Source organism: Zea mays, chromosome 6, assembly GCF_902167145.1.
Source record: "Zea mays cultivar B73 chromosome 6, Zm-B73-REFERENCE-NAM-5.0, whole genome shotgun sequence".
In the NCBI taxonomy this organism is placed as follows: domain Eukaryota; kingdom Viridiplantae; phylum Streptophyta; class Magnoliopsida; order Poales; family Poaceae; genus Zea; species Zea mays.
Window position 1 is genome coordinate 128831750 of NC_050101.1, and position 71191 is coordinate 128902940.

The 71191-nt window shown below is 49.5% G+C and overlaps 2 protein-coding genes and 1 long non-coding RNA gene across 3 annotated transcripts; all 3 read right to left on the reverse strand.

The window, feature by feature from the left end:
• Nucleotides 1-7756: 7756 nt before the first annotated feature.
• On the reverse strand, nt 7757-9108 carry LOC100216895 (uncharacterized). The gene is made up of 3 exons (NM_001294170.1): nt 8859-9108; nt 8592-8721; nt 7757-8472 (listed from the first exon to the last, which is right to left on the reverse strand). Exons 1-3 carry the CDS (start codon nt 8989-8991, stop codon nt 7899-7901), a joined length of 837 nt encoding a protein of 278 aa, NP_001281099.1. The 5' UTR covers nt 8992-9108; the 3' UTR covers nt 7757-7898.
• Nucleotides 9109-31036: 21928 nt separating this feature from the next.
• On the reverse strand, nt 31037-31207 carry LOC103629984 (uncharacterized). The gene is made up of 2 exons (XR_554735.1): nt 31151-31207; nt 31037-31080 (listed from the first exon to the last, which is right to left on the reverse strand). It is a non-coding gene; the product is annotated as an uncharacterized lncRNA (long non-coding RNA).
• A 20424-nt stretch (nt 31208-51631) lies between these two features.
• On the reverse strand, nt 51632-53809 carry LOC100273028 (anther-specific proline-rich protein APG). The gene is made up of 6 exons (NM_001147477.1): nt 53487-53809; nt 53290-53417; nt 53042-53168; nt 52574-52686; nt 52225-52474; nt 51632-52109 (listed from the first exon to the last, which is right to left on the reverse strand). The coding sequence occupies exons 1-6, from the start codon at nt 53725-53727 to the stop codon at nt 51835-51837; spliced, it is 1134 nt and encodes a 377-aa protein (NP_001140949.1). The 5' UTR covers nt 53728-53809; the 3' UTR covers nt 51632-51834.
• Nucleotides 53810-71191: the final 17382 nt, after the last annotated feature.

The following is a 71191-nucleotide window of genomic DNA, read 5'->3' on the forward strand; positions in this document are numbered from 1 at the left end:
ATTTCATGTTTTCATATTCCTTTTCTTTTCTAGATTCAAGAATTTCTTTTAGGATTTAATTTCCCATTTGGATATTTAACATTTTTCACGTTATTATATGTTGTCACAAAATGCACACAGAATAAAATCGAGCATGATGCATAATTTGGTAGTATATGTTTTTATTAATTGTTTTTGGGCATGATGTTCACATAAGATGATGCATAAAGATTAAACTGTCCTAAGGAGAAATTGTTTTCTCTATTCATATTATTACAAAGTGGGTGTTACAAATCCTACCCCCCTTAAAAATAATCTCGTCCTCGAGATTTAAGAAGAACTAGGGAAAAGGTGGGGGAAATCTATGCGAAGCTCTTATTCTCTTTCCCAAGTCGCTTCATCCTCACCATGGTGACTCCATTGTACCTTGCACATCTTTATCACCTTATTTCTTGTAACTCGAGTCAAAGTATCTAAAATCTTGATCGGGTACTCCGTGTAAGTCAAATCACCTTGAACACTGAGCTCTTCCATGGGTAACTGTTCCTCAGGGACACGGAGACACTTCTTAAGTTGAGATACGTGAAACACATTATGCACATCCGATAGACTAGCAGGTAACTCGAGTTGGTATGCCATCTCTCCAACTCTTCTAAAGATCAGGAATGGTCCAATATAACGAGGGGACAATTTGCCCTTGACTTTAAATCTCCTCATTCCACGAAGTGGTGACACCTTGAGATACACATAATCTCCTTCTTCGAATTCCAGTGGTCTCCTTCTATTATCAGCATAGCTCTTTTGTCTGGTTTGAGCTATCCTCAAATTCTCTCGAATTATACGGACTTGTTCTTCTGCCTCTTGAATAAGTTCAGGTCCAAAGAACTGTCTTCCCCTAGTCTAATCCAATGTAGAGGAGTCATGCACTTCCTGCCATATAGAGTCTCGAACGGTGACATATTCAGACTGGCCTGGTAACTATTATTATATGAGAACTCAGCATAAGGTAGACTCTTGTCCCAACTACTACCATGCTGAAGGGCACAAGCTCTCAACATGTCCTCAAATACTTGATTAGTCCTTTCAGTCTGCCCATCAGTCTGTGGATGGTAAGCCAAACTAAAATTCAATCTCGTATCCAATGATTCGTGCAACTTCTTCCAATACCAAGAGGTAAACTGTGATCCCCGGTCTGACACAATCTTCTTTGGCACACCATATAGGCAAACAATCCGTGCCATGTACAACTCTGCTAACTTGGCTCCTGAATACGTGGTCTTCACTGGAATAAAGTGGGCTACTTTAGTTAGCCTGTCCACAATCACCCATATAGAATCATATCCAGCAGACGTGCGGGGTAATCCAATAATGAAGTTCATGCCAATCTCTTCCCATTTCCACTCAGGTATCTTCAGTGGGTGCAGTAGTCCGGCTGGCCTCTGGTGTTCAGCCTTAACTCTTTGACATACGTCGCACATAGCCACATGTGCAGCTACATCTCTTTTCAATCCATACCACCAATACTTCTGTTTCAAATCCTGATACATCTTAGTACTACCAGGATGAATAGAATAGCCCGAGTCATGGGCCTCCTTTAAAATAGTCTCTCGAATGCTTTCAATATCAGGAACACATATCCTGTCCTTGAACCAAACAGTGCCTTGCTCATCTTCCGTGAATTCCGGAACTCGACCCACAGTAATCAGATCCTTAATTTCTTTTATTTTAGCATCATCAAGTTGACCTTTGCGGATTTCTTGCTCCAAAGTAGGTTCCACATCAATCGTAACTCCTTTAGTATGAGCAACTATCCCCAGGTTGAGTCTCCTGAAGTCCTCGACAATCTCATCAGGTAGCTGGGCAACAATAGCTGAATGAACATGCTCCTTTCGACTCAAGGCATCTGCAACCAAATTTGCCTTGCCCGGGTGATAGTGAATCTCCAAATCATAATCCTTAATAAGCTCCAACCAACGGTGTTGCCTAAGGTTGAGATCCTTCTGAGTGAATATATACTTCAAACTCTTATGATCCGTATATACTTGGCACTTGGTCCCCATGATATAGTGTCTCCAAATCTTAAGCGCATGCACAACGGCTGCCAATTCCAAGTCATGAGTGGGGTAGTTCAATTCATGTTTCCGTAACTGACGAGACGCATAGGCAATCACATGTCCTTCTTGCATAAGCACACATCCTAAGCCTTGGCCACATGCATCACAATAGATATCAAATCCTTTCTGTAGGTCGGGCATAACCAATACTGGTGGCGACATCAATCTTTCTTCAATTGATCAAAGTTGTCTTGACACTTCTCATCCCACTTAAATTCTCTTCCTTTCTCCAAAAGCGAAGTCATAGGCTTAGCAATCTTAGAAAATCCTTCAATAAATCTCCGATAATATCCTGCTAATCCCAAGAAACTCCGAATCTCAGTAACTGTAGTGGGTACTCTCCACTCCATTATCTCCTTAACTTTAGCAGGATCCACTGAAATTCCTCCATTAGAAATAATATGACCAAGAAATGGCACCTCGCCAATCCAAAACTCGCACTTGCTAAACTTGGCATATAGCTGGTTATCTCGTAGCTTCTGCAGCACCAATCTCAGATGTTCCTCATGATCGCTATCACTCTGGGAATAAATAAGAATGTCGTCGATGAACACCACCACGAATCTATCCAAGTACTCCATAAACACCTTATTCATCAAGTTCATAAAATAAGCTGGTGCATTGGTTAATCCAAACGACATAACCGTAAACTCATATAATCCATATCGAGTCGAGAAATCTGTCTTGGGAATATCTGATGACCTAATCTTCATTTGATGGTTACCCGATCGAAGATCAATCTTCGAGAATACCCTTGCACCTCTCATCTGATCAAATAAATCTTCAATGCGGGATAATGAATACTTGTTTTTCATAGTGACATCATTAAGAGATCTATAATCCACACACATTCTTTGTGATCCATCCTTCTTCTGTACAAACAGAACCGGCACTCCCCAAGGTGAGGAACTCGGACGAATGTACCCAGGCTCTTGTAATTCCGTTAACTGCTTCTTTAGTTCTTTTAACTCTTCTACAGACATCTTGTATGGCTGTTTGAAAGTAGGGGCTGTCCCAGGTAAGGGATCAATGGCAAACTCAACTTCCCTATATGGTGGCATCCCTGGTAACTTTTCTAGGAAGACATCCGAAAAAATCTCTAACCACACGGATGTTGACACCAACAAACTTCCCATCTACTAAGAATGCTGCTAGTCTGATGGTGGTAGTTACTGCAATTTCAACTTCAAACTTTCTCCTTTGGAACTGGTGAGTTCTATGGTTCCTTTAGCACAGTGCATAAACTGCCTTTGCCTTTCTTAACCATGACATACCAAGGATCACGTCTATAGTGCTCTCTTCTAACACTATAGGGGTAGCCCATCTAGGTTAGAAAAACAGGGTAAGAAAGGAAGAATTGTAGACAAGGCGAGTAATTATGAGAAATGTTACTGCGGGGGATTTATTAGTTAAGTAGATTAGTGTGTTATCCACTAAAGCTAATACATTACCTTATGGTGGAACATGCTAAGATGCCCAACTATACTATTTCAATCAATCAAAGAAGCAAATCAGACATTGATCATCACAACAATCAACCAACATTTTTTTAATAGAGAAAATAGTTTTAGTTTAGTCTTAGGCCTCCTATCTCTTAAAAAGGTCATAAATGTAGGATTCCAAGGTGTGAAATCCATCTTGTCTCAGAGTAGAAAAGGTAAGAATCATCAGAGTAGAACAGTAGAAGGTGAGACAGGATCAAGATAAGTATAGAGAGAATCAGAGTAAGGTAGGTATAGAATAAATCAGAAGAAGGTAAGTAGGGAAGGGTTTTGTCCATTTTTATCTAGGTTTCGTCCTACAGTCAACATTTCCTCTGATACCACTTCTGTCACACCCGGCTTTAAGGAACAAAGCCAGGTGCATCTCATACATGCGCCAAGAAGACAACATATATAATAACAGAGTGTATAGAGATAAATGTCATAAAACATCAGAGTATTTATTACATAGCAGAAGACTTATTACAAAATAAAATAATAAAGATAAAACGAACTAAGGATCGTCGGCGCCAATGTCAACTGAGAAACGCCACCTAGATCAGATCATACTCCTCGCCTTGTGGCTCCTCCTGAACCACCTGCTCTTCTCCTGTGGGGGGGGTGTGAGACAGCAAGGGTGAGCTCACACATGATCATCGCTCAACAAGTTGTGGGGAATAATGTGACATGAACTCACCAAAGGTGGGAGCTCATGGAGTGTAAGGCTTATTAAAGAGAATGGTTAAAGCTGAGCATTGCTTTTAATGTTGGTCAAACTTTTATTAGCAGTTACTAAGTGTAAGTAAATACCAAACCATAATAAAATAATAGAGCAAAATTAATAATAAACCCATGCATATGCAAATGACAAAATTGAATTTAGGTTCCATAATTTAATCATCAGAGAGTCCTGAGCTACTCATGACCGTGAGCTCGGCTAGTATACCAGTTTTACACTCTGCAGAGGTTGTACCCTTTACCCACAAGTCGTGTATCCCATGTCGCCAGGGTTAGCTAGGCCCTTAGACACTACCGAGGTGAATGGCTAGGGATCCACTACGAGGCCTTTACAAAGTTCCACTAGCTTCCGAAAACCCGCTACAGTTTATGGGAAGAGCACTTGCAAGAATCCCCCGTCCGACCGCCATCGCAGCTAAATCAACCCGAGAACCTCCTTGCATGCAACTCCCCTACTGCCCTTGCCCCTTTCGGGTAAGGTAGTCTTCCACTAGCTTTCCTAATTAATCAGCCAAGGGCGTCCATAAACCCTTGTGGTGGCACGTGTTTCTCAAGTTAAGCTCTATGTTCCAATTAACATTAATGATCTTGACATGAACATAAATAGAATAACAAAAGAATTGGAACATAGATATAATAAATGATTATCCCAAAACCATGTAAAGCAATAGCAAAACTACCCAAGTGATTCAGGGGTAAACAAGGTAATGAGATAAACAATCTAGGGTGACCTATCGGGTCCCATCAAAATTAACCTATGCATGGTAGATGATTATAAAGAACATTATTGGGTAACAAAAGTGAATCAAGGGCACAACTTGCCTTCAATGAGCTCCTGCTCAGCTACTTCAACCTGCTGCTCACCAGAATCCTCAGTCACGTGCTCTTCTACTCGCCACAATACAAACAAGCACAGTGCATATAGAGAAATTAACGTTACACCAAACATGTAAACAAAATACACAGTAATATTCTACACATTAAAATAAAATCCTAGGAACAGGAATCATAATTTTTCGAGTTATAGAATTTAAGTTATGGATTTTCAAAGGTTTTATGTGTTTAAAGTGGGATTAAGTGAGGAATTAAATTTCTTACTGTTTTCATGACAAAACAGAGGCTCTAGGTGATAGAGAATTAAATTACAAAAATTTAGAAACTGGAATGGATTAATTTGGAGCTCATACAAATTTTCTATGAATTATCAAAGTTCTTGCACTTATTTTGTATTAAAAAGTAATTTCTAAAATTAAATAACTGAATTTAAAGAGCTATGGACTGGGCCTCAGTTTCTGTGAACTACAGGGGGCTCGGGGTAAGAATCCCCAGACCCAGAGAACAGGGTCGCAGGATGGCGGGTTGATATCTAAATACTTTGGGGGCTCTTTAGAAAGATTTACAGGCTGAAGGGGTATCGGAGGATCTGAGCCATCCGATCAAAATCTGAAGATCCAGATTAGATCGCCATCACACCCAACCAATATGCATCCACAACCCTAGGATCACGATCCGACGGCAGCGGTTTTAAAGAGGTAAGGAGGGTTCTGGTCCGTCCGATCGCATCCTACGGCTAGGATCACCCACGCGAAGGGATATCTCCAATCTAATCTGGGCCGCTACTATGGAGATCAACGACGCAGAGCAACATCCCCCTTCCCAGCAGAGCCGCGCGGCGGCGCTACCCTCCCGCGGCGGCGCCCTCACCGGAGAAGGTGGACACCGAGCTCCTGTGCCCGAAACTCAAATCCACTAGGTGCTACACGCATAGGAGAGCAGCGCAGAGAGTAGGGAGGAAGTCTCACCGGAGTTGGCGCGATGAAGACCACAGGCCACGGCGTGGCGGAATTACGGCGGAGTTTTTTGACTCCGGCGAGGAATTAACGGGCTGTGGTCGAACGACGCGTGAGCACACCCACCCAGACAATGTCCTCAGCCCCAGGGAAATCCTTCGCGAGCACCAATTGAGGCCCGCCAGTGGAGGTCACGGCGAAATACGATGGCGGCAGAGGAGTTCTTCCGCCCAGGTGGTACTCGGTGATGGATTTGGGGACGGCGCGAGCGATTTCGAGAGAGAGGGGGTCGCGGAAGGATGGGACTTCGTATTTAGGATCTAACCGCGCGGAGTCGGTAGGTGGTCCAGCTAGCGCGAGGAAAACAGAGGCTCACCGCGCGATCCGCGCGGGCGGTTGCAACGGCAGGCGACAGGATGACGAGCTCGGTCATGGGGCTGCGAAAGAACGTAGCTGTCGGCGTGGTCCACCCTCCAGTCTCACGGGAGCACACCCCTGCGCGCAATGAACGGCTCCAATGTGCGCGCGATTGACTCGGCATCCGTTGCGCGAGGTGGGCGGAGTGCGGCGCTCGGGGAGAGGGATGACATGTGGGTCCGCTGTGGCAGTGGCAGAGAAGTCTGGGCCGCGCGGGTGTGATTCGGGGTTGGGCCGAATTGGCGCCTGGTGGCCCAATTAGGGTTATACTCTTTTTCTTTTTTTATATATTTCCTATTTTCTTTTCTTTTTTTTCTTCTTTCTCCATTATTACACAAATTCAAATTTAAATCCTAATTTAAATTCAAACTTGTGACTAATTCATTCTCAAACCATATTTGTGCAATTAAAAGTATTAGGTTTGAGAATATTTATTCAAATATTTCATGTTTTCATATTCCTTTTCTTTTCTAGATTCAAGAATTTCTTTTAGGATTTAATTTCCCATTTGGATATTTAACATTTTTCACGTTATTATATGTTGTCACAAAATGCACACAGAATAAAATCGAGCATGATGCATAATTTGGTAGTATATGTTTTTATTAATTGTTTTTGGGCATGATGTTCACATAAGATGATGCATAAAGATTAAACTGTCCTAAGGAGAAATTGTTTTCTCTATTCATATTATTACAAAGTGGGTGTTACATTAAGTACAGCGAAAAGCCTACTATTTATACTCATTATTCATGATATGCACATTTAAATTTATATATGTGGTTATCAGGCACTTTAGTGATTTGGCTACTTGGCACCCTAATTAATGCTATGAAAACAGGATGTTGATCTTGCTGATGAAAACTTTACGCAATAAATTTATGGCTGAAAGCAAGTGACAGGCAGTAGACGGGAGTCGGGAGATATCGAGGTTGACTGCAACCGCGGATTAACTGGAAATGAAGCACGATCTTGGCATGCATGCGTGTAACGGGGTACTGTACTAGCGGTCAAAGAAGCGGCGACGCGAGCTGCCGCTCGCCACGTATGGTGCGTGGCGACAACCGGCACCATCAGCCGGCCGGAGAAAGCCTGGAGCACCGCCGCATGAGAAGTCGGAAGCTGACACAAGCACCTCATGTCCTGACGCACAGTCACAGCATAGCTCTGGGGTGGGGACTGCCGACGAACTAGATAGCTGATGAATCAGACGCGTCACGTCAGCTGAACAGTCATGTTTCCGCACCCGAATTTGTCAGTTCTTGTTTATCAGCACTGGACCCTGGAGAGCTATTAAGAAAACATGGAGGCTACGGCGCTGATGTGCTGAGCGAGATGGAAGGAGAAGCGGCGAATCTATGTGCATTGCTAGGCCGATGTCATATTCTGTGGTCGTCTTCTTGGTCGAAGCCACCGCCCGGGTACTGGTCGAACGGATCGACGCCCAAGTCGAAGCCGCCGCCGCCGCCGCCAGCGCCAGTGTCGGGGAAGAGGCTGCCCCAGTCGGCGTCCATGATGCCATCCATGCCGAGCAGGTACATGGGCTCCGGCCACTCCACGCCGGACACCGCCGAGGAGGAGCAGGACGGCGAGACCACGGACGCGGAGCCGGCGTGGGCAGAGGAAACAGAGCCGCAGTTGCTTGCCGCTGCCGCCGTCGGCATGATCTCGTGCGGCTGGATCATCGGCGTGATATCGTCTTCCCCCGCGCCCTCCTGCATGATAAGCTCGCGGCCGTTCTGCAGCTCTTGCAGTTGCAGTTCTTCTTGCTGCCTGTGGCTCTGCTCCTGCTGCTCGGCGGGAGCAGGAGCAGGAGCCGGCGGTTCCTGCAACGGCAGGTGGGTGACGGGGTCGATCCCCATCCGGACGAGCTTCTTGCGGATGTGTGTGTTCCAGTGGTTCTTGATCTCGTTGTCCGTCCTGCCCGGTAGCTGCGCCGCGATCTTGGACCACCTGCGTCGTGCGGTGAGGCGCGTGAAAACAGAGGACCAGCCCGAGGCCGTTTGATGGAGAAGAGAGCCCAAGAAAACCATGGAGAATTTCGCAGTCCAACAAGTCACGCACGCACGCACCTGTTCCCGAGCTGCGCGTGCAGGTCGATGACGAGCCTCTCCTCGTCGTCGGAGAGCAGGCCCCTCTTGAGGTCCGGCCTCAGGTAGTTGGTCCACCGCAGCCTGCAGCTCTTCCCGCACCTCAGCAACCCTGCAGCGCACGAACCATGCACACACACACACGATGCCAGTCAAGGTCAGGGAACCGGAGCGCGGCGAAGCAGAAACGACCGCCCAGCAGTCACACACATCGCATCGCATGCGTACATGGTGCCGGGAAATTCTCACCTGCGAGCTTGGGGACGACGCGCCAGCAGCAGTGACCGTGGGTGAGGAGGAAGCCGACGAGCTTCTGGTCCTCCTCCGCCGTCCACGGGCCCTTCTTCACGCCAACCTTGTCGCAGCACGGCTGCCTCCCCATCTCTCACGCTGAGTGCTCCGAAGGGAAGGGCCCGCGCGCTGCCCCGCCGTCAATCTCAGGTGCTGCTGTCCTCTCTGCGATGAAGGCCTGCTGCCTGCCTGTCTCTGTTCCAGGTAAGCTCGGCGGCGCAGTGCCAGGCTCGCATTTATAGAGGGCGAGGGGAGGTGGGGGGAGCCTGCTCGCTGGGGCGGCGGCCCACGTGGCGGCAAGCGAGGGCGAGGCGCGTCGTACGTGTGAGCGCGTCTCTGAGGGCGCCATGCACGTCATCCTCGCCATCTGGTAAAACTGGCTGCCATTGACGCTTCGTTGACGATGGATTCATCGTAGGCTCCTTTTGGCCTTGTTTTCTTGCTTTCTTTCTGTCTTTTCTTCTTGACGATGAGAAACAGAGCGCACTTTTACCACGAGTACAAGGGCGAGCTTCAAGTAATGTGATGTCCCGTCTTCTTACGTCCTCTATAAATATTTGACTTTCTCAACATTAATTTGAAACGAACAAAATAATGCACATGCGCACAATATTGTTTTAGGCATTCTTGACGCACTTTCATCATTTTTTGTTTGTTTGTTTGTTGGTATGCAACTATTCAAACAAAAGTCTGTCTTTGCTAGTGCCCTGATGATGTGTATGTGCTGAATCATGATGATAACGATTAACGAAAGAGGTTTGAAGACAACTCGTCATGCTTACTCTTTCCTTGTTGTGTGTTTCAATGCCTTTAATTTTGTCAGCTTGCGATTCTAAAGGAGAAGGAAAAAGCAGAAGTTTGACTTGTTGGGTAGACAGGTAGTCCTCTCTTCACGGGAGGATTCTTGGAGTATAGTGGTAGCTCACTCTCACTGAATTAAATTTCATATCAAGCGGTCCAGTTAGTAGTGGAGTTAGGGACGGTTACAAGCAAGAAAGAATATTATCATATTTACTTGATTAATTTTACCCATTGGTTCTTTGTATTTGACCATATTTTTATTTAAATATTGTGTAAATGTGTTACAATAAAAAACAATATATTTTTAAAAAACATATCTGTCAGAGAGGGAAATCTCCGGCGGGTGGCGGAATGTACCCGCCCTAATCCTAAGATGAGGAGGGGCTTAAGCGTTTTGCCTGTTGGTAGATGAACGATGAACTCAAGAACACACAAGAGTTTAGAGTGGTTCGGGCCGCCAGAGCGTAACACCCTACTCCACTGTGTAATGTATTGAACTTGTTTGAACTTGCGAGCCTGAGCTAGGTCTGAGTATGCTTGAATCTGTAACGTTGTGTACCCTCCATTTTATAGCTAAAGAGGGACACGTACAAAGACACTGAACCCCGACATGTGGGCTCAAGGACATAACGGAGGGAACACACGGAGCAACTAATGCCTGTCACCTTGTGCAATCTCCCTGTGCCTCGATATCTGCTGCTTGTGTAGTATTAGCGTGCAACAGAAGCTTCCTTGGTAACGTACTAGTCATGATGACCATGGCACGCGCGGCGGTATGGGCGTACTGCCCACTGTCTGATTGGATAGGCACGCCGCCTGTCGGGTGGCCTGGTCGTCGCCTGCCAGCGGAGTGGACGGGGCACATTAAATGCCGAGGTGGCACATCGCCTGTCAGCAGGGCGGACAGGCGGCGCGTCTTTTCTGCAATAAATGTAGAGACCGTGTGGCCCAGAGGCCTTACGTCAGGCTCCGCCCTGCTGGCTTACGTCACTGGCAATAGGCCACGTGGCAGCATCGGGTCTCCGCGCTGAGCGGGGAGTGGAAGCGCACTGGTCTAACCCCTGACGAGTATCTGCACCGGACCCCTATACGTCCCTGACCTAGGCCAGGGTATTCTCCATTCCAGGACTTTGCCGTGGGTGGTCCGGACCTCACTTAGAGGGGTCCGGGTCCCGTCCGGGGGAACGTGGAGGTCTTGGGTCGTACCCAGAGGTCCGGGCTATGCATACTGGGGTCTGGCACTTTCCTATGGGGGTCCGGATCTACTGACGATATCATGGTATATGTTACCTTCTCTGGTCACGTGGCGGCCCCGGAGTCGTCTATGTGGTGGGGTCGGGTACCGTTTATCACGCGTCTAGAGGCATGGTTACCGCGCCTTCATACTGTAGTAAGGGGTACCCCTGTTTCAGGGTACCGACAGTGGCCCCCGGGCCCACCTCAGGGGAGGTTACAAGCCTGAAGGTGGGGCCAAAGCCTGATTGGGGACTGGCGTGCCATTTTCAGGCACTTGCTGACATAATCACCGCCAACCCGCCTTCGGTCATGCCACCTGCCACGTCTGTCCCCATAGTTGACGGGTACGTGGCCCCCACGCCTGGTGGTTTTGTCGGGCCGCGCGCGGGGCGTCCCGTTGCCACCGCCTAAGTTAAAAATATTCCTCAGCGGCCCCTTGGCGACGTGCAGTCGTGCGCGACGGTTTGCTCTCGGGATGACGGTTCGCCTTCTCCACACTCGGAGGTCGGTACTCCAGGTGCGTGACCTGTGGACCCGGGCCCCCATGCCGGGGACTGGGTCACTGCGAGCGCTAGGTGCGCGTCGGATGGGATTTCCTGGGGCGCGAGCGGGAGAGCCCTCTTTGAAAAGGGGATTCATCCCGCGGTCAGCAGTTACACTTTCGCACTTTCTCCAACTGCTGCGCCCTTTCACATCTGAGTCCTCTGCGCCTCTACTGCACTCGCAATCTTCTGCTTTTCGCCGCCGTAGTCGCCATGGCCTCGCTGGTTCATCCTGAGCGTTACCAGACCGAGAGGGCACTCGGCACGGTGCGCCGCCTGCTCGGATGGAGTGCGCCGGCGCATGCCTGGAGGATCCGGGCCGGCGCTACTCCCCTCGGCGATCTCGCCACCGGGGAGTTTGTGCTTTTTTGTCTCCTATCTTTCGTGCGGGTTGGCGTTGCCGATCTCTCCCTTCTTCATGTTACTGCTGGAGGATCTCGGTCTCCAGCTCCAGCACCTCACACCCCACTCCATCCTTCAGGCGGCCATCTTCGCTCACCTATGTGAGATGTTCGTGGGGGTGGCGCCGTGTACCTCTCTCTTCCGCCATTTTTTCGTGCTGGTGAAGTCCAAGAAGGCCAAGGACCATCTCGGTGCGTACTATTTCCAGACGAGGGCGGATTTGTCCGGCGCCTATATCTCTTCCCTTAGTGGCACGAGATGGGAAAACTGGCGTGCCGAATGGGTGATCGCCAGCACCGAGGCCAACGACCGCCTCGTACTACCGAGCGACGGGCCGAGGCTCGACAAGAAGCAATGGAGGGCCAAGCCGCCGTTGACGTTGCAGTTTGAGCCTGTACTGGACAGAATCAAGTCCCTGGCGACTAGCAGTCCGACGTCGATGCATGTGGTCGGCGACTTCTTGAAGTGCCGGATCACGCCGCTGCAGGCGAGGGCACGCCTGAGCTGCTGGTTCACTGGCTTGAACAACCTCGGCCGGATCCTTCGCGGGCCAGGCACCGACTTGTCCTGGGAGGAACTGGAGCTCCTGGTGAAGGGGATTACTGGTGAGTCCTTCGTCCCTGAGTCCCTAATCCCTCTCGAGGGCATTCCTCCACTCTGTGATGACCAAGGGTTGAGGGCAGCGATCTTGGATTGGTTGTCGACCCTTGATGAGAGCGGTGTGGCGGTTCGCCAGACCGGCGGTCGGGACCCCTACCGCGGGATTCAGATCCCCGGTGTACCAGCCGGGGGGTTCCCGACCCGCTGACGCCGGCTCTAGAGCTCCCCCCGTGGCCCTCAGCCCCTCGGACAAGGGCAAGGGGGCTGCGAGCAGTTCTTCCGCCCTAGGTGGTTCCGGGAGGTCGGAGGGAGAGAGGCAGCACCGACTGCGCCGCGCCGATGGGTCTTTCGTCACGGATCCGCCTCTTGATTCGGACCTCCCCAGAAGTGCCAGAGGACAGCTGGCGGTGCTGAGGAGGCCGGCTCCCAGGCCCAGGGCTCGCAGAGGCGCATCAGTCCTCCTCCAGCACCACCATCAGACCCGTTGCCGCCGCCACCACCATCTAGCTCGCCGTCGCCTCAGGGGCAGTAGCAGCAACAACAGCAGCAGGGGCAGCGGACGTCCCGCTTCCAGGGTCGCTGGAAGGTTCATGGCCCCAAGTAAGTGTAACCCTTTTTATTTTTTTCCACTGGTCTAGTTACCATGTTGACGGGAATTAACCTATCCTTTGCTTATCAGGGCCTCTTCTCCCTCTTCTTCCAAAGTCGCTCCCTCCAGTGAATCCGGCTCCCAGCAGTAGGCGTCTGCTGGCCTTGATGCCGGTGACCTGCCTCCGCCTGCTACTGCCAAGGCGGCGCCATCGGGGCCCCAGGTTCTGCCTGCCACTGCCGAGGCGAGGCCATCGGGCCCCCAGGTTCCGACTGCTACTGCCGAGGCAGCACCGTCGGGCCCCCAGGTTCCGGCTGCCACTGCCGAGGCAGCGCCGTCAGGCCCCCAGGCTCCAGCCGAGGGTTCGAAAGTAGCAGCGTCGCCGACGGCTACTGCAGACCCAACGGCAACGGCGATGTCGTCGAATACACCGTCGGCAGCGGCGGAAGACGCGGGGGGTGCGCCTAGCTCCATCCCGCCACCCATTCCGGAGGAGCCGGAGGTTATTCTTAGGCGGCGGCTCCAGACCGGTGCCGGGCCAGAAGCGGCACCAACTCCCCTCCCTCGGGTGCTGTCCCGCGCTCATCAGGCTCTCCGGGAGACCGAGGCGGCGATCCTGCGGGAGTGGGAGGCGCTCGAGACTGAGTACCAACGTCTCGGTGAATGGCGCACCTAGCTGGAGGAGCGTACCAAGGCCACGTCCTGCCAATTTGCCTCGGAGCAGTCCGAGCTTGAGCAGGAGCCGGGACTTTAAGAAGGACCTGGAGAAGGTGTTTGACCGGGAGCGGGAGGTGACCCGGAAGGAGAAGGGGCTGGTCAAGAAGGAAGAGCACTTGAACCAGAGGGAGGCGATCATCATGGAATTCCATGAGAAGCTGAAAGCCTATATCGTGATGTTGGAGAAGCAGCAGGATGAGCAGACCACAACTGAGGCGGCTCTGCAAAAGCTGCGGCGGGAGCTCAATGACAGGGCTAGCAAACTCTCTCTCGCCGAGGAGAACCTCAAGGCGAAGGATGCTTCCCTAGAGGAGTGGGCGACGGCTCTCGTTTGGCAGGAGAAGGACCTCGCTTGGAGGGAGGAGATGCGGGAAAGGCGGGAAATGTTGCTGGCCGAACACGAGCTCGAGGCGGAGGAGAAGGAGAGGAAACTAGAGGAGAAGGAGTGGACACTGGAGGAGCGGGTCCGCCGGTTCCAGGTGACGCAGACAGCGCAGATAGCCCAGACGGCGCAGGCGGCTCCGGGCTCCCAGGCGGTGCAGGCGATGAAGAAGACGCTTGAAGATCTCCGGGCAGAGCATCGCACCGGGGCCCAGCGTATCGCCTCATGGGCCGACGAGGCAAGCTCGGCTCTGGTGCCGCTGGGGGTGAGCCCCATCCCAGTGTTGAAGTAGTCGATGTCCATCTCAGACACGCTCCCGGTGCTGGATTCCGCTGCCGACCGCCTCCGACGCCTGGATCAGATCCTTGGCGCCCGCCTGGAGGCTGAGGGCAGCACACTCTGCCGGGCGGTAATAGAGTACGTCCTGACGTGCTTCCGGAGCCATGACCCGGCCATCTCCTTGGGGCCGGTGATCGCCGATCTGGTGGCCGATACTGAAGACATCGCCCGGGGGAGCGTTCAAGACGTTGTAGATGCGGTGGCCAAGCGCTTCCAGCGGGATCCCGCTGACAATGAGTAATCGGATCTATGGAGAGAAAGCAACGGTTCTGCTGGGAAGCGGCTTATTATATTTTGATTTTGTATGATACTTTTAAGTACTACTTGTCAAGCAACATTACAACTTATCTGCATGCTACTTTCCCTTTGTTGTGTGCGTCATTGTCAACTCCTTCCCTGGTACTTGGCCCCCTAGGATGTGGGCTCAACTTATCGAGGCTGGATGCCAGTATATTTAAGAAAGAATTGGCGACCTGGTCCCCAGGAGTTAATCTCGACTGGGACCCGGACCTGCACACAGCCTTAGATAAAGAGTTTCAATAGTGCACTCATAGGACCCATTAACTGTTATCCTTTATCCTTTGATTTACGCAACAGGACCTGTAGGATTTAGACTGGGAAGCCGACCCGTGTGTCTAGACCCTCTGGGTCACGGCTTCCAATTACTAGGGTACTCGTCGTGGGGTGGTGGAGTGCGTAGGCTTACGGTACGGGACCAGGCTAAGCAGCCACGTAGCTCCGGACCTCCCCATGAGACGAGCGTCCTTTCTTTAGAGCCGGACCTCGGGTTTCCGGACCCATAGGACTATAGTTCCAGATACTAGGACACCCGCCACAAAGTGGTGAAGCATGCGGGCTTAGGGTACCGGACCAAGCTAAGCGGCCGTCGGCTCCGGACCTCCCTAGGGACAATTATCCGTTCTCTTGGACTGGCCCCCAGGCTACACGGCCTGGCTACTCAATCGGATGTCAATATACCAACAATGGAGGGAAACTGTATGGGTGGGTTAGATAAAATTAATGGTTGCAAACTTAAGAAGAATAAAACCACCATAAATCCAATCTGGGGGGATCTTCTCTTCATAACTTGATGTTCATGAGCGTAAACCAACAGACCGGGTTTATGGGGGCGGACCTCACTGGGCTGGCGTACATATGTGTGCTACCTAGTTACCAAGGAAGAAAACTGAATTCCCCAGCTTTGCTTTTATGGGAAGAACTTACGGAGGTGCTCTATGTTCCAAGGATTGGGCAGAGGCTCTCCTTCAGTTGTGGCGAGGCAGACACACCCGGGTTGGCATACTTCCGTCACCTTGAAGGGTCCTTCCCAGCTGGGGGAGAGTTTATGGAGCCCTTCTCGGTTCAGTACTCGCCTTAGGACTAGGTCCCCGACCCTGAGCTCCCTACTATGCACGAACCGTTGGTGGTAGCGCCTAAGCGCTTGGTTGTACCGTGCATTCCGGATGGCCGCTTGTCATCTACGCTCGTCGATGAAGTCCATGTCTTCACGCCGTAGTTGTCCCTGCATAGACTCATCGAAGGCCTGGACCCGTGGGGAGCCCATGATGATTTCTGGGGGAAGACAGGCTTCGGCTCGTAGACCAGGAAGAACGGGGTCTCCCCGGTGGCTCGGTTGGGTGTTGTTCAGTTCCCCCATAGAACGGATGGGAGTTCACTGACCCAATTCGCACCATGCTTCTTCAAGTAATCGTAGGTGCGCGTCTTGAGTCCCCTGAGGATCTCTGCATTTGCCCTTTCCACTTGGGCATTACTCCTGGGCTGGGCCACGGACGCGAAGCAGAGCTGGGTGCCGATGCCCTCGCAATACTCCTAGAAGATCCGACTTGTAAATTGGGTCTGTTGTCCGTAATCTACAGACGATGGACTTGAGGAAGGCGACAGCGGCACCCTGGGTGATGTTGACCACAGGGGTGGCCTCTGGCCACTTGGTGAACTTGTCGATGGCGACGAAGAGGTACCGGTCCCCGCCAACGGCTCTGGGAAATGGTCCCAGGATATCCACCCCTCATACGACAAATGGCCAGGAGGGTGGAATCATCTGCAGAGTCTGAGCTAGTGTGTGTATCTGCTTTGCGTGGAATTGACACGCCTTGCAGGACTTTACCATCTCAGCTGCATCCTGGAGAGCGGTTGGCCAGTAGAAGCCATGCCGGAAGGCCTTACCGACGAGTGTGCGGGATGATGAATGACTTCCGCACTCTCCTCCATGGATCTTCGTGAGCAACTCACGGCCCTCCTCCTGGGTAATGCACCGCATGTGAATGTTGTTGGCGCCGCGGCGGTAGAGATCCCCTTCCACCACCGTGTAGCGTTTAGCCAACCGCACTATGCGTTCTGCGGACACATGGACTTTAGGAAGGATATTCTCCTTCAGGTAGTCCTAGATCTCGGAGATCCATGCATCGGGACCACTATGAGATATTGGCTGCGACGCTAAGTGCTAGCAGGCCCCCATGTAGCACACACAGTCTTCGGTGGATTCTGGGACGCCACCAGGACCGCTAGCTTCGAGGTGCTAGTCTCGCCCCCTTCGCCCAGTTCGGCAGGCTGGGCGGTGGGTCTCAGCAGCCGTCTTTCGAAGACGCCCTCGGGCACGGGTGCCCAAGTTGATGCCTTCACGGAGAGGTCATCTGCCTCGGAGTTGTTGGCACGAGGAACTTGTTGCAGTTCTAGGGCTGTGAAGTCTTTCTCCAGCTTCCTCACGTGAAGAAGGTAGGCTGCGAGCCTGGGCTCATTGCAGCTACACTCCCCGCGGACTTGCTTGATGATCAGCTGGGAGTCTCCCTTCACCAGGAGCTGGCGGATCCCCAGAGATAGGGTTGCCGATAAGCCAAAGATCAGCGCCTCGTACTCTGCCATGTTGTTTGTGGCCTTGAACTCAAGGTGCACCATGTACTTCACTTGATCTCTGCTTGGATCGATGAGGATCACCCCGGCCCCGCCAACTTGTTGGCGGGCAGATCCGTCGAAGTAGAGCGTCCAATGGGGCTCGGTGAAGACCGGACCCCTAGGCTCCGCAGGTGTGGGGTTTGAATCAGGATCCGGACCCCCAGGGACGCTTGGGAGAGGTGTCCATTCTACGATGAAGTCAGCCAGGACCTGACTCTTGATGGTGTGGCAAGGTCGGAAGTCCAGCTGGAACTCAGCGAGCTCCGCGGCCCACTTGGCGATGTTGCCTGTGGCGTTAGAGTTGTGGAGGATGGCCCTTAATGGGAAGGAGGTCACCACCACAACCCTGTGCGCTTGGAAATAATGGCGCAACTTCTTGGACGCGACAAGCACAGCATATAGGAGTTTGTGTGTCTCAAGGTACTTGGTTTTCACCTCATGAAGGACCTCGCTGACATAGTAGACCAGCCTTTGAATGGTTCGGACCCCTGCAGTCGGTCCCGAGTCCTCAGGTTCTTGGCTTTCTGGTGCCGGTCTTTCGACGACCAGCACCATGCTCACTGCTTCCACGACCACCGTGATGTATAAATACAGCGGCTCCTCTGGTTCCGAAGCTACCAATATTGGTAGGGACACCAGGTGCTGCTTCAACTCCTGGAAGGCTTGTTCCGCCTCTTCGGTCCAAGAGAAAGGTCCGGACTTCCACAACAGCTTGAAGAAGGGCAGCACTCTCTCAGCCAGCCTCTAAATGAAGCGACTAAGGGCGGCTAATGACCCCGTAAGCTTCTGGACGTCCTTGACTCGAGCCGGGGGACTCATTGCCTCGATCGCTTTAATCTTCTCTGGGTTCGCTTCAATGCCCCGGTATGAAACCAGGAACCCCAACAACTTCCCAGCAGAGACACCAAAAACGCATTTGTCCTGGTTGCCCGCAGCTTGTCGAAGACCAGGGTTAAGTCTTCCACTAGGGTCGACCCTCTCTTAGTCTTGACCACGATGTCATCGACGTAGACTTCCACTTTGTCCCTAATCAGGTCCCCGAAAGTCTTACTCATCGCCCGCACAAATGTAGGCAAGGCGTTTTTCAGACCGTACGACATAACAACATAGGAGTAAAGCTCGTCCACTGTTACAAAAGCGATATGCTTCCTATCTTCCCTAGACATCTGGATTTGATGGAAATCAGAGTAAGCGTCTAAGAATGACAATAGGTCGCACCCGGAGGTAGAATCCACGATTTGGTCTGTACGTGGCAGTGGATACGGGTCCTTGGGACAGGCCTTATTCAGGCTGGTGTAGTCGATGCACATCCGAAGCTTCCCATTCGCCTTGGAGACGATGATTGGGTTGGCCAGCCATATTGGGTGATGAACCTCTTCGATGAAGCTAGCGTCTAGCAGCTTCTGGACCTCCTTTCGGATGAAGTCCTGCCGCTCAACAAACTATCTGCGAGGATTCTGACTCACCGGCCTGGCGTCGGGGTTGATCTTCAGATGGTGCTCCATCACCTCCCTGGGGATCCCAGGCATCTGCGACGGCTCCCATGCGAACACGTCGGTATTTGCCTGGAGGAAGGCGACGAGCGTGAGTTCCTATTTCTCGTCCAGATCACCCGCAGTGCGAGTGGTCTGGGTGGAATCCGCAGCGAGCCAGATGGCTTTAACAGGGACACCATCCGCTCCAGATGGCTGTACTTTTGGCACCTTGGGGAGCGCCTTGATACCGGAGGTTGAGGGGTTCCTCCCTCCATCGTCCGGGCGAGCAGTCTCTGCCGCCAGGGCGTGCAGCTTCTCTACGGCCGCAAGTGCGGCGGCACGGTCACCCCACACGGTGAGGACCCCAGTCGGGGATGGCATCTTGAGGACCAAATACCCGTAATGGTCAATGGCCATCAACCGGTATAGGGCCGGCCTGCCAATGATGGCGTTAAAGGGGAGGTTGACCTCCGTGACGTCGAACACGACGTTCTCTGTGCGGAATTTCTCCTCAGTCCCGAATGTAACCGGGAGCGTGATGCTCCCAAGGGGATACACCGGCTATGGGCCCACTCCGAAGAATGGACGTGAGGGTCCCAGATGGGACCCCGGGATTTGCAGCTGCTTGAACGCAGCATGGCTAATGACGTTGAGGCCTGCCCCGCCATTAATCAACACATGGTGCAGCCGCATGTTGGCGATGACAGGGGCGGTGATGAGTGGCAGTATACCGGCCCCTGCCATGTTGTTGGGGCAGTCAAATGCCCCGAAGGAGATGGTGGTGCTTCTCCATCATTGATGTGAGGCAGCCTTCGGGACCCCTGGAGTTGCCGATAGGACCTCACAGCGTAGGGACTTGACGTTCCTGCGGGAGGTGAGTTCCCAGCTTCTGTCGTACATGACGTACATCTTCTTGTGGCGGTCGCTGTCATCCCCGGAGTCAGAATCTCCAGTGAAGACGTCCTTGAGGTCCCCCTCGGGTGATTGATACTCGAGTTCTCACTCTCCCGCGGCCACTTCGTCGTCGTCGACCCTCTCCTTACCAGGCTGGCGACGGGGCGGGGAGCCGTCCTTCGACGAATGCTCGCGTCGCTCGCTGACGCGTTTCGCGAGCTTGATGATCTCGCAGCATTCTGAGGCACTGTGGCGAGCATTGGGATGCACTGGGCACGAGCTACTGTTGCCTCCCTGTGGCCGGGGGCGCTTATTGCGCTCGCCCCGGCCCCCAGTCGCGGCTGAGACAATCAGAGCGGCAGACTACGGCTTCTCATGGCTGCGGTTCTTCTTCTTTTTGCCATCCTGGGAGACGGCTCCGGTGCCTCCCGTCTGGTCGACTCCATTTTGTGGCGCCGAGTGCCATGCACGGCCCTCGGCTGCTCTAGCGCACTTGTCTGCCAGAGTGAAGAGAGTGGAGATAGTCTCCACGTCGTGCGTGGCTAATTTCTCCAACATCTTTTCATCATGTACTCCCTGGTGGCCGTGATGATGGAAGCATCTGATATACGAGGTATGGTGCCCTGTACCTTAGTGAAGCGGGAGATGAAGGCCCGGAGAGTTTCTCCAGGCTCCTCCCTCACTGCGTGGAGGTGAGCCTCCACGCCATGTTATTGATAAGCGCTGGCGAAGTTCGCTGTGAACTGCGCGCAGAGCTCTTCCTAGGAGTAGATTGATCCTGGGGTAAGGTTCATGAGCCAAGTCCGGGCAGGCCCAGACAAGGCAACATGAAAATATGTCGCCATCACGGTGGTGTCCCCACCCGCTGCCGTAATGGCGGTGACGTACACTTACAAGAATTCCGACGGGTTGGACGTACCGTCGTACTTTTCCGGCAGGTGTGGCTGGAACTTGGATGGCCAGGTCGCCGCGCGGAGATGATCCGCGAGTGCGACGCAGCCCACACCGGCCAAGGGGCACTCGCCTGGAACCGGGTGCCCACTGGAGTCTGCGGTGCAACCGCAGTGAAGTCGTAGTCTAGGTTGCGACCCTCGACGTTCTGTCGGCGCTCACGAGCCCTCTCTAGGGAGATGCGGGCATCCTCGCCTGCACGCCTGCGGTTGAGTTCTGCCCGCAGATCCTCAGTCGGCGCGGCCCTCACCGAGGGCGAGCGCACAGACGCCGACACCTCATGTTGGCGCCGGGATGACCGAGGCCTGGGTCTGGTAGAGCTAGAGTGTGCCATGCTGAGCAAGCGGCCGACGTCGTCACGCCACTGCTTCATGGCCCCCGACGAGGCCGTGGAGCTAGGAGAGTGGCACAACAATTCTCTGGCCGTAGACAGCGCCCCAGGCGTAGCCCTAGACTCTCTGGACGTCAGCGCAGGAGTGTGCTGTCGTGCCGAGTGCACAGCAGCGGCACCAGGCGCTGGGAGGTTAGTAGCCCGTGGCGTGGAAGAAGCAGCTTCTTCCTCCACCAAGAAGTCCTCGGGCAAGGAATCATGGTGCTCGACGATGTGGACCATGGCGTCGAGCAGGAAAACAAGCGAAAACCTAAAGCCAAGCCCCCTACCTGGCGCGCCAAATGTCGGAGTGGGAAATCTCCGGCCGGGTGGCGGAATGCACCCGCCCTAATCCTAATATGAGGAGGGGGCTTAAGCGTTTTGCCTGTTGGTAGATGAACGATGAACTTAAGAACACGCAAGAGTTTAGAGTGGTTCGGGCCGCCGGAGCGTAACACCATACTCCACTGTGTAATGTATTGAACTTGTTTGAACTTGCGAGCCTGAGCTAGGTCTGAGTGTGCTTGAATCTGTAACGTTGCGTGCCCTCCCTTTTATAGCTAAAGGGGCACGTACAAAGACACTGAACCCCGACATGTGAGCCCAGGGACATAACAGAGGGAACACCCGGAGCAACTAATGCCTGTCACCTTGTGCAATCTCTCTGTGCCCCAATATCTGCTGCTTGTGTAGTATTGGCGTGCAATAGAAGCTTCCTTGGTAACATACAAGTCATGATGACCATGGCACGCGCGGTGGTATGGGCGTACTGCCCACTGTCTGATTGGACAGGCACGCCGCCTGTAGGGTGGCCAGGTCGTCGCCTGCCAGCGGAGTGGACGGGGCACATTAAATGCCAAGGCGGCACATCGTCTGTCAGCAGGGCGGACAGGCGACGCGTCTTTTCCACAATAAATGTAGAGATCGCGTGGCCCAGAGGCCTTACGTCAGGCTCTGCCCCGCTGGCTTACGTCACGGGCAATAGGCCACGTGGCAGCAACGTGTCTCCGCCTGAGCGGGGAGTGGAAGCGCACTGGTCTAACCCCTAACGAGAATCTACGCCGGACCCCTGTACGTCCCTGACCTAGGCCAGGGTATTCTCCGTTCCAGGACTTTGCCATGGGTGGTCTGGACCTCACTTAGAGGGGTCCGGGTCCCGTCCAGGGGAACGTGGAGGTCTTGGGTCGTACCCGGAGGTCCGGGCTATGCATGCTGGGGTCCGGCACTTTCTCATGGGGGTCCGGATCTACTGACGATATCATGGTATATGTTACCTTCTCTGGTCACATGGCAGCCCCGGAGTCGTCCATGTGGTGGGGTCGGGCGCAGTTTATCACGCGTCTAGACACGCTGGTACCGCGCCTTCATACTGTAGTAAGGGGTACCCCTGTTCCAGGGTACCGACAATATCTATATGTTATGCATAACCAAGAACGTGTTTGATAGAGCTCGAACTCGAGTTGAAAGTCCTCTGGTTTCAACACCTCTTATGTAACGGCTTCTTTAGATTTAGTTTATTTTTCGAAAGAAACATTTAGTGAATATTTTTTTTATAAACAAACAAATAAATAAAATATTGGGGTCTTCTTCTTCTGAAGGTTGTCAAAACTCTAGTTAACAAATGTTTACTGGATTTTTTAACTGTTATAGGTGCCCATACCAAAAGTACGTTTGAATGAAAACGAAGGCAAAAGCTTCCCGATTGTGGCGCAAGAGTACAGATGACAAAGCTCTTCAAGAGTTTGTAGCAAAGGAAAAAGATATAATTACCCCCATCATGTTTAATAATTTGAATGTATAGGCTTGAGGTTACGGTTGTAATTTTACCGAAGTTGTACCCCGCTATGTATTTAGAGACCTTATAGATCAGAGAGAAAGCAAGTAGCTCCATCTTTGAAGTTGTAATTATTCCTTCATCTTGTAAACTTTGCAAAGTCGAAGATATAAATGTATGTAATTTCTAATTTAATATTGAAAAGAGGTCGAAGGAAGTAAGCAATGTTTACAAGATTGTATTATATATCTTGTGTCTGAGTCCCATGCGCCTTACTTAATATTCTATTTACATTCTATTTAGTAGCTTTAATTATATCTTCATTTTTTACTCGACCTTCTTCTCAAATAAGGATGAGTCTAAAGATGAAGGTAAACATGCCTTGTTTTTGATACACGAAGAAATAAAAACAAGTGTCCAACATTGACGCTCCACCTCCGGTGAACTCACTTTGACAATGAAAAGCTTCATCATGCCGCCGAAGAAGTCGACAATGATTGGCACCGTGCTCACTCCCTTGGACACCAACCAAGGGAAGAAGCGCTTCTTCGAGAGGCACGAAATCAGAAGAGGAAGGCCATCAGCCCAACACCACAAGATGACGCGCTTGATCAAGAGATCCAGAATCTTGAAACTAGGGCTATAAAAAAGCTCGAGGCTCCCGAGCCGGTTCGAGCTCGCTCAGGCTCGGCTCTCGAGCCTGAACGAGCCCGAGCTGAGCCTACTTTTATGGCTTGCTCAAACATCGAGCCAAGCCTGAGTGGGCCCGAGTCAGCTCGCGAGCCTAAACGAGCCTGAGCTGAGCCTACTTTTATGGCTCGCTCAAACATCGAGCCAAGCCTAAGTGGGCCCGAGTCAGCTCGCGAGCCTGAACGAGCCCGAGCTGAGCCTACTTTTATGGCTCGCTCAAACGTCGAGCCAAGCCTGAGTGGGTCCGAGTCAGCTCGCGAGCCTGAACGAGCCCGAGCTGAGCCTAATTTTATGGCTCGCTCAAACATCGAGCTGGGCCTGAGCAGGCTCGAGTCGGCTCACGAGCCTGCCATATCAATAGCCACCAAAACACTGGCCAAAGGAGTATTATCTCAACATGAGAGCTCGAACCAGCCTAAATCTTGTGTCTCATTTGTACTTCAGTTTTCATCTTGCGATCGACCTTATAAATTCACTATCAAAAAATCCTCAAGAGAGGGATCTAAAGACCAACCATGTGAAGACTTTGAAGAGTAGGAATTTGTTTTAGAAGGCAACTTGTATCCTTGATCACATTGTTTTGACCTATATAATATTTACTATTTTTTCTCAAATATACATTGCATAGTTAGGTTAACTTGATGGCACCTATTAGAGATACTTAGATTTGTTTTTTCCTATACCTTGTTTACACCTTGGTTTTTTTATTGTTGGGTAGACATGCTAGTGCTTTACGTGGTTGAATTATGGGGATGTTGTTACCCAGGAATCATGGGTAATGGTTTTTATTAATTTTTGTTGGTATTATTGTGGTGTTTTAATTATGGGACAAGATAAGATCACTGTCGGTACCCTGAATCAGGGGTACCCCTTACTACGGTATGAAGGCACGGTGCCCGTGCGGCAATCTCTAGCCGCGCGGTAAACAGCACCCGACCCCACCGCGTGGACGGCTCCAGGGGCGCCACGTGGCCAAAAAAGATGATATATCCCAGGATGCAATCAGTTGGACCGTACTTCCACGAGGAAGCACCGGACTCCTGTACGCATAGCCCGGACCCCCGAATACGGTCCGAGACCCCCAAGTAAGCATGTCGGGTCCCTAGGATGGGGTTTGGATCCCTCCGAGTAAGGACCAAACCACCCATAACAAGGTCCCGGAATAGGGGATACCCTGGCCTAAGCAAGGGTCCGGTACTAACACGTATCTAGGCTTTATCCTGTGCGCTTGCGCTCCCCGCTCATGCGGAGACCCGATGCTGCCACGTGGCTAGTTGCCCGTGACGTAAGCCAGCGGGCGGAGCCTGACGTAAGGCCTCTGTGCCACGCGGTCTCTGCATTTATTGCGGAGAGGACGCGCCGCCTGTCCACCCTGCTGACGGGCGATGTGCCGCCAGCATTTATTGTGACCTGTCCACTCAGCTGGCAGGCGGCGTCTAGGCCATCCTGCAGGCGGCGTGCCTGTCCAGTCCAATGACGAACAGTACGCCCGTGCTACAAGGTGCATTGTGGCCATCATCACTTATGCGTTGCCAGGGAAGCTTCCCCTGCAAGCCAATACCACGCAGATCGTGGATGTCAGGGTGTAAGAAGATTGCTCCAAGCAACTCCAAGTATTACATCCATTATATTCCTGAGCCCACATGTCGGGGCTCAACACCCTTGTACGTGCCCTCCTTGAGCTATAAAAGGGGAGGCATGCAACGTTGCAAGCGGAGGGCCACACTCGGACGACCACACTCGGACGAACACACTCGGTCGGACGAGGCACACTTAGACCTAGCCCAGGCTCACAAGTTCAAACAAGTTCAATACATTACACAGTGGAGTAGGGTGTTACGCTCCGGCGCCCCGAACCACTCTAAACTCTTGCGTGTTCTTAAGTTCATCGTTCATCTACCAACATGCAAAACTCTTAAGCCCCCTCCTCATCTTAGGATTAGGGCGGGTGCATTCCGCCACCCGGCTAGAGATTTCCCTCTCCGACAATCACTATATTTAATTGGAACATGGAGCGACAATCCAAGAAAACTGTAGAACCACAAGGACTACTATGGCTCTGGTCTTGGATAACTAATTAGGGAAGTTAATTATGAGTTAACCTTACCCGAAAGGGGAAGATGGGAGGCATTGCTCAAGTTTAGATCGGTTCTGGAAGTCATTTGTTGTGTGGCAGCTTATCAGTAGATGGAGGTCTCTACCACCTCGCCCTGAAACCTTAGCAGGTTTTTTCATACTAGCAAATCATTGTAAAGGTCTCACAGCGTCCATATGCAATCACACCTCAGAAGTGTGGTATTGTACTTGGTCAGTATAGTGTGGTTGGGTGTAAAGTTCTATGAACTTTTACACAACTTGAGGATAAATGGCCGTATCTTAAGTGATATCAAGGGGGTAAGTTCAAAAAAACACAAGAGACGGTACTCTGATGAAAGAACGTCTCTAGCATGGTTCTCTAGTCTAGATATGGTTCTATCCATACAACCCACGTAAATGAGTCGTATCGTGAGAGATTCTAGGGAATAAGATACAATACTTAGATATATTTGGTCGTATGAAGAGTTTTCTTATGTATATCTGGTGCTTGTAGAACCACAACATAGTATCTAGTTTGTATATGTCCTGAGTGTATTGCTACTCAACAACAGGAGAAAGAGACTACTACGAAATCTCTACTAACTATTAAGAACCTACTGTAGACTGCCCCGCCTCTACCCGCCCGCCCGCAAACCACGCAAACCCCGCTGCGACCATGGCGAACCTCAAGCCCACAAACCTCTCCGTGAATCCTGCTGCGACCGCCTCTTCGGCCGCGAACAGCCCGTGCCTTGCCCGCCGCTACCACACACCCGCCGCTACCGAACCACCTGCATGCCCGCACGTCTGCCGCAGCGAATCCCGCCGCGAATCTACATGGCTTAGTCGTTCTGATTGGAGAGAAGTGGATTTATGTCCCAGCGAGGGGACAGGGGCGAGGGGCACGCCAGGAGACCCGGCCGGTCCAGCAGCTTCGGCGGCCACCGCGGAGGCGAAGACGGTGGCGCGGGCAAGGGCAGCACGGGTTCCTCAGGCCAGCCTCCTCTCTCATCCAACCACAGGTAAATTACTGCCATATTTGATTCTGATTGCCCTCTGCTCTGCCTCGCACGATTGGTTGCCTCTTCCACCGCGAACAGCCCGTGCCTTGCTCGCCGCTACCACACACCCGCCGCTACTGAACCGCCTGCATGCCCGCACGTCCGCCGCAGCGAATCCCACCACGAATCTACATGGCTTAGTTGTTCTGATTGGAGAGAAGTGGATTTATGTCCCAGTGAGGGGACAGGGGCGAGGGGCACGCCAGGAGACCCGGCCGGTCCAGCAGCTTCGGCGGCCACCGCGGAGGCGAAGTCGGTGGCGCGGGCAAGGGTAGCACGGACTCCTCAGGCCAGCCTCCTCTCTCATCCAACCACAGGTAAATTACTACCATATTTGATTCTGATTACCCTCTGCTCTGCCTCGCACGATTGGTTGATCTCGCCAGGGTTGATAGGGTTTTGATGAGAACTTTGGATCTTGATTGCAGCATTAGAAAGCCTGGCAATGGCCACGACGGACACCAGAGGGTGGTGAACCAGCCTGACACCACTGGCTTCCAGCCTGCACCAGCGCCTGGCCCCCACCAAACTCCTGCGCGCCCGCCAGCTGCGCCTCAGAATGCAGCCACCCCCGAACCAGTGCCCGGGCACTGCGCCCCATCGCCGACAGCGCCTGCCAGCACCCGTACAAGCCTAATCCAACGCACACCCGCCATTACCGCGATTGCAGACCTCCCAGCTGAGCGTGCGCCATTACCGCGATTGCAGCAGCGAGGGCTTGAGGTTTGCCAGTACTACAACATTTGGTAGGGGGAGGCGCCTATTATTGAACCTCGCAGCCAGACCCCCATCCACGCACCCACAAACACGCCACCTACCTTTCCTTCATATTCGCGGTAATGCCTTTGCTATTAAAAGAGTCATTCTAGGCTGGGAGATCTAACACAACTCTCTACCGTTTCAGTGTGTGCCTGTTACGTTCAAGGCTGGGAGACATTCTAGGCTCATCATTGAACCAGTCATTCCTCACTCGCGAGGGGGAAGCAAACGACGTCTGTGCGGGTAATACATTTCTCTCCTACTACATGGTAATGCTTTTGTATTTTCAATCTGCATCAACATGAGCACCATTAGCAACCAGGAAACAAAGAAGTTTCCTGGAGTCTCAGCTAATAACTTTGATGGATCATGGTCATTCTGCAAGAAAACAAAGATTAATCACAATTTTCTTATGTGATGTCGCCTACTGAAGCAAACAACATAACCCATCTTTTAAAGATAAGTTAGTGTGGGTGAAATGCAATAATAAATTATACAAATAAATCTAGCAAAGTTATCCAATCAGACAACAAGAATATAAAGGAAGAAGGGAGTATTTACCTGCAATAATTTATACAAATAAATTAAGGAAAGTTATTCAGAATCATGAACTCATTTGTCTTAAGCAGGCATTTGCATTAGCTTATTATAATTATGACATCAAATATTTAGTATCGACATAGCACTAATAAGTCAAGAAACCACCAATTTCCATAAATTGCAAACCCATGTGGAGGTATCTCAACTGGAGGATCATTCGCAGTAACTTGTAGTTCCAAGAGTTGTTCGATAGCCTATTGTCTAATCAATGAATCAAACTGTACTACAATAAGAGCAACACATGATTGGGTATTTGGGTTTGCACCTTGTAACTTGACAGGTTTCCCTTTTATATACAAATGTCAGCCACTTATGTCCCCAATGCACCGACATCGGGCTGTGTTGCTCCAACCAATCCATCCCCACAATAAGGTCATAGCCACTCAAGGGTAAAATCTTAAAGTCAGTCAAAAAGGTTGTTCCCTCACATAGCCACTGGCAGTCGGGAACCATATGGGTACTCCACAGTTATCCCCCATCAGCAACCTTTACATGAAGAGGATGCTGCAACGATCGAACACCAGTCATTACTCCCAATAGATGGCTTCCCATTAAACTTGCAGAACTGCCGGGGTCAAGCAATACCAAGACCTGCTGAAAATGGATCGAAGCCCAGAGTTTGATGGTCTTTCTACTCTCACTACCTGTCACTGCTGCCATAGAGATAGCCAACACACATTCTTGGTTGCCTTTGGTTGTTGGCTCTCTAGGTTCCTCCCCTTGACCTTCTGCACCTATGGTGAATGCCCACATTTCCTCTAGCACATGTAATGACACAGTGTTGGAACATCTATGCAATTGACCCCATTGTTCGCCACACTTGAAGCACAACCCTTTTGGCTTTTCTATAAGCTTTTAATGCTGCCATTTTGCCTTCTTCTCCTTTGGACTGTGTAGACATTTGTGGTCTACGCTCTCCATTTAGTCCTAACACTCGATTGCCTGACAGTAGGGGTGGAGGCAACGGTAGAGGACCTAACTTGGGTGGAACATGATTAAAGATCCCATCTCTATTCTCCTTTGTTCCTTCCGTCCAGTACTATTCATCATATCTTCTTGTAATAATGCAAGTGAACAAGTTGTATCTAGGTCAGACAGTCGCTGCATGATCACTGTTATTTTCAGTTCATCTTTTAAACCATCAATGAACCGAGCTATTACCATGGTATATGTCAATTGATGCTCATGAGCCATTAGTTGGTGTAATAGCACGTCGAACTGTTTAATGTACTCAGACACAACCCCAGTTTGATATAAATAGTAAAATTGTCAAATCAGTAAGTTGTGTTGATCTCGACCAAAACGGGTCATCAGAGCTGTACATAACTTACCCCAATTCAAATTCCTTGTTCTAGCTTCCATAGATTGCAGCCAGCAAAGGGCACATCCCTCAAAGTGCATCACTGCAATTTTGATCCACATTTCCACTGGGACTGCACAGTACTCAAAATACGTTTCACATCGACTCTTCCACAATTTAGGATTAAAACCACCAAACATAGGAAAATACATAATTTATAAGTCTCCACCCCTACTGTCAGTACCAACCATGTGTTGGGTGGCATGACAATATGCTTCCCTTGCTTATGCACATGCCATTTCCCTCTTTTTGCTCTCTGTCCGCACGTGGGAAGCATGGGACAAGCAATAGAAATGTGTATGTCCTCTCTCTTGGGCCAGCTTAATTATGATTGATTTAATTCATATTTTCTTGGCACAACATGAAAGGAAGAGAAGGGGTGGGCGTACGTAACATTGTTGAACCATGCTTTCATGCTGTAGTGAAACAGAGGCTCGAGCTTCTGGATCGCAAGAGGATAATAGGTGCTGGGGTGAGTTTCGTTGCCTCGCGCTTGAGTAGTCTCACTATCTCCGGGGAAGGTGTTCAGGGGCCTGCCACTGCCAGCTTGGTTAGCTACTCAGCTGATTCTGAAAGCCATAATAGCCTCGCAGGAATGAAACTCATACGTCGCATGTTCTGGAAACCTTTGCACTTGCAGCTTAGACTGGTTGGAAACGTTTTCAGAGAATGGAACTGAAATATCACTACCTATGCTTCTTTCCATTTCGTATACCTATCATATAAAAGCTTTAGGTTCGAAACTGTTAGTATGTTGTTGTGGCTCGCATGAGTATAATCCCATTTATGAGAGATTTTTTAGCAGCATGTTTGGGATGTGCCGCTGAAAGTTATCTGGTCAGGTCAGTGAGAGAGAGGCTCGCAAGTTGGCAACCCAATCTTTACTCTTATCTGCCCAACCCCGTCACTGCACCGTCAGCAGAACAACTGCTGCTCCGACTCCTATTTAACAAGGCAGCAAGCCTATGCACTGCACACTTCTCTGAGGACCTTGATAACGATTAAGTTTTGGTTTACAGGAATGCACATGTACTTAAGTACTGTACACATCTATATCTAATTGGTCAGGATGCAAGTGGGTACCCATTTTGTAGTCTGGGTCACGTCAAAAGCCTGTTTGGTTGATGCCTATGCGACAGCTAACCTTAGGCAAAACATGTTAGCTGGTAGCTGCAAGAAGTGGAGAACAATTAGGACCTGTTTGGATCACAGCTAAAAATTGAACCATTTTGCAAAAATAGATTAAACATGGGCTAATTATGGGCTAATAAAGACTAATGTAATCTAACCACCGATTAACAATCATTAGCTCTAATAGCTCAGAATTAGCCCATGTTTAGTCTTTCAAATTGGTATTTAAAAAACATGGGCTAATTGTTAGCCCCATGTATCCAAACATGCCTTTAGTTCATTTACATTCTATTTAAAAAGCAACATGACTGCATCACAGTGATTTGAGCGCTATGTATGTGAATGATTATAAGGGGGGAAAAGAAATTGATATGCTTTAAAGAAAACATCGTAATTAAATAATGAGCACATTTCCAACCTCTGTTCCATTATCGCTTTCAGGTTTATCATAATAAATATTGGTGTTCTGCTTTTTTGAGATCTCCAGTGAATCTCCGAAGACTTTCTTCGTTTGCATAGTTCTGCTTACATAACATTAATCAGAAAATATCAAGGAATAATTAAAGGAGATGAAATATAGATGAAACCAACCAGATTGAGATTGTTGTGGTGCATATCTTAGTGAATGTAATGTTGTCCCCACATTTAGCTCTAAACTTTGGCCTGTGGAAGCTATGGTAATCTGGTTTTGCACAACAACAGTAGCTCAGAGGCGAACTCTAAGTACGACAAAACTATGTATGTCCAAGCATCTGCCAGCCACCGTCCACTAGGATAAAGATAAATAATGAATTGAGTGCTTGGGCTCCATGAGTGATTGAAGCCGTTTGGAGCAGCTATATTTGACCAACTTGCGAGATGTTTCATGTGCTCGATGATTTGGCTTCAATAGTTAGATAGGAAACTGACTGCGATTTGGAGAGAATCGACTGTTTCTAGTTGGAAAATCGAAGTGGACAAGAGGTTCTTTAGCATCTTCTTTTGTGAGAGAATATCAGACATTTAGGCTTAGTGACCCCCTGAGTACGCGGGAAAAGAACAGAAAATAGAAAATAAAAAGCGGTGTTGCCGGGGATCGAACCCAGGTCACCCATCAGTTTTTCGGTGTATGATTTTCCTTGGGCTGATCCAGCTATTGTACAGTTGAATTATGTGTACGATGAACCCAATTGTCGAGGGGGGCAGGATAAAACCTATTTTAGTTCCCTGATGTTGAATGGTCCACTAAAACCGATATGCTCGGAATGCTGCGGAATGGCTTGCACTTGTAACTATGGTTCCGTTTGCCCTAGAAAATACAACTATGAGTTACATGTTAATTTAAATGTCTCGTGTTTGATGAATTTTACAATCAACGTATTTATATTTTAGTCTCTTGTACAACTCTGAAAGTTGCTCCCTGTTTCAGGCTGTCGTGCTTGCTTCGTGGGTTTTAGGGGCAGGGTGTGTGCGATCCTTGATTGATTTAGTTTAATTCGAAGCAAGATGAACTTGGAGATTCCTCACTCGCGAGGGGGAAATAAACGATGGTTGTGCGAGTAATAAATTTCACTCCTACTACATGGTAATACATTCACTTATGTTCTACAATGTTTGTCGGTGTGGATATGGCGCAATTAGTTTCACTAAATCACTACCACAATTCAATGTTGTATATGGGTGTGTAGTGAATTGGTTGGATGGATTTTGTAAAGTTTAAACTGATGGGTTATATCAACTATGCTTGTACATGCATCTTCACCGTCGACATCAAGAACACTGAATTCAGGCCCAAAGTCACAAATAAACAGGATAGGAGAAATTAAATTAGACAGACAAATTATACAATAGCAGCTAGAGAGATGCCAATCCATAAAATATTTGCCTAGGGAAAACAATATTCTAATGGAGACATGAACATGATGCACTTGAACAAAACATCTCAGTTCAGTACAAATAAACAGAGCACTAAAGGAAAAGGCAGCCTACAGAGTGTAGAGAAAAAATGTCGAAATTACCTTGATTCTGGTATTTGTGGCATCTCTCGTTGCTTGAAGCAATGGATCAAACTTAGGATTGAATGCAACAGTAAATGCACAATCAACAATGTAACCTGTAACATATATCAAGTTAGTGTTTGTAATTAAAGTATTGACTAATTGACAAGAAATCCACAGAAGTAGTCACATCAACAAACCAAAGATGATAAAAGGAAACAAAACCATTGATAGACCATCTATATGTGTTCCAAAATCAAGCTTCATCACATCTTCATATTGTAGCACAGGTTTGTCGCCGCATTTGGAGTCCAGTGAGCTGCAACCCTAAGAAATGCATATTTCTTCATCAATTCTTGAACCGAACGAAAACTTGGAGACACATTTAAGCATACCATATCAACAGAAACATTATAAAAGAATGCATACCAATTCAAGGAGCATCCAGTCGGAAAATCAATGCTAGCTTGCAGTCCATTCTCCTTGATAAGAATATACATATGTTGTAGAATTGCAACCAACATATAGATATTCACCATATTTAAGTCCAACCACAATCAGGTAAGCTTGTCCAAATACGTCATAGGCTGCATCACTCATGCTACCACTGAAATCATGGAGACCAGCAAGGCATACTAGCTTTCTAAGGGCAGCACTGATTAACCCATAGTTTGGTGAGTGAGAGGCAAGTGCAGCATTGATGCTGGCTGTCGGCGTTTCGACCCCGGGGGGTCCCTGGACCAACGAGTAAATTGTCACAGCGTGTCCCAGCCCAGATGGGTCGGCGCGAGACGAAGCACGAAGGGGGGAAAGACAGCAAAAGGGGAAACCTGCGGCCTCCGTGTTGTCCTGCGCCCAGGTCGGGTGCGCTTGCAGTAGGGGGTTACAGGCGTCCGCGAGGGAGAGAGCGAGAGCCTTATGCGGTGGCCCGTTCTCCCGCGCGGCCAACCTTCTCATACGAGAGCCCTGGACCTTCCTTTTATAGGCGTAAGGAGAGGGCCCAGGTGTACAATGGGGGTGTAGCAATGTGCTAACGTGTCCGGCAGAGAGGAGCCAGAGCCCTAAGTACATGCCGTCGTGGCAGTCAGAGAGGTTTTGGCGCCCTGTTCATGTGATGTCGTGGTCGTCGGAGGAGTGCTTGAGCCCTGCGGAAGTACAACTGTCGGGGCTGTCGGATTCTTGCTGACGTCTCCTTGCTTCCGTAAGGGGCTGAGAACCGCCGTCGTCATGGAGCACGCGGGGTGCCATCATTACTTGTTTATCGGGGCGAGCCACATGGGACGCCGGTCTTATTCCCTGTAGCCTGAGCTAGCTAGGGGTAGGGTAATGATGGCCCCCCTGTGACGTGGTCGGTCCGAGCCCGGGGTCAGGTGAGGCGGAGGCTCCTCCGAGGTCGAGGCTGAGTCCGGGCCCAGGGGTCGGGCGAGGCGGAGACCGTCTTCCGAGGTTTAGGTGGAGTCCGAGCCCTGGGGTCGGGCGAGGCGGAGTCCGTCGTCCGGCGTCGAGGTGGAGTCTGAGCCCTGGGGTCGGGCGAGGCGGAGATCGTCGTCCGAGGTCGAGGCTGAGTCCGAGCCCTAGGGTCGGGCGAGGCGGAGTTCGTCGTCCGGTGTCGAGGTGGAGTCCGAGCCCTGGGGTCGGGCGAGGCGGAGATCGTCGTCCGAGGTCGAGGCTGAGTCCGAGCCCTGGGGTCGGGCGAGGCGGAGATCGTCGTCCGAGGTCGAGGCTGAGTCCGAGCCCTGGGGTCGAGCGAGGCGGAGTCCATCGTCCGGCGTCGAGGTTGAGCCCGAGCCCTGGGGTCGGGCGAGGCGGAGTCCGTCGTCCGGCATCGAAGTTGAGCCCGAGCTCTGGGGTCCGGCGAGGTGGAGCTTCCTATGGCGCCCGAGGCTGGACTTAGCTGCTGTCAGCCTCACTCTATCAAGTGGCACAGCAGTCGGAGCAGGACAGGCGGCGCTGTTTTCCTGTCAGGTCGGTCAGTGGAGCGGCGAAGTGACTGTGGTCACTTCAGCTCTGTCGACTAAGGAGCGCGCATCAGGATAAGGTGTCAGGTGATCCTTGCATTAAATGCTCCCGCGATACGATCGGTTGGCGTGGCGATCTGGCCAAGGTTGCTTCTCCGCGAAGCCTGCCCGAGCTGGGCCTCGGGCGAGTCGAAGGTGCGTCCGTTGCTTGAGGGGTCCTCGGGCGAGACGTGGATCCTCCGAGGTCGGCTGCCTTTGCCCGAGGCTGGGCTCGGGCGAGGCGATATCGTGTCCCTTGAGTGGACAGAGCCTTGACCTGAATCGCGCCCATCAGGACTTTGCAGCTTTGTGCTGATGGGGGTTACCGGCTGAGATTAGGAGTCTTGGGGGTACCCCTAATTATGGTCCCCGACAGTAGCCCCCGAGCCTCGAAGGGAGTGTTGATACTCGCTTGGAGGCTTTTGTCGCACTTTTTTGCAAGGGGACTGGCCTTTCTCGGTTGCGTTTCGTTCCGGTGGGTGCGCGAGCGCGCACCGGGTGTAGCCCCCAAGGCCTCGGAGGAGTGGTTTGACTCCTTCGAGGTCTTAGCGCGTTCCGTGATGCTTCGACCGGTCTGGTTGTTCCCTCATGCGAACTGGCCATAGCCCGGGTGCATAGTCAGGTTCCAAGTTCTCGCGCTGGTATGTTGACGCTGTCAACGGTTTGCCCAGAGCCGGGTTTGCGAGAGCAGCCCCCGAGCCTCCGCACAGAGCGAGAGGACGGTCAAGGATAGACTCGGCTTTTTTCATACGCCCCAGCGTCTCCTTTCCGCAAGGAGGAGGGGGGAAAGTGCCATGTTGCCCTCGGAGGGCGCCGAACATGGTGTCTCCAGTGAGTTGCTAGCGAGTGATCCGAGTGGACGCCCGTGCCCCATTCGATAAGGGTCGGCTAGTGGCCCAGAGGCGCGCTCCAAAAGTACCTGCAGGTGATTTGCCGGACCCGGTCCCGTTTGATAGGGTCCGAGGGCTCGATGCCTCCCTTTGATGGGATTCCGTTACAGAATCGCTCCTGCTGGTCTCGGAAATGTCCTAGGGTACCTCAGGAGCGTAGCCCGAGCCTCGGCCATGTATCGGACGTACCCAGAGTCATCCCTCGCTCTGCGTGCTCTGAGGCGGCTATCGAACCCTTCGGGGGCCAGCCTACGAACCCCTGATCAGTAGTGGGCGCGGAGCCCGAGTGGCCTGAGGCGGCTGTCGAACCCATCCGAGGGGCCAGCCTTTGAACCTCTGACCAGTGGTGGGCGCGGAGCCCGAGTGCTCTGAGGCGGCTGTCGAACCCTTCCGAGGGGCCAGCCTTCGAACCTCTGATCAGTAGGAGGGCTCCGGGCCCGAGTGCTCTGAGGCGGCTGTCGAACCCTTCCGAGGGGCCAGCCTTCGAATCTCTGATCAGTAGGGGGGCTCGGGGCCCGCTTTCTTCGCGAAGAAGGATCCCTTTCGGAGTATCCCCTTTCCCGGTCCCTGTAGCAAGAGAGAGAAAGAGGAAGAGGAAAAGGATACGAAATCGAACGACGTGGCGCACCTTTTTTGACGCGGTCATTATGGCGGAGGCGAAGCGTCGCCTGCTTCGCCCACCAAAGGTGCCGCCTGTCCTGCCGCAGAGTTAATGCGACGGGACGAGTGGTTCGCGGGGCTACTGTTGTGCGTGCGCGAGCCGTTCAAGGAACAGAACACGGGCGCGTCGTCTTCGCTCCGTGGGAGAGGGCTCTCTCGCTGTCCCAGAAGGGGACGTGAGCCTGCAGACGACTTGACCGCTGCTTCCGCCTGCCTGCCGCCGCCATTACTACCGGCCCACTTTTGGCCATATCGACCGTCGCGCCTTCTCCCGCGGCTGACTGACCCGTGATCGACGTGCTCGGTTGGCACTGTTGGGCCATGCGCAGGGTTGCCTCGAGTCGCGGCACTGGTTCCGCAGTCGAGAAGGCGCGGTACTGGCGCAAGTGGCGGTGCAGTTTCTCGCACGTAGTAACCGGTGCGCCGGTTACATGACGTGCGGGCCTGGGCCTCCATGCTAGACGCGTCAGAGTCGAAAGGGTGTGCCCCCTTGGTGTGGTTGCATGCCGCCTGCATGGCGGTCCGCCCTTTCACCTGCTGGTCTGGGCGAAAGTGGAGGAGTGCATGTAACCGCTGGGCAGTTGTACGCTCCGCGCGCGGCGGTTTGGCTCCTTCTGTCCTGGGCCAGCTTGCATGACGCGTGGGACCCAGCCCCTTGTCGTAGGGGGAGGATCTTGGAGCATGTTGGTGAAGACTCAGCCCGCGACGGCTGAGGATGCAAGTGGGGAGAGTCGCCTTTAAAAGGAGGGTGACCCCCTTGGGTGGCAACCATGTCTTCGCACTCCCTTCATGCATCGCGCCCTTCCACCTTCCGAGCCCCCAGATGGGGAGCGCCCGCGTCGCTTTCGTCTTGTCACCGTTGGAGGAACGCAACTTCACGGAAGTTGGTACCTTTCAGCCATCGTTCGGCTTCAAGGATTTTCATCAGGCAGCCCAGCTGCATCCCCTCGCCGGTGGTCACCCAAGACGGTGACCACCAGTTCGATGGTGGGGAGAAGCGAGCCGGGCTGCGGCCTCTGCCCCACCCTCAGCTTCAAGGATGTTCATCATCAGTGCTGGGGAGGGGAGTGCGCCGAGTTGGGGCCTGTCTCCGCGCGGGCAGCGGCCCGCTCCTTCCCTCAGTGATCGGGGGGAAGGGCGTTCGCCGTTCGTGGCATTGGCAGCTGCCGCGTGTCTGGCTCTCCGGCCTGAGCGGCTTCGGCGCTGCTTCCAGTGCCACCTCCCCCCGAGGTAGCCGGGAGAGGTTTTTCTGCCGATGAGATAGTCGGAGCCACCCGCGGACTGACCTCCGACTCTATAGCCTTCAGCTTGTCCTCGCCCCTCGAGTGGGGACGTGGGCGAGGGCCTTATCGCAGCAGCGTCTGCCCTGAGGTCATCGCTGATGCTGTTTGGCCGCCCGGAGCGGAGGTCGTTGTCGCGACTACCGGAGCGGGCGTCGGCGAGCCACCTGGGGTTTTGTCGCCCCGCAGGCCCTCCAATGTGGGGGGTTGTTCGTACCTGCAGGGGTGGAACCGGAGTTCCGTTTGTAATGGCACCTTGAGTGCCAGTGTCTGTTCATTGTAGTTGTCGGGGCCTGAACATGTATGTATTTTGGCGTAAAGCTATGTTTCTTCCTCATTTCAAGCACTAGGACTCGCCTATCGGCTAGTTGGACCGCTTAACCAAGTGTGAGTTGCCTCGTGTGGAAGGTGACGAGTGAGGTATCCGTATCCTGGAGGCGTAGGAGTCCCTCGGCTCGGTCGGCCTTGCCGCCCGAGGCTTCTCTTGCTTAGTTAAAGAAACCGTCGGCCGCTCTGCGATGGGCCGGAGCTGGAGGCAGCGGTGCCAGCACGGACAGAGGCAGAGTTGGCTCGAAAAGAAGCTTCATTGGCCGGAGCCTGGCCGGGCCGTCCACTGGCGGGACCGACGCCGAAGTCGGGTTGCCGAGGCCATGAGCCGGGCTGATGTCCTCGGGGGACAGCTGGCTGAGGCTACGGAGCGGCCGGTTGAGCCGTCTGCTCGGGCCGGGTTCCCGGAGGAGACCCTAGCAGCGATGGCCCAGGCGTGGTGCCGACAGGTTCCTTCGAGGTGGAGATCCTCCGACCGTGTTGCCGTTCGAGGCCGGGTCGGACTCCGCCGAAGGTGGAGTCGACGCCGAGGGTGCTGCTGCTCCCCACTAATGTATGATCCTGCAGGAACAATTTATCTGTAGTGTGCGTATGTTTTTTGGCGGCCGCCGAGGCCCAAACATATCGTCGTCGTGTTGTAAAGCTACGTTTCTTTTCCCCTTGTTTCGAGTATCTGGACTTATTTGTCGGTAACAGAATTGTTTGTCCGAGCGAGAGTTACTTTTCACGGAAGGTGATGAGTGAGGTATCCGTATCCCGGAGGCGTAGGAGTCCCTCGGCTCGGTCGGCCTTGCCGCTTACGTGTACTCTTACTCGTCCGTAGGATTCTGTTATCGATATAGTCGAGAAGGCACGAAAAATCGTTTCGGCAGAAAAGTTTTCGAGCATTAAGACTTGTTCGGTCAGCGGAATCGCTTATCCGAGCGTGAGTTACTTATCGCAGAAGGTGATGAGTGAGGTATCCGTATCCCGGAGGCGTAGGAGTCCCTTGGCTTGGTCGACCTTGCCTGCTTACGTGTACTCCATCGTTTTCAGGATCCCACTTTCGAAGTAGTCGAAAAGCACGAAAGACGTTCTGGCAGAAAGACTTTTTCCGAGGAAAATTTTGACGCAGAGGGGGTGCCCCCCTTCTAGCCCCCGAGGGAGGGTCGGGCTTTGCTGAGGCAAGGCTGACCCTTCCTTGACGGTTAGACTTTGTTGGCGTATGTAAACGAGGTGTATGAACGACTTGAAAACATCTTAAGGGTAGAAGCGATGTAGCTGTCAGATGTTCCAAGCGTTGCTGTAGACCTCGCCTTGACTGTTGGCCAGCTTGTATGTTTCGGGCTTCAAAATCTTGGCGATGATGAATGGCCCTTCCCAGGGAGGCGTGAGCTTGTGGCGCCCTCGGGCGTCTTGTCGTAGCCGAAGCACCAAGTCGCCCACCTGGAGGTCTCGGGACCGAACCCCTCGGGCGTGGTAGCGTCGCAGGGACTGCTGATACCGCGCCGAGTGTAGTAAGGTCATGTCCCGAGCCTCTTCCAGCTGGTCCAGTGAGTCTTCTCGGTTGGTTCGATTGCTTCGGTCGTCGTACGCCCTCATCCTCGGGAACCGTATTCTAAGTCTGTGGGCAAGATGGCCTCGGCCCCATAGACTAGAAAAAACGGCGTGAAGCCCGTGGCTCAGCTCGGCGTTGTCCTCAGACTCCAGACCACCGAGGGGAGTTCCTTCATCCATTGCCTGCCGAACTTGTTGAGGTCGTTGTAGATCCGTGGCTTGAGTCCTTGCAGAATCATACCGTTGGCACGCTCTACCTGCCCATTCATCATGGGGTGAGCTACGGCGGCCTAGTCCACTCGGATGTGGTGATCCTCGCAGGAGTCCAGGAACTTTCTGCCGGTGAACTGGGTGCCATTGTCGGTGATGATCGAGTTCGGGACCCCAAAGCGATGGATGATGTTGGTGAAGAACGCCACCGCCTGTTCGGACCTGATGCTGTTTAGGGGTCGGACCTCGATCCACTTGGAGAATTTGTCGATAGCGACCAGCAGGTGCGTGTAGCCCGCGGGTGCCTTCTGCAAGGGACCGACGAGGTCCAGACCCCACACAGCGAACGGCCAGGTGATGGGTATTGTCTGCAGAGCCCGAGCGGGCAGGTGGGTCTGCTTTGCGTAGAATTGACACCCTTGGCAGGTGCATACAATCCTAGTGGCATCGGCCACCGCAGTTGGCCAGTAGAAACCCTATCGGAAGGCATTTCCGAAGAGGGCTCGAGGTGCTGCGTGGTGACCGCAAGCCCCCGAGTGTATTTCTTGTAATAACTCCTGACCTTCGGCGATGGATATGCATCGCTGGAGGATGCCTGAGGGGCTGCGGTGGTAGAGCTCCTTCCCGTCACCCAGCAAGACGAACGACTTGGCGCGCCGCGCCAGTCGCCGAGCTTCGGCTCTGTCGAGGGGTAGCTCTCCTTGGTGGAGATATTGCAGGTACGGGGTCTGCCAGTTTCGGTTAGGTGTGACCCCATTCCGCTCTTCCTCGACGCGCAGTGCCTCACCCTCGGGGGCCGAGGGTGCCTCAGGCTGAGCCGAGGGCACCTCGGGCAGGGCCAAGACCTTCTCGGGCTCGGGCGTGTCGTCGGTCTTGACTGAGGGTTGATGTAGGTCTCGGGAGAAGACGTCGGGAGGGACTGTTGTCCGCCCCGAGGCTATCTTAGCCAGCTCGTCCGCAGTCTCGTTGTATCGTCGGGTGATGTGGTTGAGCTCGAGCCCGAAGAACTTGTCCTCTAGGCGCCGAACCTCATCGCAGTAGGCTTCCATCTTCGGGTCGCGACAATGGGAGTTCTTCATGACTTGGTCGATGACAAGCTGCGAGTCGCCACGAGCGTCGAGGCGTCGGACCCCTAGCTCGATGGCGATGCACAACCCGTTAACCAGAGCCTCGTACTCGGCCACATTGTTGGACGCCGGGAAATGGAGGCGCAGCACGTAGCGGAGGTGCTTCCCGAGGGGTGAGATAAAGAGCAGGCCCACGCCCGCTCCTGTTTTCATCAACGACCCGTCGAAAAACATGGTCCAGAGTTCCGGTTGGATCGGAGCTGCTGGAAGCTGGGTGTCGACCCATTCAGCCACAAAGTCCGCCAAGACTTGGGACTTGATGGCCTTCCGAGGGGCGAACGAGATAGTCTCGCCCATGATCTCCACCGCCCACTTTGCAATCCTACCCGAGGCCTCTCGGCACTGGATGATCTCCCCCAGGGGGAAGGATGACACCACAGTCACCGGATGAGACTCGAAGTAGTGTCACAACTTTCGCCGCGTCAGAATTACCGCGTACAGTAGCTTCTAGATTTGCGGTTAGCAGATTTTGGTCTCGGACAGTACTTCACTAATGAAGTAGACCGGCCTCTGGATGGGCAATGCGTGCCCCTCTCCTCGTCTCTCGACCACGATCGCGGCGCTGACCACCTGAGTGGTAGCGACGACGTAGATCAAGAGGGCTTCTCCGGCAGCGGGGGGCACCAAGATGGGCGCGCTGGTAAGGAGCGCCTTTAGGTTCCCGAGGGCTTCCTCGGCCTCGGAGGTCCAAGTGAAGCGCTCGGTCTTCCTCAAGAGGCAGTACAGAGGTAGGCCTCTTTCGCCGAGGCGCGAGATGAAATGGCTCAGGGCCGCAAGGCATCCCATGACCCTCTGTACTCCTTTCAAGTCCTGGATGGGCCCCATGTTGGTGATGGCCATGATTTTCTCCGGGTTGGCCTCGATGCCCCGCTCGGAGACGATGAACCCCAGGAGCATGCCTCGGGGGACTTCGAAGACACACTTCTCGGGATTGAGTTTTACGCCTTTCGCCTTGAGACACCGGAATGTCGTTTCAAGGTCGGAAAGGAGGTCGGAGGCTTTCCTCGTCTTGACTACGATGTCATCGACGTAAGCCTCGACCGTTCGACTTCGACCAATGTGTTCTCCGAACACGTGGTTCATGCACCTTTGGTATGTCGCATCTGCATTCCTCAAACTGAATGGCATAGTAACATAGCAGTACATACCAAAGGGTGTGATGAAAGAAGTCGCGAGCTGGTCGGACTCTTTCATCCTGATTTGGTGATACCCTGAGTAAGCATCGAGGAAAGACAGGGTTTCGCACCCAGCAGTGGAATCCACGATTTGATCGATGCGAGGCAGAGGGTAGGGAACCTTCGGACATGCTTTGTTTAGACCAGTGTAGTCTACACACATCCGCCATTTCCCTCCTTTCTTTCTCACAAGCACAGGGTTGGCAAGCCATTCGGGATGGAATACCTCTTTGATGAACCCTGCAGCCATCAGCTTGTGGATCTCCTCGCCTATGGCTCTGCGCTTTTCTTCGTCGAATCGGCGCAGAGGCTGCTTCACGGGTCGGGCTCCAGCTCGGATATCCAGCGAGTGCTCGGCGACATCCCTCGGTATGCCAGGCATGTCCGAGGGACTCCACGCAAAAACTTCAGCGTTCGCGCGGAGAAAGTCGACGAGCACTGCTTCTTATTTGGGGTCAAGCTCGGAGCCGATCCGGATCTGCTTGAAGGCGTCGTTGCTGGGGTCGAGAGGGATGGACTTAACTGTCTCAGCTGGCTCGAAGTTGCCAGCGTGGCGCTTTGCATCTGGCGCCTCCTTGGAGAGGCTCTCCAGGTCGGCGATGAGGGCCTCGGATTTTGCGAGGGCCTCGGCATACTCCACGCACTCTACGTCGCATTCGTACGCGTGTCGGTACGTGGAGCCGACGTGATGACCCCGTTGGGGCCCGGCATCTTGAGCTTGAGGTAGGTGTAGTTGGGGACGACCATGAACTTAGCGTAGCATGGTCTCCCCAGCACTGCGTGGTAGGTTCCTCAGAACCCGACCACCTCGAACGTGAGGGTTTCCTTTCGGAAGTTGGAGGGAGTCCCAAAGCAGACGGGCATATCGAGTTGCCCAAGGGGTTGGACGCGTTTCCCGGAGATGATCCCGTGAAAAGGCGCCACACCGGCCTGGATCGAGGACAGATCGATCTGCAGGAGCCCGAGGGTCTCGGCGTAGATGATGTTGAGGCTGCTGCCTCCGTCCATGAGGACCTTGGTAAGCCTGATGTTGCCGATGACGGGATCGACAACGAGCGGGTACTTCCCTGGGCTCGGCACGCGGTCGGGGTGGTCGCCCTGGTCGAAGGTGATGGGCTTGTCGGACCAGTCTAGGTAGACTGGCGCCGCCACCTTTACAAGCAGACCTCTCGGCGCTCTTGCTTGCGATGCCGAGCCGAGGCATTCGCCACTTGCCCACCGTAGATCATGAAGCAGTCGTGGACCTTGGGGAACTCCTCTGCCTTGTGATCCTCCTTCTTGTCGTTGTTGTGGGCTCGGCCACCTTCCGCCGGTGGCCCAGCCCTGTGGAAGTGGCGCCGAAGCAAGACGCACTCCTCAAGGGTGTGCTTGACGGGACCCTGATGATAGGGGCACGGCTCCTTGAGCATCTTGTCGAACAGGTTGGCGCCTCCGGGAGGCTTCCGAGGGTTCCTGTGCTCGGCGACGGCGACAAGGTCCGCGCCGGCGGTGTCGCGTTTCGCTTGCGACTTCTTCTTGCCCTTCTTCCTCGCGCCGCGTTGAGCGGACGCCTCGGGGATGTCTTCCGGCTGGCGCCCTTGAGGTTGCTTGTCCTTCCGGAAGATGGCCTCGACCGCCTCCTGCCCAGAGGCGAACTTGGTGGCAATGTCCGTCAGCTCGCTCGCCCTGGTGGGAGTCTTGCGACCCAGCTTGCTCACCAGGTCGCGGCAAGTGGTGCCAGCGAGGAAAGCGCCGATGACATCCGAGTCAGTGATGTTGGGCAGCTCGGTGCGCTACTTCGAAAATCGCCGGATGTAGTCCCACAGGGACTCTCCCGGCTGCTGGCGGCAGCTTCGGAGATCCCAGGAGATCCTAGGGCGCACATATGTGCCCTGGAAGTTGCCGGCGAAGGCTTTGACCAGGTCGTCCCAGTTGGAGATCTGTGCAGGAGGCAGATGCTCCAGCTAGGCTCGGGCGGCGTCGGAGAGGAACAGGGGAAGGTTACGGATGATGATGTTGTCATCGTCCGTCCCACCCAGCTGGCAGGCCAGCCGGTAGTCCGTGAGCCACAGCTCCGGCTTTGACTCCCCCGAGTACTTGGTGATGGTAGTCGGGGTTCGGAACCGGGTCGGGAACGGCGCCCGTCGTATGGCCCAGCTGAAAGCTCGCGGACCGGGTGGTTCGGGCGAGGGGCTCCGATCCTCCCCGCTGTCGTAGCGTCCCCCACACCTGGGGTGGTAGCCTCGGCGCACCTTCTCGTCGAGGTGGGCTCGACGGTCGCGACGGTGGTGCTCGTTGCCGAGGCGACCCGGGGCCGCAGGCGCTGAGTTCCGCGTTCGCCCGGTGTGGACCGAGGCTTCCCGCATGAACTGGGAAGTCGCGGCGCGATGCTCCGGGGGGTACCCCCGCCTTCGGGAGGCAGAGCTTTCGGCCCGTCGGACCGCGACATCTTCCAGGAGATTCTTGAGCTCTCCCTGGATACGCCGCCCCTCGGTGGTGGATGGTTCCGGCATTGCTCGGAGTAGTATTGCTGCTGCGGCCAGGTTCTGGCCGACCCCACTGGAAGCCGGGGGCAGCCTTGCCCTGGCATCGTCGGCGATGCAGTTCTGGACGTCCTGGGCCAGGTGAAGCGCTTCTCCGGCCGGTGCTCGGCCTGCCCACTCCTGCCCGACATTTTGCCGAAGCTGCACAAGTTGTCCTGCTTCCTCGTCGAGCCTGGCCTGTACCTCACGGATTTGCTCGAGCTGTGCGTCCTGACCCCCGTAGGGACTGGGTCCACAACTAGCTCCCGAAGGATGTCAACGCGAGGCGCGGGCCTAGGGGAATCACCGTCCTCCGGCATACCAAGATGGTTGCCTTCGTCGAGACCCCCTAGATCGATGTGGAAGCATTCGCGACTTGGGCCACAGTCCTCATCGCCGAGGCTGTGGCTGCTATCGGAGCAATCGGAGAGGCAGTAGTCACATGCGGTCATGAAGTCCCACATGGCACTGGGGTTATCGAGCCCGGAGAAATCCCAACCAGAGTCGGGCTCGTCATCTTCCTCGAAACCTAGAGGCCCGTAGGTCGAGACGGCCGTCAGCCGGTCCCAGGGTGACCGCATATGATACCCCGGAGGGTTTGGACATGCCTTTATGAAAGCGTCCACCGAAGCGGGGTCGCTTGGTGGGTCGCAACTGAATCTAAAAGGCATGGAACGGGAAACGGACGGTACCTCTTGATCGACGGGTGCTGGCGAAGTCGCGTCAGGGACGGACTACACCGTTGTCTCGGGTACGAGGCTAACGCCCAGCAAGTCCTTCGCGAGCGTCCTGGCGTCGTCCGTCTGCTTGGGGTTGGCGTGTTGCGGGGAGACGACGCTCGTCTTCGTCTCAGACGCGAGGTCAACGCCTGGCGTGTCCCCCGTTGGGGCACCGGCGCCGTCGACTCGCTCGACAGCCGACGAGGTGCCGCCTCCTGCTTGGCCATGCCTGCCCCGCCTCCTCCTCCGTCGGCGGGGAAGGTGACGGGACAGACCCGGATGTTGCTCTTCCGCCACGTGGGGAAGACGTCGTCAATTCCGCCGCCGGCGGGCGGGCTGACGGCCGCCATTGTCGTTGTCGCGCGGCGGAGGAAGGAGTATCATGTCGTAGCTGCCGTCGAGGGACATGAACTCAAGACTCCCGAAATGAAGCATCGTCCTAGGTTGGAGAGGTTGCTGGAGACTACCCATCTGGAGCTTGACGGGAAGCTGTTCGTCAACACGCAGCAGGCCCCTACCTGGCGCGCCAACTGTCGGCGTTTCGACCCCGGGGGGTCCCTGGACCGACGGGTAAATTGTCGCCGCGTGTCCCAGCCCAGATGGGTCGGCGCGAGACAGAGCACGAAGGGGGGAAAGACAGCAAAAGGGGAAACCCGCGGCCTCCGTGTTGTCCTGTGCCCAGGTCGGGTGCGCTTGCAGTAGGGGGTTACAAGCGTTCGCGAGGGAGAGAGCGAGAGCCTTATGCGGTGGCCCGTTCTCCCGCGCGACCAACCTTCTCGTACGAGAGCCCTAGACCTTCCTTTTATAGGCGTAAGGAGAGGGCCCAGGTGTACAATGGGGGGTGTAGCAATGTGCTAACGTGTCCGTCAGAGAGGAGCCAGAGCCCTAAGTACATGCTGTCGTGGCAGTCAGAGAGGTTTTGGCGCCCTGTTCATGTGATGTCGTGGCTGTCGGAGGAGTGCTTGAGCCCTGCGGAAGTACAGCTGTCGGGGCTGTCGGATCCTTGCTGACGTCTCCTTGCTTCCGTAAGGGGTTGAGAGCCGCCGTCGTCATGGAGCACGCGGGGTGCCATCATTACTTGTTTACCGGGGCGAGCCAAATGGGACGCCGATCTTGTTCCCCATAGCCTGAGTTAGCTAGGGGTAGGGTAATGATGGCCCCCCTGTGACGTGGTCGGTCCGAGCCCGGGGTCGGGCGAGGCGGAGGCTCCTCCGAGGTCGAGGCTGAGTCCGGGCCCGGGGGTCGGGCGAGGCGGAGACTGTCTTCCGAGGTTGAGGTGGAGTCCGAGCCCTGGGGTCGGGCGAGGCGGAGTCCGTCGTCCGGCGTCAAGGTGGAGTCCGAGCCCTGGGGTCGGGCGAGGCGGAGATCGTCATCCGAGGTCGAGGCTGAGTCCGAGCCCTGGTGTCGGGCGAGGCGGAGTCCGTCGTCCGGCGTCGAGGTTGAGCCCGAGCCCTGGGGTCGGGCGAGGCGGAGTCCGTCGTCCGGCGTTGAAGTTGAGCCCGAGCTCGGGGGTCGGGCGAGGCGGAGCTTCCTATGGCGCCCGAGGCTGGACTTAGCTGCTGTCAGCCTCACTCTATCGAGTGGCACAACAGTCAGAGCAGGGCAGGCGGCGCTGTTTTCCTGTCAGGTCGGTCAGTGGAGCGGCAAAGTGACTGCGGTCACTTCGGCTCTGTCGACTGAGGAGCGCGCGTCAGGATAAGGTGTCAGGCGATCCTTGCATTAAATGCTCCTGCGATACGGTCGGTTGGCGTGGCGATCTGGCCAAGGTTGCTTCTCCGCGAAGCCTGCCCGAGCTTGCCTCGGGCGAGTCGAAGGTGCGTCCGTTGCTTGAGGGGGCCCTCGGGCGAGACGTGGATCCTCCGGGGTCGGCTGCCTTTGCCTGAGGCTGGGCTCGGGCGAGGCGATATCGTGTCCCTTGAGTGGACGGAGCCTTGACCTGAATCGCGCCCATCAGGCCTTTGCAGCTTTGTGCTGATGGGGGTTACCGGCTGAGATTAGGAGTCTTGGGGGTACCCCCTAATTATGGTCCCCGACACTGGCCTTCAGGAGAAACTCAGTAGCCTCGAGCTGTGTAACAATTCCACCTTTTATATAAGTGCCAAAGTTACTTGTATCCTCGATGTAAAATGAAAATGGTCCTGCGCACATTACTGTCCTTGGCTTGCCATCATTCAGTTCTTTCATACCATGGACCTCTGAGAAAACAACAAGATCACCATCCTAAAAATCAAGGCGCTCATCATCAACACAGGACACCATTGTTTCTCTTCGAATAAACTTGATGATGAAGTGGAACTATAGTCTTACAACAACTGAAGTCAGGAACTTAATTTGCGGAGTTTTATGAATGTTTTTTAATGTGCATGTGTATTTAACCCTTTATGTAATCTATAGAATTTTATTACAATCACTGTGATAATATGTGGAAGGATTGTTGGTTAGTGGCCTAATATGTGTTACCAATATTTGGCTGGCATCTGATAATTGCCAAATTCTGTTGGATAGACGTATCACAGCAAAGCAAGGTTGGCTGGGCACTAACCAAACAAGCCTTTTTTATTTTAGGCATCACTATTAGATTTGTGTTGTTCGGATTGTAGAAATAACATAGCTTTAGGATTAGAATATTGAGCCTGTATTATCATTTATGAAACATAGTCTTATGATTGTTGCTATTTTTGGTTTATCGAACACACTTTACCACACCTGACCTAAGTTGGTCAAGTCTGACTTTCCACTTTAGTATTCCTTTGTTGACACAATTGTGGAGCAATACGGTCTTAATGCAAATTAGCACTTTGAAATGCAAATAGGCATGTTGTTCATATTATTATGCAAATTGATTACTGCTCTTTTCACTGAGGTCAGAATAGTCAGACATCCATCATAGTCAATGAATATGGCATCGTCAAGCGTACTCCCGTTGCAACGCACGGTCACATACCTAGTAATTGTAGAAGTTCTAGTGCCATATATGGTGCTCACTGCTCAACAACTGGCTGCCTAGCCACGGTTGTCTTCTTGGGAACATGGATATACGAGGATTCCCCGCCTTCAGAGATCAGAATACGGAAGAGCGTCGACGCCCGCCAAGTGATGAGCAGACGCGAGGCGGACGGGCCGGTCGCCCTCTGACGCGAGGCTGGACGCGCGCAACGGCTTTTGCTCTCTCCTTCGTCGGCGTGACACGTAGGCGATCACGTATCCAGCAGCCAGCTAGCCCGCACGAACGCAGGCCAAAGATCTCGCACGATCCGGGCCGGTTCGGTTCCCACACAAGCAAAGCAGAGGTCGTGGTGGTGTGGTGGTGCGAATGCGATCGCTCGGACAGTGTGGGTACCTACCTAGCTGCTAGCTTCTGGACGTTTCGCCCGGCTGCACGCGAAATGACCTCTTGTTTACTCCACCGGCGTCGGAGTCGCGCGCGTCGCGTGCAGCCCGGCCCGCGTCGCTGCAAGCCCGTGCGATTGGGGGCTGGTTTACGGGGTAAACGGGACAGCGACAGCATAATGAAAACGGGTGTACATGTTGGTGCCAGGCGTGACCCGTCGACGTCGGCAAGCGGAATGTTCAAGACGAAACGCAAGTGCCAGTAGGGCTGAAAACGAGCGCTGACATTGTGTAGGCGTCAGCGCGGTGGGTTATCGTCTCCGTTCTTTAAATTAAATACTATACTAGGTATGTATCATGTACGCTGCAAAGGACCATCAAGATTGTAAAAGGGTAAAAAATGGCGCAGTACTAAATCCAAATTAGTGAAAAAGTATGTAATCGCTTCATTATATAAGAGTGAGCAGCATGTGCGTTGTAACGACATACAATGTATTCGATAAAATATTAGTTATGCATATATCATCGACCTTAAATAAAAGATCCCAAGAAGTTCAATAGACAACTTTGTCTGGTATGCCAATTAACAATAGGAAGAAGCAAGAAATACAAATATGTGGAGCCTGCTCCCACGAATTGATCAGGGGAAAAAATGTTCGGTAAAGACTGAGAAGTGTTTGTTCAATGGAGCATGTTAAAGTAACTTAAGGGTGCGTTTGGTTGGAGAGCCAACTAGAACAAAATGTTTATATTCTAGTTTCTAAGAATGGAGCCGCTCCGTTTTATGTTTGGTTGGAGAGCACACCAGAGCGGAGCCGTTCTATTCCGTGTTTGGTTGAGGAATGCACGATGGCGTGATCTGAATACAAAACTGCAAACAGCTCATGCAAACCAAACAAAACTACTCATGTAAACCTGCAGTGCAGGGACCAAAGTTCATCACCACAGATTCCTTACGCAAACATGCAACATCTTATAATGCATGAGTTCATATCACCATGATACATAACTAGAGTTCATCCATACAAATAAAAAGATACATGTCCAAATAAAAGATACACAACTAGAGTTCATCACTAGCGTAGCCATAGTTCATTTAAAAACCATGATACATGAGCTCATAACACCATGACAAACCATAGTACATATAACCATAGTTCTAATCATGACCCACAAACTAGAAGTTCTCACTAACGAAACTCGAAAACCACGATATCTTCCAATCGAATGGTAGATTCACGAAAGCATGATCACTGAGACTTGTGGTTAAGCTAAAAACCTGGGAGACTATTCACTGCTTCAAACAAGCCATCTGGTAAAGCACCGCTTGCTTTCTCAATTGTCTTTGCTAGCCTTTCACTGCCACGATCAATTGCTTCAACCAAACAATCAGTCTTTCTTCTGCTATCATCAATAGTCTTGGCTCTCTTAGCTGGCCTAGCTGAAGAAGATATATCATCATTGACAATACTTTTATCTATCCCACGGTACATTCTCTCACTTTCTGCATTGCCATCAGCCCCATTGTTCATCCTGTCAATCCTAAGTGGTTCGTTTGAGCTCTTTGCATACTGACCAATAGCAACATTATTGTCAAAGATTGTAGGTAGAAAACCATATTATGTAAGAGGCTTGTTCAAATATTCATCATCAGCCTTGTTTTTTGGATCCTAACAGTGAGTGCAATACTTACTAAAAATAAAAGGATATAAGTTCTTTATATGCTTAAGACAATACTATAATAAAAGATGAGATCTATTGCACTGTACAATCAAATAGGTAGACCTTCCTACCTATTATCTTACTATAATAAACGTGCTCACTACCAGACACAGAAATAACAACATAATAGATTCACATGATTATAACATGTTTAATTTTGTACGACATTGAGGTTAACAAACAAAAAAGAGTAGAGATACAAAAAAGAACTTTTAAATCATATGCCTGCCAAGCTTGAATAAAACGTATTTTAGATTCACATGATTTCTTATTATTAAGAACATATAAAAGCATATAGAGAACATATAAATTGTATGTACCCAAACTGCATATAAAGAACTTATTTCAGATTTACATGATTATACTTATTTTAGATTCATAGAAGTCTCTACTTCTGTAAAGAAGTTGTAAATTTACCCAAACTGCATATAAAGGACTGCATGTACCAGTTTTCTACACAAAGTTGTTGTAAATTTATGTTACACTCCAAAACTGTAGCAGCGGCATTAGATTTTCAGCAAGCATTTGAAAAATATATGGAGTCTAAACAAAAGTTGTAGGGAGTCTACACAAAATTCATAGAAGTTGTAGGGAGTGAATGAACTGAAAAGCATTTGGAGTTGTTGCTATTGACTTGGCCTATATAAACATTAGTTATTAGCAGGTGTCTACACATGTGCCATTGAAAATATTCTAATCCATTGAGTTCACATGTGTACTAGCAAACATGAACACAATTAGAAGTGTTTATATTACATACACACCAAAATATCAAATACAAAAGATAGTAAAATTCATACCGCCATATCTACTTCGTAGTGCTCATAATCTAGAGAAACAATGAATTCATTTTCATCCCAAAGTGCAACACTCAAATTCTTAAGATAGTTGATCCTAGTGTACTTCTTATTCCATGTCTTCAAGTGATTAGCAACTTGATCACATGTCCCCATGATCTTGAAATGGTCGTTGAGAGTCTTAGCACAAGCATTGAGATGAACTTTCTTAAAGCCAATGGAGGTCTTAGTGCCTTCAGCAACAATGTTGATAAGAAATGTGAGCACAAATGTGGATTCAGTTGGTGTCCATTGACACAGTCCACCACCAACTTTTGCACTGCTTACCTACTTGTCCATGACCTACACATACATACAAATAAAAGATACATGTCCATACAAATAAAAGATATATTCCAACTTTCATCAAAATTCATGTCCAAATTTTAGCAAGATATATATCCATACAAATAAAAGATACATGTCCATACAAATGATAGAGACATTGGAAAATACATAGCAACCAAATAGTGTTTATCCAGAGGAGGTTGTGCGGAGCAAAAGACTTCACTTGGGGACCATAGGAGGCTGCAGCCTTCAAGTCACTAAAACAGTATTTATGACTAGCCTAGACCTCGCTTCTTCACCCCTCCTCTTATTCATTGCAGCCTTACACAATGCAGTCGGCGCAGCCCTGTTCAGAAGAAACACAGATGGCAAACGTTTTTTAAGAAGCAGGTTGCCAAATGTTTTTAAGAATGTCTTTAGCTTCTTCAGAAAAAATGTTGGTACGAAGAAGCCAGAGCTAAAACTATATATTTAAAAGAATGAAAAAAAAATGGAAGGAAAAATAATTGGGGACGTCGTTTCATTCTCTTGCCACAGAAAATTGGTCGCCTACAATAGCGACACTACGATTTCTCCTTGCTCTATTAATTTCTATGTATTTTTCATCAACCACATGCGTGCTTAGCTGCACGGAATACATGCATACACGTTTGGAACACTGGTCGCGTTGCCACACAAAAGGGCGCGCCCGAACGGGAGAATCACGGCTTGCGTGGCGGGGCGGCGTGGATCGGCATCGTCGTCGGCGCGTTAACGACTCGGGGCGGGGACGTCCCGTTCCCCGGCACCACGGCGCCGGAGCCCACCATGTCGGCGAAGAGGCGGTCGGCGATGATCTGGTTGGCGGCGTCGGAGGTGTGGTACGCGTCCCAGAAGACGAAGTCCTTGCGGTCGGCGCAGAGCTGCGCGGTCGGCAGGCACAGGCCCCCCACCGTCGTGTCCACGTCGCAGCACGACGTGTGCGACGTCTTGAACCCTGCACCCGGACGTACGCGTGGACGGCGGTCACTCACTACTCGCTGCTGCTGCGATCGAATGCCGTACGTGGCATCGCGAGCGCGTGCATGGCTGCATGCTGCTTAATTAGTTACCGTGTTTCTCGGGGTGGTCGATGAGCTCCATGACTATGGTGTAGCAGTCGGAGAGGGACATGCGCGCGCCGGGCAGCTTGGCGTTCAGCCCCTCGAGCAGGTCCTTGGCCGCGGCGTTGAACTGGACGGCGTACGCGTTCACGTCGTCCAGGCACCCGCCGTCGTCCGAGAGGACGCGCTGCGACGGGATACAGCCCAGAGGCGCCAGCCCGCTGAACCAGACGTGGCGCGCGCCGAGATCGTACAGCCTCTGCATGCATGCATGCATGCCGTTTGTTCTTGTTCAGCGACACCAGCAATGCGGTCGGAACATGAGAACCGATCGTGGCCGTTGAGCGAGCTAGCTTACCGTCAGCTGCCTGTCAATGGTGTCCATGAGGAGGCCGATGAACTCGTCGTGGGTGTACACGATGCCGTCCGCCATGAACGGCCGCAGGAAGTTGTTGACGTAGTCGTTGCTTCCTGCGAAGCAGAGCGCTCTCGCATCGGGTCAAGTGGATCGATGCTTTTGCGGCTGGGACCGTATCTTGTGCACAAGGAGCGCTGATGCTCCCATGAGCAAAATCAATCTAGACCACATCCTCCACATCCAACGGTGCTGTATCAGGGGGGTTTTTGTAAAATGTACAGAGTTGCAAAGAACATTTTATAAAACCTCTGACGCAGCACCGTTGGATATGGAGGATGTGGTCTGGATTGATTTTGCTCATGGGAGCACCAGCGCTCCTTGCGCACAAGATACGGTCTCTTTGCGGCTTGCGTCGGTCGGACGAGCTGAAGAGATCGACATGAGTCTATATATATATAATATCCTTACCGAGCCCGATTTGGAAGATCGCACCATTGACGGTCTCCTCGGCAGCCTTCTTGCCGATCTTGGCGATCATCGCGTCCTTGATCTGCTCGAAGGACGATATCTGGCTGTCGAACGATAGATACTGGACCTGCATGTTTTGCGGCCGGCCGGGGTCGGTCCGGTCGTGATGCAGACGTACGTAGAGTTTAGCAAGGCGATCGAGGCATTTCAGAGACGACGACAGCACGGCCGTATCTTGATTAGCTTACAAAGTAAATGCCCGTCTCGTTGAGGAGCCCAGCGCCGCCGGACGCGAAGTTGACGCCGGCGAGGACCTCGTCGTCGGTCATGTACAGGGAGAGGAACGGCACCGGGGGCGGGGAGCCAAACTTGGCGGCTGTACGTTACGTACGTTAGTATCGGCCGATATTAAAAACATTGGAGCTAAGCTAGCTAGCTTAATTACCCATGATGTCTCCGATGGTCCTGCCATTAGTGAACCTCCCGGTGGGGTAGCCGTTCTTGTAGTCGATGCCGTACCAGGGGTAGTTGCACTTGGCGAGGGAGAGGAGGAGATAGTTGTTGTTTCCCACGTCCGACATGGAGTCCCCGAAAATGTAGATGACCGGACTCCTGGACGGCGCCGAAACTGCGCCGGCGACGACCGTTGCAAGCGCGAGGACGACCACGGCAGCCAGAGCAGCCATTGCTGTGTGAAGTGTGTGATCTGCACTTGCCTGATTCGTTGTGAGTAGTTCGTGTTGTCTTTTGTTGAATGCCTGATGAGTGGTGATGGCCTGGGCTGTGTTCCGTTGCCCTGTTTTTATACAACATATATACTACTACTACTACACTGACACCTCGAGTCGTGGGCATTTACTGCACGTTTAGGCCTTTCTGGTAGCCAGAGATCGAGAAACCTTTTGTGTTCACGTTTGGGTGTAGTGACTGAATCGCAGCAGCTAACCGTGTGAGAAAAGGCTTGCAAACTTAAGCAGAGTGGGGCACGTGAGGAATTGGCCTGTGAGCTAGAGCAGAACGGGAGGTAGTTGAGGTGGTTGTGGAATCACCGTGCCGTGATGGCTTGGCGGGAGCGCAGAGGAGAAATCGGTTGGGAAGGTCGTTACGGGGCAGTACGCGAAAGTATAAATCGAATCGAGAAACTCTCTGTCCTTTGGCAAGGATTTTGAACGATGCGTGTTCGATTAAAATGAGCTGAAAGAAGTCATATCAAGTAATCTACCCTTGTGTAAATTCCCAAATTAAAGGACCTGTTTATCTTCGATCTACTAGTTATTTTACAGGACTGTTAAAAATAACCACTAGTTTTACGGAGCGGGTTTAAAAACTCACATCATTAAACTTTATAATATTCTAACGTGTCATGTCTAACATTATTTATAAATTTCAAATTTTATAGAATAATGAAAGCAAGAAAAATAGCTGAACTATGGGTATGTTTAGATCTATGTTGCTAAAGTTTAGTACTACATTCTAGCTAAACTTTAGCACTTATAGATCTAAACAAGATTGCTAAAATATGCTAAAAGTGAAGTGCTAAACTTTAGCATTCAATAACAGTTTAGCTCCTCAAAGTGTGCTTAACTTTAGCACCGTGCTAAAGTTTAGTACAATAGATCCAAGCAGGCCCTTTGGGTCGTTTGGCACCTTTATGACAAGGAGTCGTATCAAGTATGACCTAATGACAACGACAAACATGGTACATCCGATCACCAAACCATGTTTAAACAAGCGTTGTGCTTTATTTATGGCCCAGACATAACCTTTTCGACCGTTTTTGTATCAGATTGGCCTGGAAAACACGAGTAAATTAGCAGGTCGGGTCAGCCTGCTATCCTCAACTCCATTAAACCAACTCTATTGAGTATTTTTCCAAATGTCAATTCAAATCAAAGGAATGGATCAACAAAAACATAGAGAAATCAAGATGCTAACATATAAAAGGACAAATTTACTAGCTATTGTACAATGTCGTCTCATTAAAATTATAAAGCTCACATCTCGCGAGAAACCCTACAAAAGAAAAGGAAGAGTACAACTAGCTCAAAGTTCCAATATTTAATGTTTACCAACATGGTTTAAATTCAAACATACACTCTATCTTGGATGACATAATCACACTCTCAATCTCTCAAAGAAGAGAAAAATACAACTGCACAAATACAAAGCCACCAGTCACTAAGCCACCAAACATAAGTTCAACAAAATTAATCACTAAAAGCATATTACTCTCCATCTTCATATAGCCACAAGTTTTTGAAGGTCACTTTAAATTCTTTCTTTACAATTGCATGGTGTTCTCTTCATTTTCTTCTCAACTGCATGTCGCTATCATTATTTACCAAGTTCCCAATCTTTCAAGCCATCTCCACCAGCTCAGCGGCAATCATTGTTGTCGCTCCTCGATAATCATGCCATTCAAACTAAAGGTAGACTTCAAAGAAGTTATTGGAACATGAATAACCATAATATTATTAGACATTATAGATAGTATGAAATATTTTAATTTGTGCTCATTCCACCAATGAAGGATGTCAAACTCATCCCAATATGAGACAACATTATCACTTTCCAAGTACACTATAAGCTCAGAAACACCGAGAGCTACAACAGACGAGGAAGAACAACTAGATATAGAGACCGGTGTAGTGGTGGGGCCAAGTACATATGATGTAGGGGAACAAAAAATTCATTCATATGCTTACTTTCTCTTACCTATAACATGTTAGTTAGTGTTGAAGGGTTTGAACAATTCAATTTTAACATCAACAAGTTAGTTAGTGTAATCCGTATCATTGCACTAAGCAAGCAACTAAAGAACATAACATAAACCTCTCATCTTAGCCCTACGATCAAGGATGCTTGCAAATAAATACGATAGAGGGGGTGAATAGGCGGTCCTGCAAAAATAAACTCTAAACAAGACAAACTTGGTTTATAAAAAATGTTAGTAGAATCAAAACCAAGTTGATATGAATAGAGGTAGAGAGAAGAAGAGAACTCTTCACTTGATTGACCCTTTAAGATATGTATTAAACTTAAGAACAATAACACAAGTGATCATGTGAGAACTCTATGGAAGAAAACAATCACAATAAAGAGATACACAAGTGACACGGTGATTTTATCCCATGGTTCGGCCAATGCATACTCCACGTTGTGGTGACCTCCTTCGGTCAAGGGTTGCACTCAAACCCTCTCAAGTGATCCAAGGATCAAACTTGAGTACCACAGTTTTCTTCCTTATCTCAAGTTTTCCCTTTGTGAGGAATCTTCACAAGTTGGAGTCTCTCACCCTTACACAATTGATCTCAAGTAAACCACAAGAGTAAAGGGGGAAGTAGAATCAAACACACGAGACAAACTTGTAGCAACTTGTAAGGAAAATGGACCCAGGGCCATCTGGCTCAAAAGGTTTTGGTATTTGATGATAAACATAACCTGTGGACTAATGTGTTTGCTAGTGTTTATGTTTATAGTTCACAGAATGCGAAGAGGATTGGACTAAGACTAAGACACTAAGGATGCAACACCTCAAAAGAAGACATAAAGAGCTTAGAAGTCCAAGACTCAAGAACAAGAGAAGCCCAAAGAATCAGCGAAGAAATCCATGAAGTGGGCAGTCAGCCAGCGCACTGGTGGTGCACCGGACAGTGAACAGTAACATGTCCGGTGTGCACCGGACTGTCCGGTGGGACACCCGCACAGTCTGCACAGAGAGGCCTGCAACGGGTGCTCTCGGGCTGTAGCACCAGACTGTCTGGGTAACGTTCGAATCCAATGGTCGACTGCTACATATCCCAACGGTCGGCTGACGTGGCAAGGCACCGGACAGTGAACAACGCTTGTCCGGTATGCACCGGACTGTCCGGTACACCCATTGACAGAAAGTTGTTGCTTCTGTCCAACGGCTACAATTGTGTGGGGAGGCTATAAATACCCTCCAACCAGCCATTTCGAAGGTGTGGGAGCCCAAGCAACATAACAAGGCATATTGTAGACATTTTCAAGTGCTCAAACACCCAAGTGCTTAATAGAATCATTCGATGATTAGCGTAGGTGCTTTGCGAAGTGCTTAGGTTAGTTAGACCGCTTATGCGCTTGCTCTAGTTGAATCCTAGTTAATAGAGTGAGTTTAGAAAAACCACGCAACCCCTCGGCTCTTGTGTGAGCCGTTGTAGTTGTGCTGAGTGGGGCGAGCGTCTAGCGAGACCGTGACAACCTCGTTTGTGTCACGTCCACCACCGTGTACTGGAGAGAACGAGGCCCACGACGTTTCGGCCGGAAGCTCGATAGTGGAGATGGCGGGGAGCGTCCAAGAGGAGCCTGAAGCGGAGCACCACTTACGTGTGGAGAAGGTCCGCTGCTCTCTACGGAGTTACTCGACCGTGGTGCTTGGCCCTCGTGTGGGCTTCCCTTTGCTTAGGGGCACCAACGAGGATTAGTCGGAACCTTATGTTGTTTTGGATACCTCGGTAAAAATACCAGCGTCATCCATGAGAGTTTGCATCTCTACCTTGCTCTTTACCTTTTGTATTTACATTAACTATTTAAGTTTCAATCTTGTCTTTTTGGTAGATTGTTTAGATTCAAACTTAGCCTTTGCGGTAGAGATAGCAACACTTAGACAAAACCTAGTTTGCACATTCTAGTTTGATTATTTGCATAGGTTTTTCTCTAGGGATTTATTTGTGGTCTAGTTTAGAGAAAGTTTTAGAAGTTCTAATTCACCCCCTCTTAGGCGTCACCGTTTCCTACAATTGGTATCAGAGCCTAGTTTGGCTCATTTGAAACGCTTGAGCTTCATCGCTAAAAGAGCTGATGCTTTTAGAGAAAGGGGATGGATACCCATAGGCCACCACACTTCGACGGCACCAACTTCCCATATTATAGTGCTAAAATGGTTTGTTACCTAGAGACCGTTGATCTAGGTGTTTGGAGAGTCATTCGTGACACGATGAAACCACCCAAGAATCCCGAGAAACCCACCACGAGTGAGGAAAAAGAAATCCATTTAAATGCTAAAGCCAAAAATTGCTTGTATAAATCTCTTAGCATGGATATTTTAATCAAGTTTTTACATTAAAATTGCTAATGAGATTTGGCTAAAATTACATGAGCTCCATGACGGCACATCAAATGTCCGTTAGCAAAACATTGTCTAGTCTTAAATGAGTATAATTCTTTGGCTATGAAGGATAATGAGCTTGTTAGACATATGTATTCTCATTTGAATCTAATCATCAATGAGCTCAATTATATTACATCAATAAGCTAGGTGATGCGGACATTGTGAGGAAGATTATCTCCCTACTACCACAACAAATATATGGAACCATCATCACCATTCTTCACAACATGGAGGACTTGAGTCAAATGACCCCGTCCATTGTGATTGGGAAAATTGCGGCACTTAAGATGTTGCGAAAAATAAGTCGACAAGAGGAGCCAACTTATTCAAGACCATATGCTTTTGCATGTGATGAAAGAAAAGGCAAAAAGAAGGCTCCCACTCTAAGTTCCTCAAGTGAAGAAGATGAAGAAGAAGAAAGTGATGATGATGAAGATAATCAATAATCAACATCATCCTCTGAGGACGAAGAAACATTCCGACACGTCGAAAAGGTAATGTGGATGATCCGCAAGATTAATCTAATGGGCCCTTGCAGGTCGAGGATATTCTCTTTAACATGGACATGAAAAAGCAAAGAAAGAGAGGATGCTTCGCATGCGGGGAGAAGGGCCACTTCATGGACAGCTATCCAAATATGGCCGAACCCACAAAGGGGAGGAGCAAAGGCAAGACACTTACAAGTGTCAAAACTTGGGATGATTCTTCAAGCGAAGATGAACCTCCAAGGACGCGCAGCCACCGATCCTCATCACGCTCATCACGCAAGTGCCTTATGGCAAGATGTAAAATGGGTATACCATCCTCTAGTGATGATAGCAGTAGTGATGATGGAGGTGAGGGAAAACCCTTCGTAGATGGGCTTGCGGAAGCCGTAAATTTTTTTCAGAATGTTTGCACTAAACAAAAGGCTCGACTAAAAACTTTAAAAAATAAGTTGATTAGCTCTCAAAATGATTATAAATGTTTACCAGAATAATTTGAAACATTTGTAAATTTGAATTGTGAGCTATCAACTAAAATTGAGCAATTAGAGTCTAGTGCTCCATCCTTAGCTACCGATGATGGCCTTATTAAAAAGAATGAAAAACTTGAGGCTAAGTTAGCTAGCTCTCAAGAAGCTATTGAATATTTGCTAGGGAAAATGAAAATTATTAGCATACATAACAATGAGCTAACTACTATGCTAGAAAACATCGGTAGCACCCCAGAAGTATCTTTGGTTAAAATACCTGAAATTATTAAGAAAGATGCTTCTACTTCTTACTTTGACTTAATAAATGATTCTAACCCCTGCAATCAAGTTCTGTTAAGAATGTTGTTATAGAAACTTGTTCGGATGAGATTGCAATGGAGAATGAACAATTAAAGCAAGAGGTGGCTCGCCTTGGCAAGACTTTGTATGACAAGAAAGGCAAAGCCAAATAAATCTAACCGCCTCAGGATAACACCACTACGAGAGTGAACAAGCATGTTTAGGGAGAAACTGTGATTTGTAGGCTATGCCACAAGGAAGGCCACAAGTCTTAACAATGCAAGGCAAAGACCGGGGATAAGCAAAAGCAAAAGCTCAAGCAAAAGCCAACAAGCAAAATCTTCAACACCTACATCAACAAGGTGGATAAAAAGGCTGCTACACCATACTTGATCAAAAAGAAAAAGAATGAAAGGTGATAGCAATCAATGCCGACAAGCAAGCCAACAAAGGAAAGGGGGCCAAACGCATCTTGGTGCCAAAAGAGATTATTTCAACCATGAAAAACACCAAGAAGGTTTGGATCCCAAGAGGGAAGTAAGAAGTACGAAGGATGACAGGGAATTTGGAGATTTGGCAAATTTGGGATGTATATCATGGGATGCATCATATTGGATCAAGTCTATTGCCAAGTGGGTTAGTGAATACTTTGGACTCAAATTCCCCACCCATGATTAAGGTAACTAGATTTATTGTATTTCCTTTTTAGATATGCGTATCTATTTTCTTGTATCTAGTTTTTACCTTACATGCCTATTTTTTCATGTGATATTTGCTTTTGATATTCATTGCATGTATACTAGGTCAATAATATGGTAGGATTGCTTGTTTTAAATTTATATTCTTGAGCAAGTCTACATGGTTTAAAATGTTTAGTTAAGCATGGCACATAGCTTATTCAATATTCCTAAGAAAATGATACATCAATTGGTATTTTCATATGACATATACTAAAAGTGATATACTACAAGTGGTATAATACTTCAATTGGTATCGTTTAACTTATATGTACCAAAGCTTGGATTATAGATAATCAGCCCCTCTTGATATTAAAATCAACGTGCATGTCTCCTACAAGTATTCAAAACTTGTATGCACACTTTCAGGGGGACGTTACTCTATAATCTAAGTCTTTGAGACTAAAACATGTTTTCAAGTCTATTATATGTAGTAGTCTCATTGAAGGAAAATGGAGTCCCCGGATAAAGACAATAAGATTCCACTGCAAATTTACAAGTATTCTTATGTCTTACAAGTTTACAATTGGTGTACAATTGGTATCTTTGAGACTACATTTGGTATCATTCACATGTCTTATCCAATATTTGATTAGATCATATTTCATACCTTATACTTCCTAAGTTGCTAAATGCATATGTTGTCAAAATATACCTGTTACCTATGCATAGGGAGAGTTAGTCTGATCAAATCATGTCTTGTTCCTCTATTTCTCACATGTTTTTCCCTAAGTAGAAGATTTCTGTCAAGGGGAGTATTTCTTCGTCTCTAAAGGTGGAGAAGATTCTTTCAAAAGGAGAAAACTTGTTTAGGGGGATTAATTTTTAGTACTTAAATTGATAAATCTTTCAAGAGTGCAAGTCTTATCTGCTTTCTACATGCTTTTAATGTCTTCCTTTTCGATGTTTGATGTCAAAGGGAGAGAAGTTTTAGGGACCAAAGTAATGGAAAATATATCAAACACCAAACAACAAAAATTTAAAAATTTTAATCTTGCAAGTAGTTTTTTGGTCTAAAATAGGAAGTAAGTAAATTATGGAGTTAGGGGGAGGCTTAAGTCCATAATCTCACATTATGGGGACATTCATGCATCCTAGCAAGTAGATTTCATATTTTCATTCAAATGTTTGTTATATTTGCTTGCTTTGGTTGTGTTGTCATCAATCACCAAAAAGGGGGAGATTGTAAGGAAAATGGACCTCGAGCCATTTGGCTCAAAAGGTTTTGGCGTTTGATAATCAACATAACCTATGGACTAATGTGTTTGCTAGTGTTAATGTTTATAGTTTACAGGATGTGAAGAGGATTGGACTAAGACACAGAGGATGCAACACCTCAAAAGAAGACATAAAAAGAGCTTAGAAGTCCAAGACTCAAGAACAAGAGAAGACCAAAGAATCAGCAAAGAAATCCATGAAGTGCGCAGTCAGTCAGCGCACTGGTGATGCTTCGGACAGTGAATAGTAACATGTCCGTTGTGCACCGGACTGTCCGGTGGGACACCCGGACAGTCTGCGCAGAGAGGCCTATAACGGGTGCTCTTGGGCTATAGAACCGGACTATTCAGTATCCACCGGACAGTCTGGGTAACGGTCAGATCCAACGATCGACTGCTACAGACCCCAACGGCCGGCTGACGTGGCAGGTGAAAGTTGCCTAGAGGGGGGTGAATAGGCGTAATCTGAAATTTACAACTTAAAACACAAACTACAAGTCGGGGTTAGCGTTAGAATTAAATCCAAGTCTGGGAGAGTGGGGGAAAATAAATCAATCAAGAAATAAAGGCGGATGACACAATGATTTGTTTTACCAAGGTTCGGTTCTAAAAACCTAGTCCCCGTTGAGGTGGTCACAAAGACTGGGCCTCTTTCAACTCTTTCCCTCTCTCAAACGGTAACCTAGACCGAGTGAGCTTTCTCCTTTTCTCACGGGTCACTTAGACCCCGCAAAGACCACCACACAATTGGTGTCTCTTGCCTTGCTTACAAAGCACTTGGGAACAAGAATGAGGAAGGAAGAAAACGATCCAAGAAACAAGAGCGCAAAGAACATGAACAAACTCTCTCTCAAGTCACTAGATGAGTGGAATGAATTCTAGACTTGGAGAGGCTTTGATTCTATTGAATTGTGTCTAGGAGTGAATGCACTAGCTCTTGTATTGAATGAAATGTCTGAAAAACTTGGATGCTTGGAGTGGTGGTGGTTGGGGGTATTTATAGCCCTCAACCACCACATAGCCGTTGGGAAGGCTGTATGCCGAAGGGCACACCGGACAGTCCGGTGCGCCACCGGACACTGTCCGGTGCGCCAGCCACATCACCCAACCATTAGGGTTCGGGCGCAGATGACCGTTGGAGGCTTTGTCTGCTAGTGGCACCGGACAGTCCGGTGCTGCACCGAACAGGACTGTTCACTATCCGGTGCGCCTCTGACGGCTGCATTGCTCTGCCGCGCACTATTTGCGCACTGTTCATGTGATTCTTTAGCTTTTACAATCGACCGTTGCACAATGGAGCCGTTGCTCCGCTGTCACACCGGACAGTCCGGTGAATTATAGCGGAGCGACGCAGAAGAAACCCGAGACTTGCGAGTTCGTGCGTGTACGGTCCTGGTGCACCGGACACTGTATGGTGGCACACCGGACAATCCGGTGCGCCAGACCAGGACACTCTTGGTTTCTTTGCTCCTTTGTATTTGAACCCTATCTTTAGTCTTTTATTGGTTTGTGTTGAACCTTTATGCACCTGTAGAACATATATTCTAGAGCAAAGTAGTTAGTTCAATATTTGTGTTGGGCATTCAACCACCAAAATTAATTATGGAAAAAGTTTGACCCTATTTCCCTTTCAATCTCCCCCTTTTTGGTGATTGATGCCAACACAAACCAAAGCAAATATATAAAGTGCAGAAATGAGCTAGTTTGCATAATGTAAGTGCATAGGTTACTTAGAATTAAGCCAATATGAAAATTTCACTAGATATGCATGGATTGCTTTCTTTTATTTAACATTTTGGACCACGTTTGCACCACTTGTTTTGTTTTTGCAATTTCTTTTGGAAAAAAATTTCAAAGTTTTTTTGCAAATAGTCAAAGGCATATATAGTAAGATTGTAAGAAGCATTTTCAAGATTTGAAATTTTCTCCCCCTGTTTCAAATGATTTTCCTTTGACTAAACAAAACTCCCCCTGAATGAAATTCTCCTCTTAGTGTTCAAGAGTGTTTTACCAATTTTTATAAATACCAATTGAACAAGATCAAATACATTTAGATACCAATTTGAAAAATTCTTGTAAATTTGAAATTGGTGGTGGTGCGGTCCTTTTGCTTTGGGCTTAATATTTTCTCCCCCTTTGGCATTATGCACCAAAAACGGAGAATGTTGGAGCCCTTTTTACTTTCTCCCCAATGATACTAAATAAGAGCGAAGAATTATATCAATTTGGGGAGATGTTGGAATACCGGCAAAGGGTAAGTAATACCGATGGAGTAGAGTGGAAGCGTTGTCTTTGCCGAATACTCCATTTCCCTTTCAATCTAAGACTAACACAAGAAATACTCATGGAAACACATTAGTCTTAGCTTTGGCATAAGAAGAATAAGAGATATGTATATGTACCAAATGAAGAGATATGATCAAAGATATATAAATGAGCTATGTGTGCAATGTTTCAATCAAAATTTCGAGAATCAAGAATATTTAGCTCATTCCTAAGTTTGCTAAAGGTTTTCTCGTCGAGTGGCTTGGTAAATATATCGGCTACTTGATCTTTGGTGTTAATATAGGCTATTTTGATATCCCCCATTTGTTAGTGATCCCTCAAAAAGTGATACCGAATCTCTATGTGCTTAGTGCGGTTGTGTTCAACGGGATTCTCCGCCATGCGGATAACACTCCCATTGTCACATAGGAGAGGGACTTTGCTCAATTTGTAGCCATAGTCCCTGAGGGTTTGCTCATACAAAGTAATTGCGCACAACAATGGCCTGCGGCAATATACTCGGCTTCGGCGGTGGAAAGAGCTACTGAGTTTTGTTTCTTTGAAGCCCAAGACACCAGGGATCTCCCCAGAAACTAACAAGTCCTTGATGTGATCTTTCTATCAATTTTACACGCTGCTCAATCGACACTGGAATAACCTATTAAATCAAAAGTGGATCCCCTGGGGTACCAAAGCCCAAACTTAGGAGTGTAAACTAAATACCTCATGATTCTCTTCACGGCCTTGAAGTGAACTTCCTTAGGGTCGGCTTGGAACCTTGCACACATGCATACGGAAAGCATAATATCTGGTCGAGATGCACATAAATAGAGTAAAGATCCTATCATCGACCGGTATACCTTTTGATCTACGGATTTACCTCCTGTGTCGAGTTCGAGATGCCCATTTGTTCCCATGGGTGTCTTGATGGGTTTGGCATCCTTCATTCCAAACTTCTTAAGAATGTCTTGAATGTACTTGGTTTGGCTGATGAAGGTCCCATCCTAGAGTTGCTTGATTTGAAATCCTAGGAAATATCTCAACTCCCCCATCATAGACATCTCGAATTTCTGTACCATAATCCTACTAAACTCTTCACAAGTGGATTTGTTAGTAGACCCAAATATAATATCATCAACATAAATTTGGCATACAAACAAATCACTTGCAATAGTTTTAGCAAAGAGAGTAGGATCGGCTTTTTCGACTTTGAAGCCATTAGTGATTAGAAAATCTCGCAGGCATTCATACCATGCTCTTGGGGCTTGCTTGAGCCCATAAAGCGCCTTTGAGAGTTTATACACATGGGGTTTAGGGTACTCACTATATTCAAAGCCTGGAGGTTGCTCAACATAGACCTCTTCCTTGATTGGTCCATTGAGGAAGGCACTTTTCATGTCCATTTGATAAAGCTTAAAGCCATGGTAAGTAGCATAGGAAAGTAATATGCGAATTGACTCAAGCCTAGCTACAAGTGCATAAGTTTCATTGAAATCCAAACCTTCGACTTATGAATAACCCTTGGCCACAAGTCAGACTTTGTTCCTTATCACCACACCATGATCATCTTGCTTGTTGTGGAATACCCACTTGGTACCTACAACATTTTGATTAGTATGTGGAACTAAATGCCATACCTCATTCCTCGTGAAGTTGTTGAGCTCCTCTTGTATTGCCATCATCCAATCTGAATCTCTTAATGCATCCTCTATCCTGTATGGCTCAATACAGGAAACAAAAGAGTAATGCTCACAGAAATGCGCGACTCATGATCGAGTAGTTACCCCCTTATGAATATCGTCGAGGATGGAGTTCACGGGGTGATCTCTTTGAATCGCCTGATGGACTCTTGGGTGTGGCGGCCTTTGACCCTGAATTTCTTGATCATCTTCCTTGTCTTGATTATCTTCATCTCCCCCTTGATCATTAACCTCTTCTTGAGGTGGCTCATCTTCTTGATATTCTTCTTCATTTCCTTGAACCTGTTCCTCATCTTGGGTTGGTGGAGATGCTTGATTGGAAGATGATGGTTGATCTTGTGCTTGTGGAGGCTCTTCGGATTCCTTAGGACACACATCCCCAATGGACATGTTCCTTAGTGCGACGCACGGAGCCTCTTCATCATCTAGTTCATCAAGATCAACTTGCTCCACTTGGGAGCCATTAGTCTCATCAAACACAATGTCACAAGAAACCTCAACTAATCCAATGGATTTGTTGAATGACTCTATATGCCCTTGTGTTTGAGTCATAACCAAGTAAAAAGCCTTCTAAAGCCTTAGGAGCAAATTTAGATTTTCTACCTCTTTTAACAAGAATAAAACATTTGCTACCAAAGACTCTAAAATATGAAACATTGGGCTTTTTATCGGTGAGGAGTTCATATGATGTCTTCTTGAGGATTCGGTGAAGGTAGAGCCGGTTGATGGAGTAGCAGGCGGTGTTAATTGCCTCGGCCCAAAACCGGTCCGGTGTTTTGTACTCATCAAACATGGTCCTTGCCATGTCCAATAGAGTTCTATTTTTCCTCTCCACTACACCATTTTGTTAAGGTGTGTAGGGAGAAGAGAACTCATGCTTGATGCCCTCCTCCTCAAGAAAGCCTTCAATTTGAGAGTTCTTGAACTCCGTTCCATTATCGCTTCTTATCTTTTTGATCCTCAATCCAAACTCATATTGACCCCGTCTCAAGAATCCCTTTAAGGTATCTTGGGTCTGTGATTTTTCCTGCAAAAAGAATACCCAAGTGAAGCGAGAATAATCATCCACAATAACAAGACAATACTTACTCCCGCCGATGCTTATGTAAGCGATCGGGCCGAATAAATATATGTGGAGTAGCTCCAGTGGCCTGTCTATTGCCACTATGTTCTTGTGTGGATGGTGAGCGCCAACTTGCTTTCCTGCTTGACATGCGCTACAAACCCTGTCTTTCTCAAAATGAACATTTGTTAGTCCCAAAATGTGTTCTCCATTTAGAAGCTTGTGAAGATTCTTTATCCCAATATGGGCTAGTCGATGATGCCAGAGCCAGCCCATATTAGTCTTAGCAATTAAGCAAGTGTCAAGTTTGAAAGTCGCCTAGAGGGGGGTGAATAGGCGAAACCTGAAAATTAAAACTTTATCCCCCAACTAGATCCCTTGATTAGTGGTTAGAACAAGATATACAAATATCGGAGAATAGAAACTAAGTTCTTGCTTGAAAAGAGTATTGCTAAATAATGCGGAAGTGATAAATCAATACAACTAGTAAGTTATAGAATAACAAAGCAAGAAGCCTTAGATGAGAAGAGCACTAGAACAAGTTCTTCCTTGCAACGTATTGCTTCACTAAATGAGAATTTAACTTGAAGCAACACCAAATGATATTAGCAGATAAAGGTGCAAGAAAAATAGAGCAAGGGAAAGCAAACAAATCACAAGCAATAAACACAATGGACACGGGTGATTTGTTTTACCGAGGTTCGGCCCTCGAAGGCCTAGTCCCCGTTGAGGAGTCCACTTAAGGACGGGTCTTTTTCAACCCTTTCCCTCTCTCCCCCGATCACACAAGAATCAGTGAGCTCTTCTTCTTCTCAAGGATCACTCTCGATCCCACAAGGACCACCACAATCTTTGGTGTCTCTTGCTAGCTTTTACAAGCCTCCAAAACTTTGGAGGAAGTTCAATGGGAGTCAAAACTCCACGCGCAAATGAACACAAAGATGAAGCACACACTATCTCTCGATGAATCTCACAAGGCACTAGCGCTAAACTCAAATGAGTAGCTCTCTTTTGCTTGCTCTCTCTTTTGTGGCACTTGTGTTGGTTGTAGTGGTCTAAATCTTGTGTATAGGATGGATCAATGAATATATGTGGTTGGGAGGGCTTGAGTATGTCAATTATATGACTTGGAATGTTGCTTGGGCTCCCCCTTTTTGAAGTGGCCGGTTGGGGTGGTATTTATAGCCACCAACCAAAATCTAGCCGTTGGTGAAGGCTGTCAGTCGCATGGTGCACCGGACAGTCCGGTGCACACCGGACATGTCCGGTGCACCAGCCACGTCACCCGACTGTTAGGGTTTCGACCGTTGGAGCGCTGACTTCTGGGCCCGCCTGGATGTCCGGTGGCACACTGGACATGTACTGTAGAGTGTCTGGTGCGCCGTCTCGCGCGTGCCTGACTTCTGCGCGCTCTGGCGCGCATTTAATACGCCTGCAGGTGACCGTTGGCGCCGAAGTAGCCGTTGCCCCGCTGTCACACCGGACAGTCCGGTGTACACCGGACATGTCCGGTGAATTATAGCGGAGCAGCCGAAACGAATTCCCGAGACTGGCGAGTTCGGAGCCGCGACTTCTTGGAGCACCGGACACTGTCCGGTGTACACCGGACAGTCCGGTGAATTTTAGCGTGCCGGCTCCGAGAATTCCCGAAGGTGAAGAGTTTGAAGTTGACCTTCCCTGGTGCACCGGACACTGTCCGGTGGTGCACCGGACAGTCCGGTGCACCAGACCAGGGTGCCTTCGGTTGGCCCTTTGCTCCTTTGTTTGAACCCAGTACTTGGTCTTTTTGTTGGCTAAGTGTGAACCTTTGGCACCTGTATAACTTATACACTAGAGCAAACTAGTTAGTCCATTTATTTGTGTTGGGCAATTCAACCACCAAAATTAGTATAGGAAATAGGTGTAAGCCTAATTCCCTTTCAATCTCCCCCTTTTTGGTGATTGATGCCAACACAGACCAAAGCAAATATAAAAGTGCATAATTGAACTAGTCAAAGTTACTGAGATAAAATTACATGAGGAACTTATTCTCATGCAAGAGACTATATAAAATTACTGAGATAAAGCAATAGTCTCAACATAATCAAGATAAAAGGCTCCCCCTAAAGATATGCATCAAGTATTTGAATGAATTGAATGGATGCATTTACTTTAAAGACAAATAGAGAGAAGCATTATACATCTTGATCAAGGCTCATTAAATTTTTAATAAACAACTTGAGCCTAGAATTCTCATTATGAAAGGGTTTAGAATACTCACAACCACACCATTGATTGTTTCAAAGAAGTAGGTGGTGTTGTTCTTGATGTTCTTCTCTTTCATTTGAGAGTCCTCCCTTTGCAGTGGCTTCTTTTTCCTTTCAAACTTATTGAAAATACTCAAGAAGGATGTTAGTAATACAAGGGAGTATACGATGATGGATGATTTCTTTTAGATAGGAAATAAGCATAATTCATCATCCATAGGTCACACAGATATGAAGTAAAATCCTTAACATTAGTGCACTTTTACTTGAAAAGAGGAACATGCACTATTTAACAATTTGATTACTCATAGGAATTTACTTTTTTATATTGAACTTTATTAACAGATCAATATAAGAATGGATATAGCAAAGGCATGAATTAGATTAAATACCCATTGAGATGGGAACCACACTTAATTAAAAGGATGAGTTCCCATACCTTTGCTTTTACCTTTCTTCCTTTGGGTGAGGATCAACCCATGAGACTTGTGTACTTTCTTTCTTGTAGATTTTCATAAGTAGGCTCAAGAGATACTTTGTTAGAACACAAGCACTAGTTTCCATTTTTGTAACCATTTTTTATAAGGAATGAAAAGCTAGATTACTAAAATATGGAGACTTCATAACATGAACTAGATTATCCATAGATGATGTTATGCTCAATTTTAACTCATAAAACAAGCACAAATAATCCTTTGAGATTATAGGAATAAATCTAATTCATGATTTGGAAAGCGATAAGTGTGAAAGAATCAAATCCAATTTGAGCAAGTAAAAATACATCATAAAACATTGGATTGATTTTTCTTTTCATGTTAGATTACATGCTTCCAAAGAGAAACTTATTCTCTACAAGTGAGACTACTTGGGTTACTTAGAAAAAATCATTAATCTCACTATTCTAGTTATAGAGAGAGTTTTCCTTTTATAAGTGTCCTAAGGATTTGAATTCCTTACATGACACCTTAGTCTTTTAAGAACTTGAAATATCTCTCTATATCTAGAATCATGGCAATACTAGAATAACTTAGCGAAGAAACATGCCATGAGAACCTTGCAATAAATTAAAGCATGTAGATTACCATAGGATGGAAATGATGGGTATGCAATCTACCATATGAGAGGAAATTCTTCAAAGAATGGTGATATGAATTTTAAAGACATTTGAAGCGCTACACATTTCTTATGTGACTACATAAGACACATAATAAAATACTTGCACTTTAAAAGCATAGAGGTTACCATCCTTTGACTTTCCTCCATGTTGTAGGCCTTGATTTTTCCGCATAAGATAATTCTTTATTTCCTACAACATCAATAACTTCCTCGAGATGATATGAGTTTAAGACATAGCAATTTGAAAAATAACCTTGGGTCAATCATGTATATAGATCATTGAAGATTGATAGCTTGAGTTGATAAGAATTGAATGAACTCTCTCAAGCACCCCAAAAGACTTCATATCATCTCCTTCTCCTACAAAGCTTGTCAAGCATATTTTGGTACCCATCGCTTGATGGGTCCATCATGGTTAGTCAACAAAGATCTAGGAGACCAAATGTCCTTTGTGTTAGCACTAGGTAAACTCATTACCTTTCTAGCACAAGTTGCAATTTTGGGTTGCCTAGTTACATGAAAATTAATTGACAAGCTAGGAGTGGAATTGTTACCAATGGGACAATCCTTGCATTGATGTCCCTTCTTACGGCATGTGTAGCAAAGGCGTATTTCAAGTTTTGAAGTTTTCTTCTTTCCTTGTTTGTTGCTTGCTACATGGTTAGTAAAAACTTTCTTTTCTACTCCTATGCCTCTTTGTTTTAAATGGGGACAAGATCTAAGCAAGTGTCCCTTCTTGGAGCATTTAAAACAAAGTCTATCATCCTTGTTAATAATCAAGCCATTTTTAATGTAGGGACATGACCTAATCAAGTGCCCCTCTTCAAAGCATTCACTACACCTCTTAATGTGAAGTGTGGCTTGATCATTACCTTGGATGTTACCTTTTGTGGAGGCGTGGTTGAGGCTTTTGGAGGAGGTGTTGAATTTCATCTTTTGTTTCTTCCTCTTGGCAATCCTTTGGACCAAATCAACATGAGAGCACTTTAGCTCCTCATGTTCTTTAGTCAACTCGTCAAAGTGTAGCATTTTCATGGAGAGAACATCTTCTAGCCTTTGACGAGCTTCGCTTTGCTCTCTCGCTCTTTCTAGAAGTTTGAGCATGACCGCCTTATCTTCTTGGCTTAGGCGAGCGTAGAGATGCAAGAAGCTTCTTTCTTCCTCCTCATCCTCATTTGTCCTTCTGCTATCATTTGCATTAGCCACACAACACATGTGGGAATCGAAATGGGAAGACAAACCTTTTGGAGAGGTGGATTCATCGTTTGGTCTCCATCGTTCATTCTCTTCTTCTTCCTTGCAAGGGTTAGTATCACAAATACCAAAGGAAGTAGAAGCACAAAATGAACTATCATGTTTGGACTCATTAAATTTGCTTTTAATTCTAGTCCAAATATCATGCGCATCATGGGTGGATTCG

What these genes read in the sequence shown, in the direction of transcription:
- LOC100273028 (NM_001147477.1), bottom strand. Translation starts at nt 53,727, where the DNA reads ATGGCTGCTCTGGCTGCCGTGGTCGTCCTCGCGCTTGCAACGGTCGTC. An exon ending in GACCATCGGAGACATCATGG is followed by an intron (nt 53,418 to 53,486) that starts GTAATTAAGCTA and finishes CGTAACGTACAG; the next exon opens with CCGCCAAGTTTGGCTCCCCG. An exon ending in ACGAGACGGGCATTTACTTT is followed by an intron (nt 53,169 to 53,289) that starts GTAAGCTAATCA and finishes CAAAACATGCAG; the next exon opens with GTCCAGTATCTATCGTTCGA.
- LOC100216895 (NM_001294170.1), bottom strand. Translation starts at nt 8,991, where the DNA reads ATGGGGAGGCAGCCGTGCTGCGACAAGGTTGGCGTGAAGAAGGGCCCG. An exon ending in CGTCGTCCCCAAGCTCGCAG is followed by an intron (nt 8,722 to 8,858) that starts GTGAGAATTTCC and finishes CGTGCGCTGCAG; the next exon opens with GGTTGCTGAGGTGCGGGAAG. An exon ending in CACGCGCAGCTCGGGAACAG is followed by an intron (nt 8,473 to 8,591) that starts GTGCGTGCGTGC and finishes CGCACGACGCAG; the next exon opens with GTGGTCCAAGATCGCGGCGC.